Consider the following 72,089-nt stretch of genomic DNA (forward strand, 5'->3'; position numbering starts at 1 on the left):
CTAAAAATACAGTTTAAGGAATAAAATAGCACCCGCTTCAGTGCTTATACTTGACAGTATCAATCATTGTCCTTTCTCGCAAACAAAATATCGCGTAGAACTACGCTACTTAGAATATGACTGTGTAATAGATTCGTTCATTAAAAAAGTGGTTCAACTTAAACTCGGCATAAACAAGAGGTGGGCTTTCTAGGGCACCTGACATGAAGCACACCAAAATTTCGCTATATTATGTAACTGTCTCACTTCCCAGCAGTGTCACCTTACGCCATTAATCACGCTTTTTTACAGCCCGCCATTTCTGAACTTCCATTTTACATTGTTATGGAAGGCCTTTCACTGTATGACTTGTTTTCAGCTATTTTGTTTTATAGCAATACAAATTTAATGCCTAAAACATTCTCGCATGCGAAGGGACGAAGGGTCTTTATAAGCCGTTTTAACTTTTCAAAATACCAGAGGCGCTTCCCCGACGCAATTTTTCCAGTCTCTCGAATTTTAAGGAAAGCTTAACCATTCATGGCACGACGTAGTGTTACAGTTTTATCGGACTAGGAGACGGCAGAATGAGATTTACAGCACAAAGTGACCAAACAAAAGAAAGATCAAATAAAAAGATAAAACGATGGTTGTTTTGAAGGTGGCTTGACTGTGCATTGTCTACAGTTCTGTGAAAATTTAAGATTCCTTACATGACATCTTGGGAACATGGCAATATCTTCTAGAAGAACGTTCGTTATTGACTTATCTTATGCGTTTATGAAACATTTTGTGCTGCGTAGGATTCATACTTAGCCGTAGAGCATTCAAAAAAATCTCTCATCTTAAACCTAATATTTTCTGTTACAAAAAATATGCCTCTCAAGTTCTCAGTCTCCTAAAGAACTCAGTGCTTATCAATACATCATTACGCGGAAGCCAATCATAAACTGCATCACTGAACATTGGTCAAAGTACTCAGGATAAATGCGTTTTATATATCTATCGTAATTATTTTCTTCATACAGACTATAAAACGAACGTTTTATTTGACATGTTTCTTCAAATAAGACAGCCAGCGCAATCGCAGTGTAAGCCACTTTGCGTTTTCACCAAAACAAAACAAGTATGTTTCGCATCATCATGGGTCTAAAGCGAGAACAACATTAGTCATTATTTCTAAAGCATTAATTACTAGTGAAAGTTGAACCATCCGCTTTTCGCACAAAACCGTAATATGTTTTCTCCAATCCCGAAAAAAGATAGTCGTTGATGGTTTCACCTAAGTGTTGGAATGAAAGAAATCATTGGGATTAGGTGAAGCTTTATAGCCTTATGATTTTCAAAACACGTTATATACAAAAGCATAAAGTACAATATTTACACAAAAACATTTCTGTACACAAACAACTCACCGTTGTATTTCGTGGCGTGCTTCAAGCATGGAAAGTTGAATAATATCCTAAAACTTAAACCCCATTAAACTTAGAGTGAGATATCCTTGTCGTGTTCGAAATATGAAAAGCAAGCGTAGCAATCTCATTTAATTTTAATATTAAATTACACAATGTTTAATTATACTTCCCGCATAACAGCTGCATTCCTTTAACATCGTTGTTATTAACCCTTTCTACACAAGCAAGATCTGCGAGCGTAGCACAGTCTATGACATTCAAATCACCATTGGCAGCGAACGTATACCACTAAGTTTAACAGCACGTAACTAACACTGTTTCGCACTTTCAACTTGAAGGTCCAGCAAAGAAACCTGACCCTTCTTCAGTGTTTCTGACAAGGTACAAGCATAGACTTCTGTTTTAAAAATGCTGTAATTTTATTGCTGATAAACTTTCATAAAAAAGACAGCAAATTTCCGAGCAGGGTAGCCAAAGCTAACTCAACAGCAATCAATATATTGAACGACATAAGGTACAAACCTGAAACGTCAACTAAACAATCCATCGAACATGATCTGTTCACGTGGTTCGTCAAAGATTTACAAGTAACCGGCGACATTAACATGGGCAAATATATTTTATTAAACGCAAGTTACACATGGGCTCATGGTGATATTGTTCCTGCCTCTTTTGCTGGAAATTCAGAAAATTTTTATTAGCGTTCCATGCCGGGATGCGTCATATATAAGCCCGCATATGTGAGAAATCGTTTTTTTTATTGTATTTTGAGTTGCCATCTTCAAAGTAGTTTGCATGTCACGCCGACTTGTTCCAGAGATTTGTCTTCGATGGATGGTGCCACGTCGAAGTTGCGACACTTTTTCTTCATTTTTCTTTTTCTTTTTTTATTCCTCTGCCTCTTTCTTAGCTCCAAGGGCCCATTCGGGTTTGTCCACCTGCAATATGTCAAAATAAGATGAAAGTTTAGAAAAACGTAATTTTGTATATTATAACAAATGAGTCAGTCCATGACTTGGAGCCGCTGTCTAGAGTAATACATTCAACTATGTAGTTATTTTACGGCAAATATGTTCTACATTTGTTTTGTTTCTTAAAATAATGCATACCTGAGACTCTTAGACTTAACAAAATCACTTGTACTATATTCTATCAGCTTTAATTCGCAAATAAAAAAATATTTATATTGTAATTTAAAAGTATAATATGACCAGAATGACGATCGGGGCGTGAAAATTCTTGCAAAGGTGTTAGCGAAACCTTCAAATAAAGCGCATGCATTCACACCATTTCAATCTGCCACACGATGAAAACAAGACATGATTAATATTGTATTGAATTATGCAGATGTGTTGCGTCACAGTCAGCGTATTACTGTTCCTGCAACAAAAGTTTTATATTTGATATTTTTAATAGTTTCTACTGAAGCTCGACCAAGTTCTGTATGTTTTCCTTTGCGGGTTTTATTACCTATTCGATTTTATTCCACTTGAAAGCACACCGTCCAGGTTTTGCTTAAAAGTGCAGAGTATGGTTTACACTATGAAAGCTTAACACCATATTGCACCATATTGCATAGTGCCTCGCTGTCTACATAAAATGCATACGTTCATGTTATTATCCTACTCTTATCGCACATGAAACAAACATTCACATCTTCACAAAAAGGCACTACCTTTGCATAGTCGTTAGTTCACCGGTGCACTTATTCAGTTCATATTTTATTTAGATTTGAAGAAGCTCCGGTGGCAATTTGCTTTTGGTCTAAATGAGAGAAACTGTAATGACATTTGAGTTTCACGTTGACCTTTAGCAGTAAAATTTTTACCAAAGGCCCTTCTTTTGTGTGCCACAACCAACGTAAAAATTTGTGGCATGAGAGCTCGAATTTTCTAAGAATTGGCGCATGTACAGTACAGCGTTCATGAAACAAAGAAAGTTCTAATGCCACTTTAATGTCACAAATATTGGAGAATGCAACCGTCTCACCTATTTGGTTGCACGTGATGCCAGGAGCACACTAAGCATTCGAAGCCGATGAAGGATCAAACCTAATTTCAGTATGAGATTTTGGTGTCGTGCGGGGATTACAATTACTCCTGAGATCTATCTGTGATATCAGATTTTGTTCTGTTTATGATACAACTAAAACTTTCGCTTCTCAATTAAAGAAAACTTTCGTGGGAAACTTTAGGCTTTAAGGAACATCGGGAAAAAGGAATGATAAGGTGTATTCATTCTAAGCTAGGGAAAGGCGTGCGGGGGTGTTAAAAAGGATCCACAGTTCTGCCAGAGAAGAAAGCACAAAACAATAGCTTTGTTGGCGGTCAATGTTTGCGACGTTCGTTTTATGACTGATTTCCTTGCGGCCTGAATAAACTGATTAAATAATTTTATTAGCAAGGTACATACCATTATGATTCACGGCTTGTGTAACTGAATGAATGTAAGATGAATGTATTTGTGTTTTTAATAAATAATTAGTATATGTATGTTGTTTTGTGTTTATTAAGATGTTTATAAAAAACACACATTTGGTGTGTTGTCATTTTTAACTACTCTTTCCAACTACCGCCAACGTTGCCAGTTTTTAAAAAAAAAGCAAAACATCAAACCCGTACGCAAAAGAAAGCAATATGTTTATGCTGCAAAAAACGAGCGAGCGTGGTGTTACACGGCGAGAAGGCAATTTAATAAAAACCGGAGCACCACTCCAAGAACACACAACAAAACTCATGCCAATAGCTGGTTGTTATGGCAAACGTATAAAAAACGCCTTGCGCAAACTGGGATCACAAAAAGCGTTTTTCAGAAAGTAGCCGTAAGCACAAAAATCGGCGACTTCGCCCAAAACATCAAAAACGAAACCTCTCTAAAGTTGAAAAGGACGTTTCGGATTCTCGAACAAATATTTCATAAAGACATTGATGGACCGCACTGTCGGGTTTATCGCAAAATTGTCTAACTTTAGGGCAGATGATAAGAAAACTTTCGAATGCTACGTTTGGTACTTGAGGCAATTTTAGAACAGGCTGCCTATTTGTACATTTGAACAAGGGGGGCCTGTTAGCGTTTCTAGTTTTCTTTTGGGATCGATATTAGAATTGTGTCTATAGTTAGGGGACGATGTTTGGCTTTCTCAACCTCTTATTTGGCGGCCCATTCTGGGACTTCCTTCCTGACCTGGAGAGTAAGAAGAGAAAACGCATTCCTGAAGTTCTCAACGCAAGCACATCTATGCTTGAAAAAGAGCATCAAATACCATTTAAAGGCACTGAGAGCTTACGAAACGTCGGGCGTAACTCATTCTGTTTGGGATTCTTGATTTATTATTTGTTTTTCGGTATTAATACCGACTAAGACAGCAGGTTCATTGAGCGCCGAGCGACAATAAGATGCTCGGACACTCCCCACGCCTTGTGTTCCTAAAGCTCTCGGTGAGTGCAGAAGACAGGACATGCGCCATTGCTTTTCCAACGTCATCGCTAGTAGATGCCCCAAAGCAACCCATTACACACCTGCGTTGCCTCATGGGCGTCTAATGCCAGCAAGCGCTGACTCCAAGACGCACGTGTTCGCCACGTTAGGCGGAGCAGAAATGGAGTAACAATACAGTACTGCGCACATCTTGTCTTCTAAATGTTATTGCCACAGAACAACTTGTACGTGCACTTTCCAATCATGAGAAGTAATTCTGTAGTCTGGGCGAGTAGGAACAGCTCCTTATTGAGCAAGAAAACACTTTAGGAGTTGGTCTTCTTAAATAATTAAAATAATTTATATCCGGAGGGAAAGTTGTCTGCACCTTGCGCAGGGGTTACGGTGGCGTCGGAACGGCGCCGTAATAGTGGGTAGACCACAATGCTAGATGCCTTGAGGTTTAGCTACTATTTTGTTTTATCAATCAGTCAATAAGAACTCGGTGTTCTGACCGTATCGCCCCCACTATGCAAGAAGAAGACGAACTTTCGGTCGGCATTGTTTTGCTTATGTTCTGTTATACATATTTGGTTCTGCCATGATGTGCACTACTTCAGAGGGCACTTAAGTGAACTAGAAATTGCATGTTTTTCTTCTATTTAATTCATGCTTGTCTTTAGTGCAAATATATCAACACGGGTTGAATTCGCATATCTCTCCACTGCTTTCTTTTGACTTTGGAGAAGTAAGTCAATTTAGTCAAATAGTGATCAAGTATCAGCGCTTTGTGAATGCGAAATCTCTAAACAAAGATTGTTTATCATTTTAAGTTACCTTTATTGGATACTCCGAACACTACATGCCGGTTTTGGAAAGGCAAATTGGGCATTGGGGGGCAGCGGAAAGACCACATTTTACACGTTCATTGCGAAGCCCATGGAGCATTCTCATTACTAGTCCTATCGAATAAAAAAACAAACTAACATCGCACGCTTAGTGTTCGAGTTTATTCGACAGAGCACAGGATCGGCAACCACCTGGCAACAACAATGCGATTTCTGATAAGCAATTTTTAATAAGGCACAACATGTAATTGTCCCCGAATGTGGCTTTTCATAATTGTCTTTTCCAATTCTTGCATATTCCTAATGGACTTTGGTTTGGGCTAGCCGTTCTATGGTAGGTATAAGGTTTAAAGCTCAAACAGACAGGAATGATAGGAAATAACACAAACGAAAGAAACAGGCGCTGTCGTCTGTGTTATTTCCTATCGTCCCTGCCTGTTTGCTCTTTAAAACCATATCCCTTCGCATATGCGTTGCTGCCGGCAACGCACGGTCGCCTTTACATCGTTTAGGTTTTCACCAAACTTTTCAAGTTAGTTTAATGTTTATGCTAAGGCAAGTGGCAAGCTCCTTCAAGCCGAGGTGCTGCACGCCTTGAGAGAGAAGCTTCTTTCGACGGTGAACTGAACTTATGGCACCGCCCATTCATTTACGGTCAAAATGAAGTGATTTCATATTTCCGGTGGCTTTTTAGATTTGCTATCTTCCGCCCAGAGTTGTACACTGTACGTTATATATAATTGACACATTCATGACATAATCTATTTAGAATGAAGGTTATAATATACGTTGTAATCTAAATACATAAAATATGGTATATGGACGCCGCTCCAGTATTTTGAAACACGATTGCGTTACCTAACTACTTTCAGAGAGCTTACGAAATTCGAGGGTCACTAAATCAGATACGTCACTATTGCAATTTAGTATAGAAATATATTGGTTAATTATTATTTATTCAATTACATATTCTTTTGAGGTTACCCAAAGCAAGGTTTGGAAATAATTATCAATTACCAATATAAACACCAAAAATACGGCTACACTTTAATATTATAGAAAGGATCAGTGATCTAAACATCATAGCTTATGATAGATCAAACAGACCGTCTTAAGCTGTTCGACTTTTGCAATCAGGCATCAAATATTTTTTTTTATTTGAAAGTAAATCATATTAAAAATAAGAGCGGTAATATGGTAAGAGCTTTTTATCAGAATAATGTCGGGATTTATTTTGAATACGGATCTTCGGACACAGGGTCTTTACGTGTAAGAGTTACTTTGTAGCGCAATAAGATATTATATTAAATTAGATTTTGCAAACCAGAAATGAATGCCTTCAATTTTATAAATAAGCTCTAAAACTGATTATTTGTTCTTACTAATTGTTTTTGCTATACAGTTTAAAATGCTCCATGAGAAATGCATTAGGTATATATAGTCATGCAGGAACCTACACAAGAAATGACGCAGCGCTTTGTGCGGTAAATATAAAAAAAACACTTGAGAAACTTAAGAACATTTGCACAATGTACCAACTCGCGCGACTACAAACGTCGTCATATTTTTATGTTAGGTAATGCTCTGCTTCGAGTGCATTCATCCTACATGCCACTTACAGGTCCTTTCTCCTCGTCCAGCTTGAAGGTCTCCTTTTTAACAGACTTAAGGTTGGACCTGAAGTCAACCTCCGAGGTGCTCTTGGCCACCATCTTGAGCTTGTCGAATCTGCAGGTTGCCGTGCACAAATACCCAGCGTTGTATCACTGAGAGTCAGATCGTTTTCTGATGAAATGTGTCTGTTGATGCTTCATGAAGCGATGCGTGTTTGTAGTTTATCATGAGGGAACCACATCGTGTCATACATTAAATAGGATTTTGTTTTACTAAAATATTAAGGTGGGCTAGTTGGATATGCATATTACGTATAAATAGCCGGAAGGTTAAATACACACTGACGGTGCAAGCGCTAACTTATAACTGCCGTTTTGATGTTCATAAGGAATACGAGAAAGAGGCAGCGTTTTCTTCTCGTCTTTCTTTTCGGTAAATAAAAAGCCTTCCCAAAATAAGCTTGACTTAATGGGATGAGGTCGTTACGTTCGAAGAGCTGAGAAATAACTAAAAAAGGAAGCGGATAATGTTACGTTCAAAAATCTGAGAAATAGTTGAAACGAAGAGGAAGTTGCTCACAATAAACTACGGAAACAACCTCAAGTAACAAGTTAAGGTAGTGAATTTTTTGTCACTTAATGACACTGATGGTGCACTGACACAAGAGTTCTCCTTTTCTTTGATGGTCATCGCGTCATATAGTTCCCTTGATCTCTTCTCAAAGGACCTTCGAAGGACCTTTTTCTTTGTCATTATCGGTTTGCAGTGACAGTCTCTTATGTGCACTGCGAGATGCCCCGCTGGTGTTACTTTGAGTGAATAAGCATGTTCACGTAACCTGGTGTTCACGCAGCGGCTTGACTGACCCACGTGTACTTTGCCACAGGTGAAAGGTATTTCATATATAATCTTGCTTTGGCAATATATATATATTTGCTTGTGTCTCAGGTCCCGTCTGGACACTTCAGTCTTGATCCCAACACAAAAAAAGTTACACGTGCTCTAAGAATGATCAAAAAACTCGTACGAAATGTTTCCCTCAAAGTGAAAGATTTGTTCTATTCAATACCTCACGTCTATTTGTTCGTAGCTGTAAGAGAAGGTATAAAGAAAAATGGTGCAATGATCTTAAAAAAAAATTCAACTTATATCTTGAGTCAGTATTGGAGCTATTGATATTCTACCTAGCATCTACACTCGTCTCCATTCAACGGATATACTTATTTGTAAAACAAAAGAATTCGCATATCATCATGTGCTGTACCCATGTTATGCGACATAGTCTTGTCCAAATGCGATCAGGCTATCGCCCAGTGGGTGTCCAACAATTAGGTGTCTATAATATAAAGATATGTAGACGACTATCTTATGCTACTAACAAGTAAACATGATTTAAATGACGAGCAAAAAGGCAGCAGCAGCAGCATACGTGCAATCTTCACTGAAAATACTCAAAGGCTCAACTTCTCACACGAGCTACCCAACGACAACAGCCTTGAATTTCTCGATCTGCGACTAAATTACGACTAAACCACACGTGCAGGATGTACGTATAACTATAGAGAAAACATTTACTCTAATACCAGTCTTCTCATTAAAACTAATTAAAATAGCAATTATTAACAGATGTTTTAGCGCTACCCGCAAGATTACATGTGACCACAAGGTGGGGCAGAGCTTTGAGGCACAAATACAACTCAAAGCATCCTCTTTTATGATGCTGTAGAAAGAATGGTCAACACTCACAGACAGAAAGAAGAACCCAAGTACAAAGGACAACGCCCGGCCGTGATTCCGTACATTCACCGGCTATCACACAATATAAAAAGGTGTCTTCCAGGTTCGACATCGATGTCGTATTTTCAGCACCAGACAATCTCAAGAAACTTTGTCCTGAGATAAATACCCCACAGGAACGTCAGAATGAATGCGACCTGAGACACAAGCAAGCAAAGGTGGGTTCCAGGTATGACATCCCTGTTGTGTTTTTAGCACCAGACAATCTCAAGAAAATTTCTCCTAAGATAAATACCCCACAAGACGGTCACAATGAATGTGACCTGAGACACAAGCAAACACATATACCCTTGCAAATCCAGGTTATATATGAAATACATTTCATGTGTAGCAAAGTAAACGTGGGTCAGTCAAGCCGCTGCGTTAACACCAGGTTACGTGGATATGGTTCTTCACTCGAATCAACACCAGCGGAGTACCTCGCAGTGCACGTGAGAGACTGTCACTGCAATCCAATTCTGAAAAAGAGAAAGGTCCTTCGAAGGTTCCGTGAGAAGAGATCAAGGGAACCATACGAGGCGATGACCATCAAAGAAAAGAACTCTTGCGTCAGTGCACCATCAGGGGCATTAAAGGGCCCATGAAACGAATTTTGGGTTAGGACAAATCATTTTAGATTAGGATTTTACTAATAGCACATCGTTCAGTGGAACAAAAGAAAAAAGGTCGAAAGTCAAAAGTCTGACTTTCAGCGCGAAAATTTGAAAACACAGCGGACTATTTCGTACCTCCTCCCCTTCGTAAGCTCTCTGCCTTTTCACTGTGATACATCCGTGGTCCCAAAAGCGCGTCATCTGGTCCAAACGTACGTCACACGAAACCGGACCTAAGTTATTTCCTTCACCTCTAAGCTGACATTGTGGTGGAAACTACGCGCTTGCCGGACCAATCAGCCGCCTCCCTTTCATCATCTGACCTCATTCTCTGCGTGTGGGTACGCGCGAAGGAGCGTGGTCGCGTGGCAAGTCTGGCCGGCCCAACGAGCACGTAGCTTCCACAGCACTGTCAGCTTCGGGGTGAACGGGGTGGGGAAAGCAAATTTTGTTTGAATTTTGAGCGACAGGCTAATCTTGTAGGGAGACAATGGCTCTGTCCGGGTACACAAAGCAGATTCCGAGCAAAAGGGGCTCCCCTCTTTTCGTCTTCTTGAACTGTTTGGTGGAATGCGGGATTTATGAGTTGAGGAGGACAGCTAAAGAGGAAAAACTTGGAAAAGCGTTTCATGACCCCTTTAAATGACGAAAGAACTTCATCACATTAACTTTCCTACTCGAGGTTGTTTCAGTAGTTTAGTGTCAGCAACTTCATGTTTCTCTCTGCTATTTATCAGTTTTTGAACGTGACATCATCCTCCTCCTTTTTATGTTATTTCTCAGTTATTCCAATGTTACTTCAACTTTCCATTAAGACAATTCAATTTTGAAAAGTTTTCTTTATATATGTATATGCCGAAGAGAAATTTATGAAAAAAACGCTACCTCTATCTCGACTTCTGTATGAATATTAAAACGACACATGAGAGTTAGCGCTTGTTTTTTCAGTGTGTCCTTGATCTTCAAGCAATTTATTTCTAAAATAATTCTTCTTGTCACAGATTATTTTATGGTAGCATAATATTATTTTAATTAAGAAAAGCCAATGGTTTCTGATAAAACTATAGTTTAAATCTCTCTAAATAGGCCGATATATTCTATAAAGTGTCCAGTACTCGTCAACCTGGCATGGTGACAAAGGAAAGACTAAGTTGTGGGTACATATTATCAAACAAAGCAATGATAAAACATTCTCATCATTTCAGTTAAAATAAGCTTAATCATATCAACCCGAAGCTTGATTTATTATATTCGTGTGTACCGGCCCTCATTAGAATACCTATTGTGAAGTACTGTAAATAATTTTATCGTTCTAGAGTACACAACATTACACCACGAGGTTAAACAGCTATATGTTCATACATATCATGGCATGTACATTAATGTGTGACCATTTGTCTAGAAATAATTTCTTTTATAAAAATACGTACTTTGAAACTTTCTTGAGAGCGGGCTTCACGCTGTAAAAAGGGAAAATATTGATTAGATCTTAAAAATAATATTACTAAAGTAACTCTATATAGCGCAATAAGGAATATATTCAATTACGCATAAAATACTTACAACTTCCCGCGAAGATCGTTGACCTGGATGGTCAGCTCGTTGATCTGTTGAATTATACGAGTTTTAATACACCACATATTGCCAACTGAAACTTCATCATTTTTACCGAGTATATGTTTATAATTTCTGTTTATGTAGCTTTAAATATATTACTTAGAAAGGCATGCTTGTAAAACAAACATTTGTATACTAAGTTAACTACTCTGAACTAACACCTGTTCATAAATACAGTCTTCTAAAACTAAATAAAAGCCTAGTCTTGTGACTAATCGCGGAAAGGTTGCTTGATAGCCTACATATCTTAAATTAATCAAAAGCTGTTAATTACATGACATTAAAACATGGGGTATGTTTATACCTAATTGGTTATTTTTAAGTATTCTATATTCTAGGTAAGCAAGCACCGCAGCTAAGAATCACATGATTATTCTACTTTTCCTAAAGAAAAAAAACACCCCTACAAATATACTTCTGCATTATCAAAAAGTTACTTGAACGTAACGATCTCGAAATAGAGAACATCCATTCATTTCGTTCTTCTACAAAAAGCGTGCAACAAACATGCAAAGAAAAAAGCAAAGAAATATGTACTGTCTGTAATGAACTGTCTGTGCAACTACTGCAGTCTGCGTGCTGCGGAGCCTTCAAGACCTAGTTTTCGGTGTGGGCCCACTGACCTCGTAGTCTTTTTGTCTGACCAAGTACTCAATGTCGTATTTTGAGCTTTCCAGCTGGATCAGTCTGTCGTGGTATTCTTTGCAGATCGCCATCAGCGCGGCTGTGGAAGCAGGCATAGCGGTTGCGGTAGCACCAAGCAACCCAGCAGTTAGTATTTGAGCAAGCGAGCCCCGTCCTTACGATGCCTTGCGCATGGTGTGCCCATGTACATGTTGTGTACGGTCATCTTTCTGTACTACACACTTAAAGAACTGCATTTATTAGTAAGAGTATCCCGTTGTTTTTGCAAAGTCCAGAGAGCCATTTGTAATGTGAAGAAGTATCCCCTGATGTTGTATCCAATACCCTTATTGCAAAACGTTTTAGAATTTTTTTGTCGGCTCTTAATGCTGTGTGAACAGTGCTCGGGTCTAACCGTTTTTATGTTTTAATGTTTAAATGTTGAGCATTTCATTGATGACAGCGCGAGGCATCGTAAAACGTCGGCTAAGCGAACAGAGCGCCAATTAATTACAACATTTAATCAAACAGAATTCAGGCATAGCCTGGTACAAAAAGATCGCGATGCTATAAACAAAGTACTCTAAAAAACTCGCAATTTGTCAAAATAAACTCAATATAGGGGAATGTGCCATAAACTTTATTTCAGTGTCATAACTTCCCGTGGAGAAAAGTGTTAAAGGATAGAACACTCGCAGAATGTTAACTAAATAATTTGTTAAGACGGAATTAAAAAACAAATTCGAAATAAAAAAAAAATTTTCTGAACAGACACTATTTCAAAAGAAAAGTAAATGTACAATAATTTGCTCGCCTCTCAACTTGGCAGTTTAAACGTTTTTAATATATTTATGCACCTGTGCAGTTAAATTATAGTTCGCAAGTCATTAACACACAATTTGTTAAAGGAACAAACCATCAAACCCATCACAACGCAAACTAAAACACTGCAAGAGATATCTCGGTTATTTTGGTGGTTTGATCATTTTCAATTAGAGCGAAAACGAAGTATGAGTGACACGCGGTTAGTGGCTTCATAAAGCGTTTCTTGGCGTAGTCTTGGCAGACGAGCTGTAATTGGTTGGCAAAGCAGAAGCCACACGTAAGTGTTTTCCTTGCTGAAGTTGTGCTTTTTCACGTCTTCTTGTTTGATGTGTAAATAGACAATTGGTCTTAAATCATGCTCCAACGAAATATTCCGTGAAATAGTCTTTATAAAATAAATATACACAAATAAATTTCTGCATTAGATTAAAGCGATTAGCTTCTTAAATATTTGTTTTCAAGAGATATTGTAATAATAATTTTTATTAATTTTTAAAGGAATACATATTTTTGCGCTAAATAATACCAGTCATCTGTATCTTAATAAGGGGTATTGTGTACATCCATAGCTAACGCAAAACGTTTCCTTATTTCACAAATTATATTTGAGAATTTCTGTACTTTAAGGATTTCTAACGAGAAAAGGTCAACATTACTTGATTTATGTGACACCATGGTATGGATCACTTTTGAGCACCCTGCTTAATGTTTGGTGATGTTACGTGTGTCCATGTCTTGGACCTATACCTTTTTCTCGAAACTCATTCCTGATTTTTCACCATCAATTTTTCGAGGGTTTCGACGAGATGTCCATTGCTTCGAAGTCCGCCCTTGAACCGACCAAAGTTGGTGAGGATTCTTAATTCTATACAAGAAGAAACGTTAAGGGAGGCGCAGATGAGCGCGCGCAGTGATGTTAAGGTGCCGATCTCTGATTGGAGGAATAGTAAGTAGATACAAAAGCCAGCTGCCTTCGTCTCTACCTGATGTCTCCCTTCAATCAGGGCGAACAACAGCGTCGCCTGCTCTTCGCGCTGGGTGTGACAGACTAGGCCCTCGGCCACTCTGATTGGATGGAGACAGTATGTAGAGACTAAGGCAGCTAAAATTTGTGTGTACCCACCATCCTTCCAATCAGGAATTGGCGATCTGACGTCGCCGTACGTTCTCATCTTCTCCGTTCGTTCAGTTTCGCTCAGTAAAAAAGGCCGTTAAGCGGAATTTGCGATGTCTCGGAGTTGTTGTGGTGTTGTTTCGGCGTTGTTTGTTTGCAGCCAGGCCACACAAGCGGATGCCGATGGTTCGGAGTCCTACCAAGAAGTCCTTCTGCCTGACTTCGTACTCCAGATCGTACTTGGCGTCCTCGAGGGCCGCTATCCGGCTGTGGTACTGTTTGAGAATTCCCTGCAGTGTGGCTGCTCGCACAGAGACGCACAGTGAACGTTAGCATGCACAATACAAAGAAAAGCTTAAGGAGACGTAGGAAATCAAGTTAAAACACAAATCTGCATTGTAATGTGCACCAGGAGGATACCCTGAAAAACATTGTTGTATTGATACATTGCGCTATGAAAATAATACCTATTTATCTTAAGCGTTTCAAATTTCGTAATACTTAACGTCAATATATTTTTAGAATAGACAGTTTAATTGTTACGATAATTGTCCATGTATATATATACATATACAATATAACTCCCGACGTGTACCTCTAGTTATATACTTTTTACATGTGTGTTCAGCCTCCAACATTATAAATGGCCCATTCGCCGAGGCTGCTTATGGGGCGGTGCTGAGCAGATTTTGGCCAGGGGCACTTTACTTCAATTCGAAAGCATTAACTGCCCCATGGAGCGGAGCCGGCGTTGTCCGTAACCGCGCAAAACGACAGAGAAATTCCCTCCACGCCGTAACAGCGAAAAGATGACGGAGAAATTCCCTCCGCTGAACGGCTGTTAAAATGGCTGCGACTCGGTCCGCGCGCGGGATGGTTCCAAGGAACGCCACCCTACACTCCTGGCGCTGTTCCCGCGCGCCGCCGCAGCAGAGCACACCCGCTGCTCCCCCGAGCCCGGCCGGCCGGCGTCCGCAGAGGATAGCGGGGCGCGCAGCTTGTAGGAATACGCTACGTATACGAATGCTTTCGCATTCCTACACGTATTCAGTGAGAAGATTAAACAACTGCTGTTTTATTTTCACACCCAAGGCGATCTGGGACTGGATGTAGCGAATCCATCGCAGGCGACTGAAGCTACCTCGTAGAATGGGCTTTTCATATAATGGGAGAAATGTCACGATTTCTTCCACTTCTTCGTATTCACACTGATGTAAAACATCGATAAATGCCTTTGAGGTAAAGTCAATAAAATTAAAATAAACATATTTTCCCCTGACAACGCCACGGTCAAACCACTCCTAGAATTATAGAAAAGCTGCGCAGTAAGTTTTTTTTTTTTTTTTGTGCACTATCAATGTAAAGTTATTACAAAGTCGTCACCCTGAAAACGTTTGATGTCCTTTAATATTTTAAATGGCTAGTTCAAAGCAATTCCTACATTGCCGCCGTCCATCTTTCTTTCCAGTTATATTAGTTTTCACCTTACAATCTTTCGGAAAGCCAATAAAAAATATCACAAAAATAATTTATGGTACAATTTATTTTTAGACTACTACAAGCAAAGGTGATTGAACCTAACGAGAAAGATCGCTAACTGCGTAGTATGATTCTTTCACTTGTTTATATATTGGGGTACCATCTCAGTTTTATTAGTATTTTATATTTAAATTTCCTTTCACTTTTGAACATATTTATACTATCAACTCAGATTAATTGTTGCTTTATTGTATGCCTTTCTTTATTTTTTATTTTACAAAGTTTTTTGTAGTACATCTTTTATTTTTAATCTTGCTATTTCGCTTGTTAAAGGTTAGCCTACTAACACTTACCGTAGCAAAAAGTCCCTGCCATATGAATATCTTTTTTATAACTTCTGGGACACCTGCTTGACTTATTGACAAAAAAGAAAAACTGGGGCTGGCGCATGATCACGAGCAGTGTTAGTAAGGTAAAATGGGTGACTTATGGTCACACGCCGAGTTGCCTGCCAACCCTAGAAAATAACATAGAAGCCCTAATAAAAGAAGAGACTATTTTAGGTGTCTCGTGCCAACAAAACATACCCTAGGGAAGACCTTCGCATACGCGTCGGATTCCGCCAATTGTTGCTAGGCCTAACTCAATTGCGCAGAAGGAACTTGAAGATCGCTACCTTCGCGTTACACTTACTATTTCTGAGGGTACTACCTTGTTATGGACTAGACGCTTTAGACGCGGCTTTAGACCGGCATTAATTGGGTCTCTTATTGTTTCTTTTACGTCGATTATAATACAGGGTTCTTGTGCAATACAACTGCCTGTAAAAAATTAAGTTTCCGGGTGTCCAAACATACGATATTTAGAATTTCCATTCAGTTATAGTGCATTTAAGAACACGCATTCTCAGCGTTCAGCTGTCCCCTCCTAAAGAACAAGCATCTTGCTGCAAGATTTCGGCATCATTAACATTCGTGGTAATAATAATAATAATTACTTGACAAATCATTCAAAGAGAAATATTTAGAGATTCGGGACATGACGTTTTGTTGTGTCTTTAAGTTTCAAAGTCGCCGTATATAAATAAAGAGAAAATCAAATATATAATTCACAAACATATCTTGAACTTAGTTCTTATCATCTGTTTAGCCTCAACATTACACTACATAAAAGCGAAACAAAAATCATAAATTTTCCAATTACGTTTTGTAAAGCACAAAAGCATTCAACTGTGGTGATTGTCACAATCGCGAAGCTAATTCAATAAATGAGCGTCAAGCCCAACGACTCATGCATTCTAATACGTCAGACCGACCTTCGTTGCAGTTGTCCACAGGTTTGGGAGCTCCGATGCGCTCAGCAATGATCTTCTTTCTCTGTTCAGCTTTTCTTTCTTGCTCCTTCTTGAGCTCCTCAGCGGCCATTTTCCTCAGCAGAGTCTACAATATTTTAACACTTTTATGTTTACCGAAAAAAGAAAAAAAAAGCAGGCGAGCTGCTACATGTTGATAAGACCTAAGACCAGGGGTGGAAATATGTTTTAATCGGACTGTCATTCATGGATGTAACAATCGGGAAACCTATGAACGTGTAACTAGATTGTGTATGTTCCATTTTCCTACAACGAAATCATTTGAAATAAACAAAACTAGAATACCAGTTTATCTGTTACGTGGATAAATAAATGCGTTGTTCAAGCTTATGTACTCACCCTGAGTTTCTTCTTGCGCTCTGGTGTCATGAAGCCCCTCTTTCCTCCAGACTTCTTCGCCTTGGCCGCCTCTTCGAGGCGCTTGCGCACCTCGGCCTTTTTGCGCTCCTTTTCCTCCATCTTCCTCTTCTCCTCCTGGCGGAATCCCCAAGAGGACCCTACTATAGTAACGCATCCCGGAAACACGTAGCAACACTCTGCTACTGGGTGCTATGTCCTGCTGGGTGTTGTCTGCAATCAGAAGCCTCAAAAGAAAAATTGTCTGGCATAGGCCCACTAAAGAAGCTGCGCTTCAAAGTAACGACACTTCAGCCATTGTCTTGCCTAAATTCTTTGCTGCCAGCTGTCAGAATTCGTATTTAAAATCGCGAGAAACTCTTTCCTGACATTCCAGCATCATAGACAAAGTCCCTGACAAAGCAAAACGGTTTCGCTTGAACCTCCTGATACAGGAACCTAAAGCTTTGGATGTCGCATTTTCGAATCGCAGCTATCGTCCATTGCATCCCTCTCTACTAGGCAACAAAAATGGCGGAGCCCACAAGGCAGTAGGGTAATGAAGTGTCGAAACCCTAAGTGTAGCATCTTTAACGACTCTGTTCTGTCGAACTTCTCATAGAGCTAGACTCGTTCTCTAAATCAGCGGATGCACTGCCATCTACTGGCGAAGGCGTGGGACAATGAAACGGGAGTCTCTCGCCTATTGGTACGGGGAGCAGTATACAGATTCATGGCGTCTAAAACATAAGACAGAGGAAGCAGAACCAGAACGCAAGTTGGGATTTTGTGCATCAAAGAGAGCGTCATTTTCCCCCCTGAAACATACATCAACAATTGGTTTGAGCGGTAGTGGGAGCTCTATGATTATTCCAATATTCATCAACCTGTTGCATTTAACAGGCAGAATGTTGAATTATTTTAATTTTTGTTTTTTGCAATTTTCTACCATGTTAGGGCATATTGCTGCAGTCATTGCTTGATCGAAGAATAGAATGCTTTCGAATTGCCAATAAGTTCTGGATTATCGATACACTCAAAACTGCAAGCATCTGGAAAGGAGAACGTTGCGCATTCTTCTTCAGCAAAGCAGTGCAATAACATAAGACTAGCATAATTGTGCGAAGCAAATAGTTCAAGCACTTTGACAGATCACCATATTTGGTTCAGCAAAAGCATCTGGGAGAAAGAGGAGTCGTTTTGGTGTGAAAATAAAAATAATGTGGTTCATAAGCAAAGCGATTTGGCCCGGGCGCTTCCACAGGCAAGCTATTCACTCTTCAGGAGAGCTGGTGCAGCAGCCGCAAAAAACAAAACGCAGCAGGATGACCGAACAAAACAAGAAAAGTCAAACAAAAAATAAAATAGAATCATAAAAAGCAGAAGCAGCAATAAAACAATAAAGAAACCGAATGAGAACCTTGCTAGAACTAAGAACCAAGGAATAAAAGCGAATCAGAAATTATAATTGCATTTTCGTTTGTAATTGCAAGTAAGGCATGCAAACCAAGGAATGCAAAAGTTGTCGATAAATAAATGGCGAAACTCGCGACCAAAGAGATGCAAAAGGAAGCAAGCAATCAGGCATGCAGCTGGGGGTCACCTTGACCGCAGAGGGCTTAGCATTGAACAGCGGGCACAGTGCGTAGCTCAGAAGCAGTGTTGCAGAAGCCAGTAGAACCTTGAGCCGCTTTGCTTGAAGTGCACAGTATTACATTCTAGACAAGTAAAACGAACTCCTTTTTTTCAGTGAGAACCACTTTGAGATCAGCTTCGGAGGTGAATGATCCGTCTATGATTAAGTAATGCGCCACTGTTGGACCCCAAAAGTATTGAAGGAGAAGTGTTAGCGTCAGGTGATGTGAACTACCATAGCCCGATGCGTCTCCACAAAAAACTATTCCTCAAATGCGACTGGCACTCCATCCCTTGTAGTTAAGGCGCAGTAATATCCCTAACTAGCTGCATCCTTTGGGATATGGCCCACATAGAGCACTTTTTGCCGGTATAATAGCTTAAGGCCATATTGCAGCATTAAGTATTTTGTTGATTAAGGCCACATGTTCAAATTGTCTGTAAATTGATATATTTAAGTGCCTAACATTTTATCGAAAGCTCGTTCGCTGGAATGACGCCATGATCTCATGCCTAGTGTATACTAACCACAAAACAGGAGAAAGACAACACACAACAATTGAGTTACTACATTGTTGAATAAATTTATGAAAGAACCCTTTTTAATTTTTGTTATTTTCCTCACGCAGAATGCGTCATATTCTTATTGTTCTTGTTCACGAAGGCCAACACACTCTGTTCCCATTTACTAGTCGCGCAAATTCCGAGTAAAGTATAATTTTACGCTCAATGCCACTTAATTTTCTATTTCAAAAAGTAGATAACACCGATGCCTAGCTTTTACCTAAGCAATAAAGACATTCGACTAATCACATATGAGGCGAAAATACCTGTAGGGGATTGTTAAAACTTGTTTCGAACATTGTCAAATCGAATTCGTGTTGAGCTTGAGGAAAAAAATTGTAATATCATATTTAGCGACACAAAAAAGATACAAATGAAAAATATAAAAATATTACTCTTCTTATCAAACATCAGAACAACTATAGGATTCCCTAATGTTTTATCGAATTGAAAAGCAATCTTCCCGCAGCAACGAGATACGTCCAAAAGTTCTTCCAGGACCACCACTTACAAGGCCATGTCACTAACGATCAGCTGCAATATACAGAGTTATACAATTCTGGTTTTCTAAAGTGATTCTCGTACAGTAAAACTGGATTAAATCAGCCTATTAAAAAGAAGTTCATATGACCAATATTTCATAACAAAAAAACATATGTTATATTACATTCATTTTTATTTACGAAGAACGCACATGTCCATTTTATATTTGACCATTATTGTCTACCGTACACTGCCTTTCAGATGACACGTGAATGGCTTTTTTTTTACTTGTCTTTTACCTTTATTCTATCAACAGTAATTTATTTAACTGTTTGTGCCGCGCACCACACGACATTGCAGCTAACCGGGCACCCTACATCATAATACATCGTAGGCGAAACAATGCGCCTCAATATATTTTCTCTCTTTTTTCACTGAGGTGGACGTTCACTCCGCATTTTTGTAACAAATTTAAGTATAAAAAAATTACTCGAGGGTGTTCACTAGTAGCGTAAATTATTGTGTTTGTATAAGTCCTGACAGAAAGTGATGTATTTGGGAAACACTGTGGATGACATACTTCCTTCAGCCGCCTGTGGGCTTCTTCGGCTTCCCTCCTTCTGCGTTCGGTTTCCGACTGAGACGGAGACAAATTATCAAATTAGTCGTGCACTCGATCAGTTCAGAATAATGTGTGTTTTTTTTCTTTGATCTGAGAAAGACTTGTGGTTAAAACTGTTCAAGCCCGCATGTCAAAAACTACAGCGGCTAAAAAATAAAACTAGAAAATAATAAACACCAACAACACCGCAACACAGCCTCTTTTAAGCGGTTCGGAGAACACTAAAAACTTAAGTGGCATCACCAAGCTTAACTGCAAAAGAATAATCGATGTACAGAGTAAAAAGAAAAACAAAAATTCTAAGATATTTTAGCGTGCTTCTGATGCTTGTTAATTTACAGTGATTTTTGGAATGATAAGCAGCTGCATATTGAAGTATGTGTTTAAATCGGCAGTTTGGTTACTAAAAATACTGTTTCATATGTTACAAATAAACGTGGATTTGTAGGTTGTGAGAAAACGTGTTGCCGTGTCGCTTTTTATTTTATGTTTATGATTTTAAGTGTATAGAATATACTTACCATAGCAACGTCGGAAGACATGTAGTTCAGACCACTAAGGTTCACTACATTTCATGCGTCTACACTACTTCTAGGATTCTAATCTTACCAGGAAACCATGGCAGCGACCAGCAGGAACCTGTTGGGGCTACTTAGTCCGCAATCTTACGCCACATATTTAACTTTATTTATTGGCAGATATTGTTATATTGTGAAAAGCTGCAATGTCATCTTGACACTATCTTTCAATGATTACACAATATATTTTCTGACAAAGTGAGTATAAGACGAGCACTAAATATCCAATACAAAAAGTTAACATTGCTCTTGCTTTAAATAGAGGACTAGAACTTAATGCTAAATACATGGTGTTTCGAAGTTTCCGTTGTTGTGTGTTTTTTTTCGTTTCGCTGATGAATTTGTTAATTAGGGCCGATGATATCCTTTCAATTCAGATGTGTGCAAATTTTTTTTGTGTGTCAGTGCTTCTGATTTTTACAGTAAGATTTTACTTTGATTAAAATGATACTCTGGCCAAAGTTACAAGTAAAATTTCTTTCTAGAGCAACTATACTCATTAGCATTCTTCGTAACTGAAATCGTTCTGACGTTATACGTTTAGTATCTATTGACGTTTACAAATTGCACACACACACACATTAGACATTTTTGCATTTTTGTGGATTTAGGCATTTATAGACTGGAACAACTCTAAAACAGGAGATGACATCTACAGTTTTGCACACTATACTCTTGGTTTCTTGTCAAGGTTCTCTTTCGGCTTCAGAGATTTCAAAAAGTATCTATATTTAAGTCAACCTCACCTCGCTGATCAAAACGTAATGTGGCATAAGAAAGCAACCAAGCAAATTGGGAAAAAAGAGAACAGTAATTTTAGTTGATTTACACTACAGGTACTGAGGTATTTGTAGTGTAAATTTGCGATTTTTTGTATCAAATAACAACACACTTCAATTGACGGGAAGAGCAGAAAACATTTTATCCGTAATGTAAGCTAAATAAGCACAGCACCGACCAGCGCCGTCTAGCGTACAATGGGAATTTTAATAACATACTGCTTAAGAATAAGAGAAGAAAATCGACCTTTGAAATTCTTGATACCACCGTACAAACGGGAAGTATACATGGGCTTGTGTGCTTAATCTAGCAATGAAAGTATTTTAGATATTGCACAAGGGAAGTAAGGGACCTAGTTTTAGTATTTAATAACTTTAAATATCTTACGCCAAAGTCATAGGCAGGTTATGTGAAAGCTTCAACTCAATGTCTGAGTTCTAGAAACTGAAGTCATGCCCTCGTCTTTTGATTCTCTATATATACAACAACAAATCGTGCTCAGTGGCACAAAACTCTACCTTAGTTTCAATGAAAACAGCATATTATTTCACATTATTTCGTCGCAAATTAATATATCGATTATAGGATGTGTATGAAAAAAAAGGTTGATTTATATATTTAATTTTACGTATACAATATGTTTAATTTACTCCGTATTCATTCGTATTCAACAACGTATTACTTTAGAATTTATAACCAAAAGGAATGATTCTTTGAAATCAATTTCCCGAGAAGCGTTTTTGTTTTTACATAAAAAATAGGGTTCCGACCAACGATGAGCTGAAAACAATATTGAAGAATCACTCACTCTCCCATGTTGCCGCTTGCTTTCTGGAAGGTTTATTAGAGTTGCTTAAATCTGAAATAAGAAATGAAACAAATCTTTGAGTCATCTCTTTCAACAACGGATGACAACACTGAAAAGGATTAAAAGAAAGAAATGCACAAATAACATGAAACGAGAAACCGTCATGTGTTGCCAATTCACAAATTTTCAGCTAAATTTAGCGGTTTTATAATTTAGCTAGCGGGAGGATTGCCGTTTGGCGGTTGAAGAGATTCTTAGCGTGTTTTTTTTTTGTTTCTTTTTTGTAGCGCTGCAAATTGTTTTGAAGTTCGAATTAATTATTCGTATAGCTTGATTCTTGCTGTAAGTTGGTCTCAGGGGGTCGTTATTTTTGCTTACCCTCAACAAGATTGTTGTCAGTTATAATAACGTTTGCGGCACCATTGAAATATTGCCGTGGCAATCAATGAAACGTGGTTTGAACTGATTTGGACGTAAATGTATGAATTCGTTTTCCAACAGCCTGCCAGATGACATAGCCCAAATGAGCTACGCAAAGCAATTCAGAAGTTTAGATCATAGGATTTTAAACATCGAGACTAGTTGCTGGAAGTTGCATGCAACGTCAGACAAGTCAGATCTTTAGGGGAACATAACCTTTTGAAAAGCATGTGGCTTTGGTTAGTGAAGCTTTTAACTGCCACTGGATATTGCACGTAACATCGGAACTGTGCAGATGTCCCTCGGTAGGTGTGGCTAGAAGGTATACCTCGTAACAGTAAGATCATGCAGTGCACATTGTTCTGTGCATGGAACCGCTCTTATTTAAACATGTAGGCTCTATTCTAAGGTTATTTTATTTTTAGATTGAAAATAGCAGTGAATAGTGATAAGATATTCTTACCCTGCGTCTTAAATGTAGCACTTAATACCAGTTTATTTGGGATTTGCCACAATGACGCCTTCGGTCAGATCTTAACGTTGTTCCAATGGCAATAATAGAGTTTTAGTTTTGTGTGTAATGCATCTACAGCAACCATCTTAACGCTTGCATTATTTGAGTAAAAATTAGTTACGTTACATTGGTTTTGCACACCATCACCTGTGGAGTTTATTACTCATCATCTTTGGTTGACCGGTGGATACTTGTTCGAGGAAACACCCCTCATTTACCCTCCTATTTTTTGGTTAATTTCAATGTGTGACTGAACTCTTTTAATATACCACTCCTGTCGCTCGGGCTTGAGAGTGGCCACGAGCGTGAAGCGCCGCCAGGTGCAAGCTAGCCTTGTATTTTTTCGTGTTGGAATTTTAAGTACGTGCTATTTCAGTTGTGAGTCCGCTACAGACTTGTCTACTTAAAACGTAGCATATTAAAATGTCTCCGTTAAGCACAACAATTGAAACCTGATCTTTTAGAACAGAATCAAATTTTATGTTGGGCCTCTTCTTCGATCTGGTTTTTCAAGTTTTTAGTACGAAATAAATTTATAATTAAATGTTTATTTCTAAAAAAGAAAAATTAAAATTAAAATAGCCCAAAAGAGACGGCGCATTATTTTTCCTTTATACGTTATTATATATAGAAGCATCTAAAAGAATAAAAAACGCGACTAACAAAATGCAAAGTGCCGCTTACGTTTTGACCATTCATGGTCATAAACACGTAAAATAAATTACTTTAACCGTTGATTGAAGGCTGTTGTCATCTTTGTTATAAAACGAGCCAAGAACGTTTGTGATAGAGCTGATTTATATAGAAGTTATTTTTTGAGAGGAACGGGTCTTCAAAAATAGTTTGTTACAGCTTACACACGCAGCAAATCCTCTTCGCCGTGCGACACTATAGTTCTAATAAACACCTCAGACTAAGTCGTGAGATCATCATTCAAACGTCCCTTCTTCGACTATGATAGTTAGTGTTAGATAGATGGTTGTGGCCACTTTCGCAGGAGCAAGTGTCGCCACTAAACATGTAGACATATAAGAACGACATACAACGCATTTTTTTTTTAATTTTGTGTTCAAGCTTGTGACAGAGTTCCACTAACCCATATACTTCGGAAAATAATCGAAAGTTTAAAATTCAATTGTCTAAACGTTCCGCAATAAAAACGTATAATTGTGTTGTTAATCTTTCTTTTTTTTTTGAAACAGACATGGTAACAACGCCACAAAAATGCGGCGTCTGTTTTTGTTTTTTAATACGGGGTTGACGGTGCTTTTGCGTTTTACAGCTTTCTGTGTGTAGACCGAAGCGTATGCGTAAGAGTGCTAGCTGCCCGTGCCTCCGTGGCTAAAAATACAGCGGTTCTCCGAGTCGGAGAACGCCGCTCTCCGCTCTAAATATGGTGCGGCCAGCTTGGGCACTAACATTCGTAGACACGTTTTGCTGGACTGGCTTGAGGCGAAAAAAAAAGACCTGCTATCTTTTTTTCATGCAAGCGATAAAATGTATGTCTCATTCTCCTTTCAGCTGTAAGAGTCATGCACGTTTTGTCTCGCAAGCAATATTTTTCGAAAGCGAAAAATAATTAGTACGTTGACGCAATAATAAAAATGATTTAATTAAACAAAGTGTAGACCAGATGAATATCTAGATTACACCGCAACATACTCTAAATACGTCTGCAATTTTCTGCACACTGCCATCAGTTGGGCGAGCTTGCGACATTACAGCATTGTCCTCTCTAGATCAGTTTTTTTTTTTTATTATGTGTATTTAACTATTTTCTTGACTGGTTTTGTTTCCACGAGCATCAACACAAAATAAAATTTCATGGTTGTTTTGGGCAGAAAAATAAATATCAATACTTTTAGTATATCGTTCCTAGTGTTTTTTAATTATTGCTTTTGTGTACTTTCACTGAGCGCGCATATAAACCCTGCTTGTGCCGCAAAGGCAATCAGGTTTTTTTAAATTGTGCGAATTCTTGGTATATTGATCGCTTTCGAAAAATTATAAAATAAAATATTCCAAACAAGCACGAGCTGGAGGGCACGCGGATTGAAAACTAACAATGGCATTCATCAGATTGCTAGCAGAACAAAATCCTTCTATAAATAGAAATTTCAGATTGATATTATCTCGGTGAGAGATTGTTTCACCGAGTAAAGAACACCCCAGTATGATTGATAAGCTATTATAAGCATCATAAGTACGTTTTTTCCTTTATAAAAATATGGAGCCGGTATACTCTTAGTGATCGAAGTTTATGAGCGCTGTACTTAAATACAGTGGAATCTCGTTCATTTAAACCCGGGGGGACCAGGACATGGTTTGAATAATGCAAAGTTTGAATTACCGTGAGTTTTCTTCCAGGAAGCACATAGGACGGGACCTGCGAGTTAGTTTGAATTATCTGCGATTTTGAATTAAGAAAGTTTGAATTAACGAGATTCTACTGTACATAATTTATCGGAATTTCACGAAGTGACATTTTAAAGTATGAGATTCATAGCTGACAAAGCTCACATCCGCATGAGAATTCCTGTAACCTTAAAATAGGCAAAAGACGAGACGTTCATGCCAATTTTATTACCGAGGGGCTTTGCCACGCAATAAAGTACTTGACCTTCATCGCACAAAACTGGGGAAGATAAAAATCTATGAAGCTTATATTGGCGTGAAGACAGAGTGAGCACAGCACAAAGGATGGTTTGCATTCCGAGAGTGCACTGATGATATTTCGCACCTGCACTGTACATATGACTATTAAGGTATAGCGTACAATGATAAAGCACGAGTGACAATGAAGCAATTAAAAGATTCATTTATGGACGTTACCACGCTCTCATCGAATTTTTGTCGGAGTATATTGTGTAAATGGCCTGCGCGTCTACTTTTGCGCAACGCACTTTAAAACCCAGTCACCCTACCCTAACTTAAATAAAAGAATTGGATAAATTGAAATATAAAACAAAATACCTCCCACAGAAACAAAAAATTAAATCTGCACTCCGATAATCTGCATGTCTTTTCTCATGTTCACTCCATGCGAAGAGTCAAGCGAAAAACGAATTTTTAAATCCGAGAATTTTTACTTAGCTTTAACTATCGGCGGGAGTTATTCGAGGAGTTGCCTGCCTTCTTTAATTCTAATTCAATTCTCTTTTTTCTCAGACAGCCTTTGCATGAAGTGGGCAACACGCCCTAGAAAAAACAGCCCGCAGTGGTAGATTTTTTACCACTGCGACCATAAAGCAGATATTGGATAAAATTGATGCTTCGTCTTTCGGCTGAGATTCTAGCTCAAGCAGCGTGAACATCAGCCTCATCCGAACGCTTACCCAATCCGTCGCTGATCTCTGATGGATGACGTAGAAAATCCATCGCTATGGCCTTGCTATTTACACGAGGCGTTGGCTTCTTCCTAGAAGCTTCTATGAAAAAGTGTAGGCTGCGAATTCGTGTTCGAGCGAGCGCCACGAATCTGCTTTGGAAGCATTGTAGGATCGCCATTTCAAATCCAGGTTCGTATCGTGCAAATTTAATTCAGCCAATAAAAGTTTAAGTTGTTTCTTGTGCCGCAACACGATAGAGTCTGCGTCAACTGTTTCTAGAAACTTCAGAGAGGTTGTCGAGTAAGCGCCGAGTAAGCGCCGGGAATGGGGAAAAAACGCGGAGTCAGATTTCTCATTCCTGCTGTTGTCTGTTCGGTGCGTCCGGAGTGTTCAATGATTGATTACTGATTATCAGTGCTGAGGGGCAGTGGGTGAACATCCAGTGAGGTGATGCAGTTTTGATGGCAATGTATGGAAATAGTTGAGTTACGATCATTGCGTGAACAAGGCTTGTAATCACGTCGCTTTAAGATTGCTGGCTAGGTCAGTCAATGAATACCAAATGAAAGCTCTAATGAAATAATAACCCTCTGCTTCGCTTTCCAACCTATTCTTTTTTTTTATTTTACCAGAACCGCTACTAAGTTAATCAATTCTATATCATGCAGAAATAATTCTAACTTAGTTGTGTTTTTGTACGCTTTGCAATCCGCGAGCAATTAATAGTCGTCGCGACGCTCAGACACCAATCCTGTTATTCATTTTTAACGCTACTAAGGTTGAAAATCTAAATGAACTGTTAACATGAAGTCGAGCCACTTTTGGACATGATTGATAAAAAACCTAGAACCCAGACACAATGGGCTCAAAAAGAGGACAGAAGAACAAAGCTTGATATTTTTGCAGTCCTATCATTTTTGTGTGTAGCATTGAGAAGAAATCAAAGGTGATAAAACTAAAATACAATTAAAAACAAACACATTAGTCTTGAACCGAAAGCAGTACGCATAAAATATAGTATAATCTAAGTTCCAGTTGAAGTAATCGGACATGTAACGGTGGTCTTCATTGTTACCAATCAATTCAATGTAGTGTTATGAGAGACAGAATATTTGTTCAAATACGATTTGACCTTGTGTGAGTTTTGTCAACCTTCTTTGACTACTTTTGCAATGTTGGTTCCCAAAATATTACTTTTTTTTATGCAGCACCTCTGTCGTTAGACACTAGTGGTGACCCTGCTTTCCGTGGCTCTGTATTTTTCAAGGTTTTCTAATTGATGAGTAATTACTAGTTGTCGCCAAGTTCAGAAGCACTTCGTGTTGCATTGTTTTAACAATGACCGATTCAATAAACCCACAGGAGTTAAATTTAAAAAAATGACAAGGTAGAGGTAACCATGCAGATTATCTTATTGTTGGCATGAATTGAGAAAAAAAAATAATTGTGAGTGAACTACTTTCTAGAAGAAAAGTATGAACGAGGGCACGAAGGAGAAATATGAAGTTGTGTACAGGGAAGGATCGAACCAGTGTTGCATCGGAATTGACTTCAATTATCTTTAAAGCTCATTAAAAGTATTTTCGTACACTTTTTCCGTCCATCATAAAGGCGGAAATGTGCACTCCGTAGCCAAGAGGTGATTCCGTCGTCCGGATCACATTTTTAGATGTATCACAACTAACAGTCCCAACTTTAAAGGTTCTTATCTGCAGTAAAGGTTAACTGTTCAAATTAAAACAGTTGCGAAGTGGCGCAAGCCAGAGTCTTATCATTTGCGCTTCATCAATTGCGAACCTCTTGTGTTATGTGGATTATTTTTATTCACAGGAATTATTCATAAATTTATTCTAGAATGACTCATGTACCAGAAAGGTGAAACTCGCCAACAATTATCGAGTGTGAAAGAAGTACAAACATTAGTTTCTTAGTTTCTTTCGGAAATGTTTGGATCGCCTGGAACAACGTTCTTCGAGCACTCCCCAAAAAAGTAACACTCGTTCAAAATACATCCCACCTGTGTACTCCACCTATTTGCACATTTCGTCTTCAAGGATTAAAATTAAACAATCCGGTGGTATCAGAAATGCAATTAAGAATATTATGAATAACAAAAGTATTGCATTGTCTGGTATAATGTGTCAAGGTATCCGCCTTAGATGTGATGAAGACATTGCAGGCTTCGTGTGCGGTAAGCTAAATTGCCTATATTCTGATACTCTGATTTGGACGTCGTCGAGGGCATATTTTTAAATAGGCAAATTGTTTTTCATTCGAGGGAGTGATTTATAAAATAAGCAATATATACTGAACAGAGATACACTCGAGTGCCTTCCTAAGCTATATAAACGCAATGGGCTTTCAAAAAAGCTAATGAAATCTCGATTTATAAAATGCACGGATAAGAAAATCTCTGTGAAGTAGAATTAAAATCGCAGATCCGGATGTGCTTATTTACAATTAAATTGTATCTTAAATCACACAAATATACTTTTATGTCTGTGTGCAACATTCAAACTATTTATTTCTGTGAATTTTGTTCAACCAACAAAAATTTCTGCTTCAATAAAACTATATATTTCAAAGCAGGCGAGCTCGTATGCATTACTTAAGACCCAATGACTTTTGATATGTATTATTGAATATTGGGAAGGTATATATTTATCCACCCTTAAACTAATACGACAGTTAAAAGGGTTGTTAATTTTAATTCGAACATATGAATATTTTTATGGGGATGGGAATTACACGAGTTCTGTTTTCACCTTATATCTATAAGGCACGGCGAACATTAGATAAGGAGATAATCGTCATGTTAAACTGACTAATTAACTAAAATCACTTCTAACGTTTAAATAATTGGGTTTAGGAGTAATGTTGGAATTGCCGTATTGACGGCAATCAATATTAGATTTCAACTTATTTTAAAGAATTGCAAAAAGGGAATAGCTTTTTCTAGTATTGATCAATACATCTTCGCGTTTCATCGCCCGATATATACATTGCACTCAAAGATAGTGTCGCAAGCCGTGCGCACAATTGCGTCGTTTTAATGATATCGTCGTTTCAATCATGTCGTCACTATCTCGCTAGCGTGTCTTTGGTGGATGCGCCGAGGACAAAAGAGGCATTTTCATTACTGACGAGTCATAACATTTAGATTTGGATTGCTGCCTTTATAAAGAGCTATATTTCGTTAACGAAAAAAAAGGTTCGATATCGTAACTTTCGCAAAATATTTATCGCCGCCATCATTAAAATTTACGACTGACATTTTTTTCTATCGAATTTTAACAGTCTATATGTCCTGCACTCCAGATGTCTGTTCATTAATGCAGATTTATAAGGTTATCAGTCACAAGCACTATATCACCGGCAGTCATTAGACCTCGTAAAAAGCAATCAATATTTGACCTCAGCTCTAGTATAGAAGATAAAAACTAAGACCTTTTTAATATTCAGGATGTCAAGAGTTATTTACACATACTAGCTTCATACACTTTACCCCGGAATAAATTTCAACCCTCCTGAGCTTATAATTCACCACTCACAAGAACAATTCACACTGAAACACGCAAACGAGTAAAATGAGTCACTTATTTAGCGCTGATTATCAACTCAGTGTTGTATTTGGTCTTCCTCTACTACGCCGTTTGCACACCTCCCACACGGCGTCGTTATCCCTTTGTTGCGAGGTAAATAATTTCTTTCACAAATAGGCTGATAAAAGGGTTGCTAACAATTTTCAACCAGCTTCGCAATGTTGTCAGCCTTAATTTTTCTCGTGAGCAGATCAAGTTCGTTATGATAACAGTGCAGTTACTGAGGCTGAAAGCATTGTGAAGCAGGACGATAATAGACCTTTTCCGAAAAGCGTTCTGCTCACACGCGAGCGCGCGATGCCAAGCGGCGGAAGTCGGCACGAAAAATAGAGGGAATTCGGAAGGAGGCTGTGGATCAGCGAGTGAACACGTAATTGCAGCATATATATAATTTTATTACACAAAAAAAAGAAAGTGGTCGGAAAGAAAAACACGACGTTTGGGTGGACGCCACGGATGCCCCTCTTTAAAGTCGCTTTGGGCACGCGCCGCAGCTCAGAGAGCGAAGAAACTGGTAGCGTAGCTCCCATTATCGAGTGGTAGCGCAGGTAGGTCACTTCCTCGATTTTTAGTTTGTGCAGCCGCCGCCTGATGCTGTCGGTATGTGGAAAAGGTCCATTGTGTTAGCAACCTTTCGAGTATTTTATCTAAGAAACAGTTGATTCACCTAGCAACAAAAAAGAAAATAGCGAAGCGTAGTAGATCTGCAAACTATGTAGAAGAAAACCAAATACAACTCTGAGTTGGTAGTCAGCGCAGAATGAGTGTTCATTTTTGACTGCTGTGCGTGTTGAATGTGAACTGTCCTTGTGCGGCTGTAAATTATAATTATGAATAGCCAACTCGCCAAATCCTTCATCCTAAGAAATCTCCAGAGCTGTCAAGGCTTACAAACTCCTAAGTATGCAACGTATGAACTAAATCTAAACTCACGATGTATTTGATATTGCACAAATGCTAGATATCAAATCCTAATAAATCGCTGCAGGGTCCGCTTTCAATGTCAGAGTTTCAGCAAATAAAGCGCAGAACGCAGTGTCGTTGCATTACATGATGTCCTGTTTGATTTGAAAACTAACACCTAAAGTACGGCAAAAGGACAATATAGCCATGAACCTATAAAAGTATTCATGCACGATTACAAAATTTTGTAAAACATGCTTACGGGAGAGGAAATGCTGGTTCACGCACTGCCCCGAGTCCGACCGCGTGCGAACTTCCACGGCTTGTGGCGTTAATCCTTTTACGGGTTGCTTTGGCAACAGCTTCGTCGGCTCCAACAAAACCAATTTAACCCCGTCTTTTTTTTTTTTTTTTGGCCGACGCAGTTGTTGCCGTAGCAACCCCACTTGGTCGGGCTCACGCAAGTGTGTGGACCAACTTTAACACTAGATCCTCTCAATGAAAGGTCTATTTTCGATTTACCGACTTGTCGTATACCACACTGATGAAGAGAAAAGTAACTGTCTCGTATTATTTTCAATGAATCAGCTGTGCTGTTTTCTTTTTTTTACCTAGATGGAAATGTTAGTACACTTTCTGTTTTCCTATAACTAAAATTAACGTAAACATAGAGTATAAAACTTCGTGAAATCATAGTGATGTTGCAACGCATAATTTGTTACTACATATCGTGCTAGGAGATGCCATCTAACACGACGAGAGTCATTGACGATTAAGAAACGCAGGACGCGGAATCTTGTTTTCACGCTACTAGCTTCGTTATTAGTTGTTTGTGTCGTCCAAGGCCACAATCTAATTGGTTACTTAAAACTTGTTGTTAGCCTAGTCGGTTCATGTGCAGTCCAGAAGTTTTTTTGCGCGACACAAGGTACAATCACAAGGGACACGGACAAGCGCACATGAAGGAGTCTAGAAGTTTTTGCGCTTGTCCGTGTCCACTCTCTAGTGATTGTCCCTTGTGTTGCGGAAAAACTTCTAGACTCCTAATTGGTTACGAAGAGATAATATAATGCCCATTACTCTCCCCACGTTTCTTACGCTGCTAATAACTACGGGTATTGACGCAACGCTCGAGGGTTGGAAATGCTCTACCAAAACGCTTAATGAGGAGCAAAAAGCGGATCAAGTTGATCTTGTGCCTATTAGAGTGCTCGCCAGTCTGCGCGACAAACGTTTGGTAGTATCTTTATCCGAGACTGACCAAAGGAATGTCGCCGAGAACTCTGATAGAAATTTGTCTTGAATTGGAAAGTGAAGCGTTCGTGGGAATGTAGCCCATGTATTGCAACGCTCACATTAAGGTAGCCAAGGTATAAATAGATTTAAAAAAATACATATCAGGTGAGAAACTATGTCTAAGAAGTTTTTCCCAGCGCTGTTCACTCGAACATCATCAACAAACTGCGTTGTGCCTTTTGCTAGTTGTGAAGTTTCGCGTCCTTCATAACTGCGTGAACAAAGTTACGAGAAGTGTCTCAAGGTTTGTGACACCGATTAATAAACAAACGAGTTGAGACGTTGATGCCGGGCTACTGTAAATAGAAACCTTAAAACGTATTCGATGTTTCCTCATAAATTTCGCTTAAGGATAGTTTATTTGTACCATTCTACTCATATGGTCTTCTAAAGTGACGGTAGGAGTGCCGTACACTCTAAAAAAGGGTGTAGTCTTACACCCTTTGCCACATATACTCCACCCCAACACTTCAGTTCGAAGTACACCACCCTGACGTCGAAGTGACGGGCCCAGATTTCGGAAGAGGATCTATAACGGTGCGAAATAACTTATTAAACATGTGAAGTGCGTAGAAAAGACGAGAGGACAAAGCAGTGAGGTTTTGCAGCAGGGACAAGAAAACCCCGATCATTTTGTTGTAATCACTAACAGGGACATTAGCTTTTTTAGTAAGTTGTACCACTCGCTTATCAAGCAGCTCGTGAAAGTTGGTACCGTCAGATCAACGTCAGCACGCTGAACGTCGAACTGAAGTTTTGGGTGTAGTATATGTGGCCAAAAGTGTATTACTACTCCATTTTTTTATAGTGTATAACATACTTTTTTTTCTGGGACAATTTTATAAGATCATCGATGCTATATAAAGACAATAATGCACTCCGTGAAATAGTTTAAGGTTTAAGAAAATTTCCTTAAAAACTGTTTCTCGTGAAGTTTCATGCTGTATATATTCACAAATGTACACATTAACTATTTTACATGTTTTTATCGTTCTTCGCTCATCCTATTTGCTTATGGCAAATACCCGTTCAAATGTAAATATCTAGTAGTCGACTCCAATCAGTGCAGGATACCGTTGTCCTTTTTTTTGGTTTGTTTGTTCCTTTCTTTGATGAGATTAATTTAAACTTAACCCAATCCCGAACTTCAAGTTTTTTTTGTTTTTTTTTTCGCTTTTATTTAAAGCAATGATGCCTGTCTACTTGGCCAAGCAGGGATAACCGAGTGCGTCGGTTAAGCTATTAGTTTTGCTCGAAGAATAAAATGTTGGCATATGGGTGATTCTGAGGCGTTATTCAGCATAAAATTTATCTCATGCTTTTTGGCAACAAAAGAACAAATAAGAGCCACTTCAAACTTTATATTGGCCGAGGCACGTCGCAATGGAAGTACAGACAAGAGAGGATTATTTTTTGTACATTAGATTCTGAACAAAACAAAAAAAAAACTTTTCCACTTATGTATTTTGCGTTAGGGCCTCAATGCAAGTTAAGCCAAACGTGTAGAGATTGCTGCTTCTTTACCTGATTGCGATGGAGCCTGGAGATGTGGCACGCTGGGTCTCGTCGGATGCGGCGCAACCCTCGGACTACGGCTGCCAGACCCGAACTCCAAGCGCCGAGCTCGTCCCGGGCCACGACCGGAAAACGCGAAACGCAACACCCGAGAGGAGGACGCCGAAAAAAGGAGAGGAGGGTAGGGACGACCTTCCCATCCTTGTTCAGGGGGCTTCGTGACGTCATCGCGGCCGGATGTGACATCACATGAAGGGAGGGTGACTTTTTTCCTGCAAGTGCTGTTGCTTTTGAGGAGCCTACGTATGTGCGTGTGCATGCGTGTGTGTGTCTCTGCCAGTATGTTTCTTACTCTCGAATCCTGGGGTCTCTGGGTGTTTGAAGAGCTGTCGCTATGAGTTTTTCGTGGTGATAGGTAACGTTGAATTAAAAAGTGGGGCAAACAGGCACAAATGAGAAGGGCTCTGTCTTTTATAAGTTTCAATATTTATTTTATATCTTATGTTTTGAGTTTGAGTTAAGCTGGTTTTATCCCACCGAACGGCGGGCTTATTGTCAAAATTCTTAGGAACACTACGCGAACCCGACTTTAGCGCATTTTTGCACATCACTTCGAGAGGGTATGGGCGAGCACCAAATTTTTTCTCTTAAATATTTCCCGGAACACAAGAAGCCTTGATGATAGCCTTTTGATTCTAATCAAAGATAGAAAAACGGTGCTTGCTTGTAAGCGCTAGTAGTGCTAGGCAATGTCCTTTAGAAAGTGGTAACTATTGTTCTAATTTAGTTTTCGTAGTCTTACGGTAGCCTCTAAATATTTGCCTTTTTACTCAAATACTAGGGCTGGGCGTCGATTAGAAATTTAACCCGATTTATCGCAACTATTCAATCACTTACCTAGTCGATTAATATCTTTCCTTCATTCCCATGTACGTCTAAATGTTTTTTCAATGCACTGTTAAAAACAGTTTTTTGTAGTAGGGGGGGGGGGGTTGTTGGATATGTGATAAACGGCGCAATGTACAACTGATGATTTTAAAATCAATCTTGATGTATGGCTGAGAGCAGTCAAAAGACATCCAGACTCACCAGTTATTACTTCAGCTGCATATGCCAAACGTTCGTTGATATTTCCGGAAACAGAGAATTTCCCTGGTTGTTGAAAGTAGTCACAGATGAGCTAACCGGACACTTCCTCCAAAACAGAAGTTTATGCGGGTGCCACTTGTGGGACATGTATAAAATTTCTCCTTTTGTTTGAAGTCTCAAATTTCACCCCTACAGTTTATTTCAGGTCAAAATTTTAGCTAATGTTTGCCTTCATACAGGTCTACTGATCCACGTCTGAGTAGTGAAAGCGTTAAAATTTTACTTGTTTTTTTGTTTGTACAATTTTGACCGATTAACCGTTGAAACACTTAATCGGCGATTAAAGCATTAACTCAGTAATCGGCAGGTTTATCCATCAGGTCACCAGCCTTGGTGACCTGATGGTCACCAAGGCTTGAAATTGTTGAAAATCTTGAAATTGTTTTTAGTGATATTTTATTGGATGTCAAGAAGGCACCAAAGCAAGCTAGAGATGGGTTACGTTCCCGACACCCAAGTATAATTATTGACCCAACTTACATCATTTCTATTTTTAATCTATTACAAAGCAATTCAGACAACTTCAACGAACACCGCCAATATTCTTTTTAATTCAACAGACCTACTGAAAAATATTACAGTACTATAAAAAAAAAAAAGTTCGGCCTCCTACCTTCGAGAAGGCTCGCTTCAAACATAATTTTATTAAAGCAAAGGACAATATGAAACGCGGTGTCCTCAATGCTCGTTATCTGATATGTGACGAACGTAGGAAACATTCAAACATTTTTCCTGTTGATTGGGCGCACCAACATCTGGACGCTATATGCACTTCAGATTAGGGTGCTCCGCTCTCACACCCGACGCGAACATCGGGAATTCCTATGGTCAATGAAAACTTAGAAAATGAAGGAAGGGGCTATTTCCTAGAATATCATTGGCTGCACTGTGCAGCCAATAATAATGTGGTATTTTGCAATTATAGCATAAGAGGAATCATGAAACAAAAGCGTAAACACATTAAGCTGACTCTGTGTTTCTTAATCCGTCGTGACCGTAGATACTGTTTCGCGCTAGATAAATATAGTTTCCGAGCTCAGGCTGCCGCAGCCTGTTTGTAATTTTGTACAAACGACCGTTGTCACAGAGCGCTCGAAACCGTCAGTACGCACCCAGCCCCAATCACGTCGTTCAGCCTGAGCATCCCATCAGCTTACGTAATTACCTGATTGAACCAATCATTCGTGTGACAACTATCGCTGCCCTAATCAGTCATACCCTACCCTTCGGGGTGCTTGAGTTACCCTTTGAGTGCTAGAAACTGTGTACTGGTTATGTTCTAAGCATATACGTCCTGGTTTTGCTGGTTTTCTTTTTTTTTCTGATTTGCACGTTAGTTTCTTACATTGTAACCTTGAAGCAAGGAAAAAACAAGCACGTCATACATAGAACTAAAGTTTTAAAGCTTTTTTTGTGTCTCTTATTGCCCATGTTTTAGGGTAACCATGGCAGTCTTAAAACAACTCGCCTGCACTCTCGAGTGAGTTTAATTGGTTCATCTGGTTCTGTTTCGTTACGTTTACTCGTAGCCCTAATCTTCCGCTGTAACAATCGAATCTCAAACAACATTTTGGGCGCACACCGCCCCAAATATGAAAAAAAATCATTGAGCAGTTATTTAGCATGCGAAAACAGCCTTCTGGACGTCCCTTAGATCTGAAAGCGAACCGCAAACGCAGAATAAAATGTCTGTGTCCGCAAGTTTAAGGGGAGGGGGGGGGGGGGTACTATTCCAGTTTGTCGGGGAGAGGAAGAGGGAAAATCCCAGTAGTGAGAAGCCCACGTCTGGATTCCAGCAAGTGGGCGAACCCTATACTTCGTTCACCCCAAAGCTGACAGCGCGGCGGAAGCTGCATGCTCGTTTGGACCTATCACACGTCCATCTCTCGCCACGTGATCACGCCCCCTCCCCGCCCATACCCCCGCGCAAAGTTTTGGCGAAGAAAGGGGGGCGTCTGATTGGCCCATGCGAGCGCGTAGCTCCCGGCGCACTGTAAGCTTAAGGTTGAGCGGAGTTTAGGGGCGGCTTCTTCGCCCACCCTTCCAGCGCCCTATCGTGTTTCTGGGCAAAAGTCACCGTCAGAGAGCGGCCCACTGCGGTTGCTCTCCCAAACCCTCGACCGGGTTTCGACCCGCTTGGGGCTAAGCGCCGAAAATAGGACCGGCGCGGCTAACTTTGGCTCCGGGGACTGTCTCTACGGGGGAACGCAGCATTCGGCTTGCTTTTCTCTCCCTCCTCTGGACGGAGGATACTGAAGGAGCGACGCTGACGGGAGTAGAGCTAAAATGGAGGAGGAGAGGAGGTACCGCGCACCGCGTCTTTAGAACTCGGTTCCGAAGTGTTCTCTACAGTGTTGGGAAGCGAAGCGAAGTGGGCGTTAAGATGGCGAAATCTAGACGCGATTTGTCGCAACGTACGATACGTTAGCGATTCGCCATATACACGCGCTGAAGCCCGATCTACGGGGTAGTATTCTAGTGCGATTTAGCAGTTGCTACGTTGATCTTAAGGACGGACGGGGGGAGGGGGAGGGGACATGGTAGATGCCGCGGTGTCCGACGTTGAAACTGCGAAATCGCGAACAAAAATCGTCTTATGTGAATCACGCATGAGCTTGATTTCTGATATATCATTTACTTGGCAATGAGACGGCAGATGCCGGTGCGAAGTTGGCATGTTTGATATAGTCTCGAACACGTTAAGAAACGCAGGGCATGCCGAATCTCAATCGTCGTTTTTTGTCGCAGCCAATGAGGTTGAGGCATGAAAGAATGGCGAAGAACAAATCACGTACCCAGGGATCAGAATAGGCAACGCGTCTCTCGAGCTGTCGATGATTGTAGACCAGACTTGCGCCCATCTCAGATACTCTACTCGAGACAGGGTGTCGAATCAAACCAAAACCGGAGCAAAACCGTTATTTTTGACCTAACCAAATCTCAATTCGAATTAAGCATATGATATGCAATCCGAGCCAGAACGAATCCGTAACCTCGTATAGTATGCCAGGGTACTATTCTAGTGCCCCGGCGTACTACATTTTAATACGCCGAATTGTTTTCTTCGAAAACGATTCGGCGTATGAAAATGTGAGCCGCGCCTTGCTCCTGGGTGGCGGCGCGAAGTCAATTGAATATTCGTGACGATAACGTCAGCGGCGTACTTTTGGACTGAGCAAATGACAGTCACTTTGAAACCGCTATAGTATGATGAAACAAAGTAAAACATTTCACGTCTATGTGCAGCATAACTCGGCGACGGCGAGTCGGTGCGGTGACGTATGCGGCCCGATAGTTCGTCTGCTTCTTTTCAAGGGGTTGTGGTGACGTCAGAACGCCGAGTTCTGATTGGTTCGCAATGCAAGATAGTAGGTAAACATCAAGGCAGCCTGCGTCTGAAGTCTAGCCTTCAATCAGAGCCAGTCAGAGTTGGGCGTCTTTCTGACGTCGTCGCAACTATTGCGCAAGGAACAGACGACTTGCTCTCCGCATAGGCTAGCGCGCCGTTTACCAACAAGCCCTCACGCCAACGCGCAGTTTCCGCACAAGGTGTGCTCACTGCGTGTGTTCAGGACCCAGATTCGCCTGAAGTGGAGCATCTGCGCATGCGCCCTGCAAATAACAGCGCCACCACAGCGGAGTGACGTCAGCGCCGCGTGTTGGTCTATACACTTCTATACGTTGATTCATCTTCCGATGGACCCTGCAAATGACACGACCACCCATCGGAGCAAGGAGGTTATAATGGGCAGGAGGCGGCGTCCCTATCCCCAATGCATGGAGCGAAGTGTAACGGAAGTAGGCGTGGCTACGTGCCGCAACGAGCATTTCTTGACCAATGAGAAGCCTAGTGAGTGGGCGCCGCCATTAATTTTGGTGCAAACAACCGCGTTGCGATGACGATTCCGTGGCAACGCGACTGTGTGCACCGAAAGTAATGGCGGCACCCACTGTTATTTGAAACAGCGCTTAACGGGAGACTTTTAAACCGGTATGGTCGGAATTGGATGAGATTATTATAAACGAACGCCTGGTTGCCCAGCAGAAAGTAAGTGACTAGAATTGAGACGCTCTAGACGACGCACCGTGAAGGACTTGGCGGTGCGCAACGCATTTTTTAATAAACAGCAGCAGCAGATCGCACGAGCGCGCATGCGAGCCAGGAGCGTACAGAACAACGGGCTCGCGCTTCCAGTTCTGACTCCGCTCGCACATAATGTGGAACTAAGTATAAACACTCACGCTGCAACGCATTTGCATCGTGGACGCCCACAGCGGATGCCGACCGTATCGAAAGCTAGCCTCGTGAAGCACACGCCGGAGCAGATTAGAAAGCAGACGAACCGCCGGTGCGCTACCCCACGGCCTCGGAACGGGTGTGCAAGGCAGTCTGGGATTGAACGCATGTTTCGGCTTCCCTCAGGCTGACGTCATGCCGGGTCCTGTCCGTTTAAACGTCCTTGCATCGGAGCCAACTCATAGCTCGGAGTGTGTCACGTGCCCTTCCGGTTGGGTGGGTGTGCGATGTTACGTGACAAGCCACGGGCTATGGATTGGATCGGGTACCTGCAACGTTACTAAAACACTCAGTTGGGAAACTCGATGTCGAAACCTGGGCCGCTGGCGTCCACTAAGACCGAGCTAAATGCGACAACAGCGCCACTCTTTATCGTTTGTCTGTACTGTGGTCACCTTGAGCTTTTTGAAAGCCTGTTTTTGCGTAAAAACAAACGGAAAAGACTCTTTTTGTATGAAATTTATTGGAGTTTAGTGCAAAAAGAGGGTCGCGTTTTGTTTTTAAAATCTTTAGTTTGCAGGGTTTTGCGGCACAATTAATATTGTTTTTATACAACCATGCCTCAGGTAGCGCGTCCCGACCTAGGTGCATTTTAACTTCGGTAGTTCGACGCGGCGCGTCCGCCGGGGAGATGGGGGTGGCACCCCTGTAACCTCTTCCGCTGTATCTGTTCTTAAAGCCAAAATAGAAGTCACGTGCGGTTCCTCGGGTGGCCGCTGCGGGAGAAATGGTGGCGTTGTGTTCGTCATTAGCTTGGTGCTCGGAGACAGATTGGGGTCACTTTTTCAAAGCTGTCTCTATGGGAGTTTCCCAACTGAGTGTTTTAGTAACGTTGGGTAGTTGGTAGCGTCCATCGCGGTACATGGTTAGTTGAAACGTGGTCGTCTGACTATGCCTAAAAAAATAAGCTATTCTTCGCATTTGTGTGTGTTTTCTTTTCTTGCAGCTAATCATTATTCTTCAAGGAAAAAGAAACGAACATAAACCTCAAAATTAAAATTGAAACTTCCTCAACCCTTCCAACTCTGCGCGGTGACTGTCGCGTTCGGTGACGGGCGTCAAAATAAATGTATGCTGCCAGTTGGAGAAACGTGTCGTCCTGTTTTCGTCCTCTATGTTATTCTCCACAAACACCGTAACTTAACCAGCACGCTCCATTTCCACGAGTAAATGAACAAGTCGACGGTTGTTTGCGCGTTTGTTCCGCGGTGGCTAAATCTGTAGGCGCCGAGAGGAAAAGCCGCGACGCACGGGACACAGCGGCGCTGGTCCCCGGGACGCTAAGTACGCAGTAATCCCCAGAGACTTAGGCGCTGCTAGCATATATAGTTTCGTCTTGAGCGTTTTTCAAGAACGACGTTCATTTTCTTTTTTTTTTTTTAGTTGTTCTCATTTTTTTTTTTTTTAGTTATCCTTCGTCCGCTCTTCGCGATCTTTCTCCACTCGAACTCAATTGTTCGAGCAGCGCGTTTGGGTGTAAGGAGTGCGTGGTCTGCGAGTACGGTACGTGCTACCGTTACGGTGTCACTGTGCGTGCAGGCTGATTAACCTCACATGTCATCACCAAATTTTTCTAGTTTCCGAACGCCTGTGTTTCCGCGTAATTTGCATAGAATGGTGGGTGCGAGATAAAGCGGAAATCAGAAAACAAAATTAAATTTGTTTTGCTCTCCTTGATTCCGAAATACGGCTTCTGCTGAACAGTTATTTTATGCAGATGTCGCCGTTTGAACACGACATGTTGTAAACAAATGTCATCTGCATTATGGACTTTCTATTAGAGAACCGGTTTGAACCCGTTCGTGCCTGCTGGAACCGGTAACCGAACTGTTATTTCGATTCCATCACGGAACTCGAAAAGGACCGGGAAAAAAAACAAAGAAAGCTGTAAACTCCAAGCCGAACCGAACCTGAGTAACGACAGGTGCGACCCCCCGACTCAAGGAAATATATTTTAAATACTTTTGTAGTATGTTAGTACCTTCAAAGTGCAGTTCGTCGAAAGTATTGTCTACTCTATTTTAATTAAATTCCTAGCTATCACATATTCAGTACTTAAACTGAATTCTTGAAACTTTAAAAAAATATCGCGCCAGAAAAATTTACGGGAGTACAAATGTTCAATCTCTAGGGACACAGCTCAACCTATTGCAATCTTGGAGTTGAAGTGACCGAACACAAAGCAGAAAACAAGCCACGAGTAAACGCAGTCTCCAAACGCCGACAAAATACCAGGGCTATTTTTTTCAAAATTACGTTACATTGCGAAAAACAAATAATAATAACCTCAGATATTATCTTTCCACTTATCAACTCCTTTCTTTGATCTTACGGCTTTAGGCTCCATTGCGAAAAACAAATAATAATAAACTTAACTATTATCTTTCCATTTATCAAATCCTTTCTTTTTTAATTTGGGGCTTAGCTTTGAAATAGAGCGCCGAGTGTGGTTATTGATAGCGTTTTGTCATCAGGTTGGAGCTTACGTACCAAATATAACACTGTACTCATTGATAGCGTTTTGTCGTCTGTTTGTAATGTGCCGTCAGTAGCCCCCCAAGAGCCAGTTTTAGGAACAATGTTATTTTTATGCTACAAAAACAATTTTCCGAAAGAAGTGAGTCCCGGTGTTAGCGTTAGATTGTTTGAAGATGATTCTTTACTCTACAGTAAAGAACGCAGTTGCGTAGATCAGGGAACCTTCAGCCTGTCACTTGTCTCAATAAATACCTGGCGTAGAAATTGAGGAATGCAACTGAACCCTGAGAAACTGTATTCGCCAAAATAACAAATCTAGAAATGTCCTCAACTATTATTATAAACTTGTAAAGATTCATTTACAAACAACAGATTACATTAAGTACTTAGGAGTAACGATAGCTTCACATTTAAAGTGTAATCTTTATCTTGACAATTTATTTCGTAAGGCGGTACAAAAAAACATGTTTCTGAAAGCGCTATCTAAGCCATACTTTATATAATGTAATACTATCTGCGTATGAAACATTACTAAGGCCAACCCTAGGATACGCCTGTGCCGTGTGGGACCCGTATGGGCCGTACCGAATCGATAATTTAGAAAAAAAAATAAAAAGAATGCTGCACGTTTTATTATTTCACGGTATGGTCAAAGTGAGTCTCTTATATTTTTGTTACACGGGCGCACTTAACTGCAGTTACGCTAAATCACGGTTAGCGCACAATACTTGCGGACAACATTCTGCGGCTATGCAGTCAAAGCTATGGGCGAACGTGCGCTTGAGCATCTTGAGCGTCTATCGAAGCAGTGCGCGCGCGCTCTTCACTTTTTCTGAAATAACTGTCAGAGAGTATAGTGCGCTATCTGTGGTGCCGCGCAACAGCAGTTAAGCTGAGTTAACCGCGGTTAAGTGTGCCCGTGTAACAGGGGTATTACTTATATGTTGCAGGAACTAAATTGCAGTTTATTGTCATATCGAAGAGAAATTACCAGATTAATGCTCCTCTTTAAACTGTCTAGAAACCTGCTAAATGACGACAGTTCACAATACCTACTACAGTGCTTGACTCGTTTCATTCGAAATTCAACGTGTAAATAATGAAACATAATATTTTTTTTAGAACTCTAAAAAAACAGAACAATCTTCCAAGTGATAATGTGAACGTAGATGGCATTGTTACATTTAGGGAAGAGTTTGAGAAGCGAGGCCGATTGTGCCTTGGTTTTGAGTGTGTTTTATTGTTGTGTTTTAAAACGTGTACAAGTCCTCAGTTACGTCTTGTACAAGCGTGGGTATGCTTCTTTTGCTTTATATGGTTATCCCAAATGTGCGATTTTTTTCACTTCAGTAACTGCCTTGTAAAAAAAGTAAACAGTATTGAAAAATAAAAAAAAGTAAAAATTTTGAATGGCACGTCACGCCTGGAGCCAGCAATGTGCTGGCGAGGTTTTCCGGATTTTTCACCCAAAACCCACATGCCCAAAGCTAAAGTGTTTTTTTTTTTCGGTGTGTTGTGAATCCAGCGTCACAATTAACTCATAAATCAGTTCTGTGATAGACCTCTGGAATCTTGACATCGCTGCATCAAGATTTTCTTTAGGTGACGGGGAATAGGGGAGGGCAGGTAATGGAGGAAGGGGGTTTGGGTGGTTTCGTGGACACTATGCTGTGCTTCATGTGTTTCCCTCTTGAGGTTTCACCTTTTTTGCCCGTTTTAAGGTTGTTCTCCTAACATGTAGTTCTCCAAGCCCATAACAAAAGGGACCAAAGTACTCGCCCTTGCGTATTGATCAGCGACAAAGGCTGCTGTCGATATTTCACAGTCAAGTCTAACTGCCTGATCAAGTTTCACTTCGGTTGTCAGAGATATGCAATTTCGGACAACGAGTCAGGTCCCCCGAATTACGGCACGGCCTATTAAGAACTTATTTTGAAGTGCTTCAAGAACCGAGCCTGTCGCCAGACTAAAGCACGACATGTGTTATGTCCACAATATGTGAGTTTCCTTTATTTCTTTAATATTTCAGCAGGCATTATGTATAGCATCCTAAATTATTAAGTGAACTCCGATCGCTGCAGCTAAAGCACTTCTTGAAATTCATAAAGATCACCACAGAATAGGATTTTCGGCGAAGTCATCAGTAGTATGGCATCCCCTTTCGACTTTCTTATTTTTTAGTATAGTCGAAAGTATTTATATTACTTTTTTCAGTGACTGTAATCTACTCAGAGTAGTTCGTAGTAAAAATGACTTTACAACTACCCTAAATATTTCAAAAGGGTCTTTATTTTATCATAAACAATTTTGTGAAGTTTTTGGTACAGCATTGGTTGAACTCAGAGTAAAATAAAATATTTTATATCTACTCATCTAGCAAAAATAAAAACAATTGTTCCGCGTATCTCAGAAATGCACGAGGCAGAATCCAAAAGAAACCGCGATATATTTTTATCCAAAAATAATAAAAGTAATATTCAAAGCAATGTTTCGCTTTATAACAGATAGTCCCCACCACGTTCCACGAATGTGCACCAACGCTTCAGCACCGATAGGATTCTGCACAAGAAAACACCCTGCTGATGACCCCAAAACCGGGAATGCACCGGCGGTTTCAACTCATCCTTTTTACATAACTTTATTCTGCTGAGAACTGCTCTGAGGTATCCAAACGAATTATAATTTCTTGATGCTAGGTCTTTGGAGTATGGCGGATGCGAAATGGACTAAAAGCGCAGACCCTTAATTAAATTTTTTTTTCCCAGTCACGCGTGCAGCACACCAAAGGTCAGCAAACCATGGCATTTTGACTTAATCACAGACAACTAGAATTTGTTCTCGGGGAGGTCACAATACCGCGCGCTGCTGTCACTCAGTTCTCTGGGCATGTATTTTTTTTTTTTGTTTTCTATTGGTTGGTCCTTTACAGTCCCAGACGTCCGTGAGTCGAAAAATTGCCCTGTGCCGAAACTACCCAGTACTTCTTTGGTCTTGGTGAGAAAGTCTGCTTCCACTCTCGCTTGCCGGCTTGATGTCTGGCTGGGCACAGCGAATTCAATATTGGTCCCCAGTGACATGCGCTTAAGCAAATCGTCTAGGTCAACTTCCTATCCTTCGAGCAGCGTTTCGCACATATCCACACGGCGCTGCTCATCGACTGGTTTATGCGGTCTTGGTACCTACCTTCTGGGTACTTCATATTATTGCAGAATGCCGTGAATCATGTCGTGAATTAACCCTTGACTAATGTTAAATTTTCAGTAATCGTATTGATAGGTGTATGGCGGTTTTCGTCTACAAGAGGTTCAACTACTGATATTGAGTGCAGTGTCGTCGAATTGTGAATCTCTCGGGAGCAAAGTGAATCAATCAGATTTGATTTTACTCTTAAAAAAAGTTTTTACCAGTCGTAGACCTGTCGACGTTGCACACAGGCGGCTTCATACCGCTTCAAGTTCCCGCAATAAATATCCGCGGTAATTTCGCCCTCTGCACGCAAACACCGGATTACTGAGCTCTGCTCTTTTCTGGTGCACGTCTTCCAAAGGGAGGTCATCTTGAGTGTTGTGGTCACGTGACATTTCCCATCAGGCCGCTTGGCCGGCGTGCACAGCTTACGTCAGTAGAGTGCCGAACAATATTTTAAGAACAGCAGTCGGTCACGGGATTTCGATCCTCTTGTAACTAAAATGCTATCCCTTTTCTCCTCCTTCCATGTAGTTCAGTGTTTTTCTCACCGTATAAATACACCGCACATTCCCAAAACGCTCAGTCTCCGCGCAGGTGCGGCGCTATCGGTCGGCACAAGATGCTAAAGTTAGAGGGCTAGCCGTTGTCGCATTAAATGGTTGTTAAGGACTTTTTTTTATATTTCAATGAGATAATGCTGGTTCTGAAATGCATGCAGATGAATGGCGTCCCTTTACCAGGAGGAGGCCTTATTTTCTCACGAAAGGTTTAATAAAAAGATTGTTTTTATTCGAATAGGGGCTAGACCCTTAACTTTGGTGCCAAAACCCGACCCTAGTACTGCCTTTGGGTGCAGGTTGAGCGTGTGACGACGCGTAGTTTAATTTTTCGGTGTGGAAAACACGCAAAACCCATCCACCAGACGTAAGGTATATTTGAGATATTTATTTTTTGTTATCAGGATTTTTAGATAACTGTTAGCATTGAACTTTTTAGCTAAGCTATGCCGAAAGCAATGCAATCGGCATCAAGTAACACCTCCAGATAAAAGAGCAGTATCGCTTCATAGGTCCAGGTTGATCACAAGTAGTGTTGTGCCAAAAACGCATCTAAAATATTTAAGATAAGATACTAAATAAAAATTTGAGAATGTATTTAGGGTAGTATTTTAGTTACTTTTAATATTAACTACCTTGAGTAGAGTAGAAATACTTTAAAAAGTAATTAAATTACATTTCAAGATACTCGGAAACTTGGTAGCCATCTGGTGATACACCGAAAGGGCAAATTGGGTGATGAAGATAATGCAATTAAATGCAAAGGTGCAAGAGAGCTGTACAAGAATAACGAAAATAATTTCTGGAGACAAGGAACAAGGGTGACAAACGATAAACCGAAACACCAATTACCTAGCTGTGTTTGGAGATTTGTGTTTGTCCACTGTCCCCTTGTTCTCCTTCTCCGGGATTTTTTTTTTTTTTTTTGTCAAAAGGGGGTGCTTTATTTGTGATGACTTCACTGCAACCCACATTCTGCTGTTATCTTTATAACTTTCAAGAAACTACTTAACTGCTACAATCGAAATTTACTTTGAAATAATTCGGGACAGGCGACTATTGGGTACTGAAAGATTTTAGGAGCAGGGGGAACTCACGTGTTGAAGGTATGGCAACTGGCGTGCTTTAGTTTGGCGGCAGGCTCGTCTCATGACGCAGTCCGAAATAAGTTCCTTATATGCCTTGACGCAATTCTGCGGGCTAGACACATAGTTCGGCATTGCATATCCCTAACAGTCGAACAAGAAGTTGATCAAGCGGCCAGACTTGATGATGAGTACACGTGTGAATTACAAACGTGCACGCATCGTCTCGAGGAAAGCAGTCTCGTTCACTGATCAACAACCAAGAGGGAGCATTTTATCTCCCCGCCTGAGATCGAGGAGGAGCGCCTGTACCTTCAAACTGTCAAACAAACTACGAGGAAGGTGAAGAGGAAAACAGAAGAAACACAGGAGAGTGTCTACGAAACCGCTTTCGATCCCTGGCTCCACCTTGCAGAAAAGTGGGTTGGACGATTCTGAGAATGAAACAATGGGCGCATTCTAAAGGATATAAAAGAAACGCTTTTGAACCTTGGAAGTCAAAGTTAAGCACAATAGGCACACCAGGGGCTTTTATAGAAACCCAATTTAGGACACTGCACCGCAATAAAGTCAGCAGCATCTAGCTTCCTTGGACGAGGAGGTGTTCGCGCTCATTGCAAAACATGCTCGCGCATTCTCATACCAGAACCCCCTAGCCGGCGATTTCCGAAAATAGTCTATTGTGAACATACCGAGCTTTGGTGTCACAATCTCCCACTGACGAAACCACTCTAACTACAGACTAAACGTATGAAGCTAGACTTGGGGTTCTGGTATGATCAACAGATCAAAGCAATGGGAGAAGAAACTAAAGTGCATAAAGATCCAGTCGCAAGTCTTCAAGAAAACGTTATGTCAATACAAGAAGACCTTTTTGAATGTCATAAAGGCTCTTGAGTCTAGAATGTTATAACCGCCGCAATAACCTTACTGCTTTAGGGATTCCGGAAAACGCCAGTGAAACCGCAGTAACATTAAAATCAAAGGTACTAGGTTTTGTTTTCGAAGAAATGCTTGGAAGTCGCGCTAGCACTGTCGAACGGCAGCATCGCGTTGGGCGAAAAACTAACATGAATCGACCAGTCATTGATAAATTATTTGACCCCGCAGAAAAAGATAATTTTCTAAAGGAACGCAGACTTGTGAAGGGCAGTAAGATAACAATTTAACACGCCTATTCCTGCATGACACTTCAAAGGCGCAGGAAGTTGCGAGGATGGAGCGACCAGTATCTAGATAATGTGGAATACGTTTTCTCGATTCATAAGAAAATAATGTTTGGCAACAATTTTCTTTTTGGGGAGGACGACATTGATCGGCAGATGTGTATAGCCAACAAACAGTAACCTCACCCTAACAATAAGGGACATCAGAAAATGGCTAGTAAGCACCCGCTTAAATCACTTGAGCTTCAATATCAGTAAATTAAATAAATATACGTACTGGAAACCAATTTGTTGTTTCATGACCCCCCCCCCCCCCCCCCGTTGTTATTACGGGGACATGGCTACACGATGGTATTGGGGCCAACGAAATTGTTTCTCCTTCATACAAGATGATTCGAAAAGTCAAAGAGGATCCAAGGGCGGTGGTGTGGCCATCATTTTTAAAGGAAGACTAGATCTGGTGCAAAAAAAAATTGCTTTATCAACGGAGAAGTATTATGGTGTAAACTAACAATTCACCGAAATACATTTATTACTGGTGCCGTTAAAAGATGAATACGATTGCACGGCTCGACAATTTAGGGGAAAAGCTAAGTTCATTTTGAAGGGGGACATTACCCGACCCAGTATTGATTGGACAACTTGTGAAGTTAGTAAAAATGAGGTACCGTCGTCAGAACTCCGTCTGGATATTGCACTAGACTAGTTTTGCTTTAGTAATATGGTTCAAGTGGACGAAGCTGATAATATAGATAGCGTGTCAAACTATAAGATGGTGGTATTTTCTTCAAAAATCTCGACAAAACATCGCCAAATACCTGTATCGAAAGCATAGTTCACGATTTCTGAGACGCGTACGATGTGTCTGCTCTTGACTATATACACGAACGCAACTCCGCTACATCACGCCGCGGTGGTGTCGCGTCAGGCGCACTTCCGGTCTGGGGCGGTGGGCAGAAGTTGCCGTGCGAGACATGCATTCTTGTGTTCTTTTGAAAGAAACCAGACAAAAACCTACCTTCTCGTCAAAATTCTGCGACGGGGGCTGTACCAAGAGAGTCTGGAAAGGTTTGAGGACCAGTTTTTATGTGTTTCTGCCCATGAATAGTACAGAACATAGTACAGAACATGAATAGTAGCCGTGAAAAGGGCGAACCAGACGCTGTCGAACTACGAATGCTTGTGCGGGCAACACTCTGTGGGCGCCAGATGTATTTGTTTTGTTCCAACATAAACGAGAGAAAACCGCCAAGTTGTCCGGACCACCCGCGGGTTCAGTGCATCTTCAAATGCACACGGCCGCCTGATCGTTCGAACTTTCGTCTGCTCTTTCAAACTTGTCTGCTTTTGGTCGTCTGCTTGTTCAAACAAAAGCGGCCCGTAGATCAAACTTTAACCCGGTGATTGCAATAAAACGTCATTGCAGGCCTCAAAAGACTTAAGTAGGCTCGGTGTAAACAGTACATACAAGATGTTGATCATTGGTATCAGTGGCCATCACCGACTTGTTACGCCTGGTCTGTTCTCGCTTCCGATTTTCAGTATTGACGTCGATCATCGACGCTACCTTCTACACTTTTGCAACACGAGCGACGTCGCGACCGAAAATAGCTAGAAGAATCTCATCGTGGTTTTGGCGTCCATTCTGCGGCGTTCATGCAAATAAATCAACGCACGTATAATTACCTACGCAAAGTTTAGCGGCATAACGAGCCTTGATAATTTCGCTTAGGCGATTAAAGTAGTCAGACATTGCTATGAGGACGTAGAATCGACAATTCCAACGCGAAAAAAAAGTATGCAGACTCGCACAGACGCCGACAACATGACATTCCAATGCTTTGTTGAAGTGGGACGCGGTGCTTTTTGACCGCACTCCATTGCGCATGCGTTGGAACTGTCGCCTACTCTTTCAGACTTGTCTACTTTTTGTCGTCAGCTCGTTCAAAGGACAGTGGCCCGTAAACTAAACGTGGACCCGGTAAAAGAGATAAGAAGTGCAGGCCTCAAAACACTTTTGAAGATTGGTTGGTGTAAGTAGGCTAAGTGTAAACAGTAGACACAAGAAGATGTTGATCATTGTTACCAGTGGCCATCACCGACTTGTAATGCCCGATTCTACTTGCGGTTTCAGTACTGACGTCCATCATCTCAGCTACGCTTTTGCAGCCCGAGCGACGTCGCGACTGAAAATAGCGAGCAGAATTTCATCGTGCGAGTCAGGCTTTAGCACCCATTCTGCGGCGTCCACGTGAAATGAATCGCCGCACGTCACACCGTTCACGCGAGGTTGTGCGGTGTAACGAGCCTCGTTAATTATTCTGAAGCCACTCAAGTAGTCAGACATTGTTAGGAGAAAGTAGAATCAACAATTCCAACGCGAAAAAGAGCATGGGGGCTCACACCGACGCCGACAATCACGCAATTCAATGGTTTGTTTATGAGCGACGGTGAGCGTCTTGCCCACCGTCCACCGCGCATACGCGGCGCCGGTGGCGTCCGCTAGAGGCGCTCCGGTTTGTTTGTAAACTTGAGTTGGGGTATAGAAGAGCATTTTGATTATTTCAGTCATCTATCTGGTGTCGACGAGCTGTGGAGAAAGTTTTAAAATATTGTGTTCCCCTGTATATGCCATTTTGCTTCTTCAAGGAAAGTAAGAGCACAAAGGAGACATCTTTGGTTAGAGAGGAAAATTGTGCAACTGAAATAAAAAGATTAAACGCCGAAGGGAAGTCAAAGTTAGAAACACTACTATGATAGCAAATTGGTGACTACATTTCGAAGGCCCCGTAATTCAAACAAAGGAAATCTCCTGTGGTAATGTGCTCTCACGGTTCTTGAGAAAATCTCCACATAACGTTTGGTGTTTCTTTTTAACTCCGAAGGAAGAAAATTCTCAAATTTTATTAGTAATGAAGTTATATCATGTCCTTTTAGAATTGCTGGAGAATTTTACAAATACTTGCAGTCTGTCTTTACGGTGTCACGTGACCGGCCGGCAGACCTTGTCAACGAACACAGCGACTCAGAAATGCCAGAGTTGGTTTTGTCAGAAAGTGGCAATTTTTAAATTACTTTTCAATATAAATAATAAAAAAGCATCCGGAGCAGACAATATCCCCAACCCGTTTCTGCGGAGATATGCCGTATGGGTGTCGCGGTACTTAATTCTAATTTTGCAAGCGTCCCTCCTTCAAAGCAAATTACCAGAAGACTGGCTATGTGACAAAATTGTGTCCATTTACAAGTCGGGAAATAAGATCGACCTTCAATATGATCACCCAATATTTTTAACAACGACATGCTGCAAACATTTAGAACACATAATCTGTAAACTTATAAATAACTACGGTATAAACACAAGCACGGATTTCGGCGGGATCTACAAACAGTCACACAACTAATAGGGTGTACACATGAGTTTGCATTGATTATAAACGAACAAAGTCAGTTTGACGTAATAGATATGGATTGCCCTAAAGCGCTTGACCAGGTACCTCATGACAAATTAGTTAAAACATTAGCGTTTTTATAATTAAACCCAGTTTTGATATATTGGATACGTTTTTATTTAGAGGGACGAATGCAGTACGTTGGCTGTAAAAAAGTTTGTTCTGCCTCGTTAGCAGCTCACTTAGGAGTGCCCAGAATATCAATGTTAGAGTCTTTTTTTATTCTTAATTTTTATAAATTATACAGCAGCAAATTTCCCTTCCTTTGTTTAAGTTAAATTGTACTCAGACGAGTGTGTGGGATTTCCTAAATTGGCTACATTTTAGGACCAGGAAATTCTCAACCAGTCCCTAAAGAAAATCTTCTCGTCGAGTTAGAAATAACGTAAGGTAATTAATTTTGATAAAACTGCTCTTGCACTATTTCAAATAAGAAAAATGTATCAGACTTCCGCTATTCTAAAGGCGGCATTAAACTTAATAAAGAAAAATAATTTAAGTATTTAGGTTTTATTTTAGCTAGCTCCCTACTCTGGAATAATCATGTGGATTACATATTCACCAAGGCTTGTCAGAAACTAGGCATTTTTAGAAGACATCTTAGACGTGCAAATAAAGATGTTTAATCAGCTGCCTATAAATGTTGTGTCGTGCACATGGAAAGGATACAAAATCTGGCACTTCGGTTTCTTTTTTCTTTTCTTTTTCTGAGTACAGGCGCACTGAATCGGCTACTACAATAAGAAATGATGTGCGTCTTGGCTGTATAGAGAGAAGACGGAAAGTTTGGGGAAGGCTAATCCTGAACTGTACATTTTGACGTTATCATCACGCTCCAAAAGGATGAGCAATACTAAGGCGATTTCATCCTACCAGTCCGCAAGTGATGTCTTTAAAAACACTTACTTTTGTTCAACTATTATTGCGTGGAACGCTCTTCCAAAGCAAGTTGTCAGTTGTTGTAACCCTGAATTATTTGAAGCACAGCTGATTGAATTCTTAAGTTTTGCATGTGTAAATGTATATCTTGAGCGTGCGTGGGTATACCTGCAACCTGCCTGTACTCGTTTAACGCAGTGAGTGCATGATTCAATGTCTTGTTTTGTTTGTGTTGTATTTTTTACTCCTCTGTAGACCAAAAGGTCCTCAGTATTTGGAATGAATAAATAAAAATAAAATAAAGGTGTAAAATTCGAATGACGTCTACAGCACTTAGCTAGCTCCAAGCGTCGCGTGCCATTCAAAGGCATCTTTAAACAAAACGCTGACAAGAGGACACATAAGGGAGGCGCACTTGGGGCTATCAATTTGGTCTTGTGTTGGCATTCGGAGACGGCGTTTTGCTTGTTCCTTGTTTCATACCCTGTGTTCAGTCGCTTGCCTCAAAGTCTCGAATCGGTTCAGCTTCCCTTTGGAGTCTGGTGATCCCTAGTTCGATTGATTGTTCCGGCGACAAATATTTTCCAAGGTTGAAAAATCTGTGTTTCAGAAACTGAGCACAATATAGTGAGAAATGTAATTAAGATAGAGTATCAAATATTCGAGACAAATTGTATTTGCAAGATACCGAAGTACTACCAAAGGTATTTTTAATGCAGTATCTTGAGTAAAGTGTTTAAGATAGGCGCAAGTCCGGGCACAAGTGCTGCGTCAGCGTTGGGCTGAGGCTCGTGGTCAATCCGTGAGAACACGAGTTGGCCTTATTCGGGTGGCGTTGGTCTCATTCTGGCGGAGCTAAATATCCAGCGCCATGATTTGTTATCTAGGTGTTGCATGAAGTCTTGCACGATGATAGTGATGTCAACTGGTTTTCACAAGGCTGGAGGATCGCTCGTGACTTCGCTAATTATGCGAGCCGGCCTGGCGGCTTTGCAATACTGCTGGTGCGATTGAAGTTAATAGGCGAGAAGCCTATTAAATCAGTCAGAAAGGAGGACTTGACGTTTCAGTCGTTTACAACCCTCTCTGCATCAGTGGCGTCACTAGGGTCAGCGGCATCCGGGCGGTGGTCCGTGGCGACACCCCCCCCCCCCTCCCCCCAGCTCGTCGCCAGCCGACACAGCTTCCTCCCCCTCCGCTTGTAGCCCCCTTCCCCCCTCCCTCGTGGCCCGTCGCGACACTCCCCGGAGCGCTGCACCCGGGGCGCCCCCCCCCCCCCCACCCCCCGGACCCCCTTGTGACGCCACTGCTCCGAATGCTTCTGAGCACCCGCCAAGCGAAATAGTCAAGTAGCTTACTTCAGGAGAAGTTTCTTTGGCAGACAGAAACTCAACATATGCAGTGTTAGTAGCCTGATCGATTCACGCTAGGAAGTGTCTAAACTGTCACATCCGCCCGAGAAATCTGCCTTTGAACGTTTGGCTTAGCCGCTTAGGACGTTTAACGGCAGATTTCGCGGCGAGTGTGCTACCAATAAGCGTGCCGCCATCTGTTGAGGGGACAAGTTTATTTCTTCATTTAGGCGGCCCCGCGCTTTTCCTCAGCCTTGCTAGGTGGCGCTATGTGCACAGTAGGCTCTCCATACCGTTTCAAGACTTTTCCTTTGTTCTGAATACTGTTGAAACGGGATGTCGTAAACCTGCCACGGTTTAAGTTCTACCAGATTCAAATTTTTGCTTTTTAAGGCAAAGTTTCACGAATGCTTGACTGAACTTCCACTATTATCCGCTTGCGTGTAAATTAGAAACGAACTGTCGTCGCTCCGCGAAGGGGAGTTGCAGTATCTAACGAACATATCGATTCACATTATTACCAGATTAACTAAATTATTGAGAGTCCGAATATGTGTAATAAAGAACTGGGCGCACAGAGAATAGGAACAAAAGAAAGACAAAAACAACAGTCGAACGCTTCTTCTCAACTGAAGTTTAATTTTCACAAACCGTGAGCAGGAAGCATTGCACACAGTCCGCTCATACGCGGAGCAAATACCCCTTTCTTTTACCAATAAGCAGAACGTCTTCATTATCAAATTAATTTTATTATAAATCAAAATACTAATTGACTGGCCCTGCGCTCGTATACTTGTTTTTTTATATATATTCTGTAAGAAGCACTAGAACCATTTATTTCATATAAGTGCGGGCATTGTAAAAATAATAATAATAATAATATTAATATCTTTATTGCACGAAGAAATATATATCATTCCAAAACAGGTCCGCAAACGGATATGAGTACCTGTAGGTGTGACCTGGAAACCAGCAGAGAAACTACTAACATGAAATAACACAAAGCACAAAATAAACAGAAAAACGAAGTACTCTTAACCCGTACAACAATTTCAAAATCGTAGGTACAAGACCAATTTCCAAGCTCTTTTTTATCACTTTCAACGACTGTAGATGTAAAAGTTCATTAGGCAATAAATTAAAGTACTGAGGAACGCAAAAATACCGGAACCGTTTTCCGTAATTTGTGTATATCCTAGGGAGGGAGAACCGCTCTATTTTTCTCAAAACCTTTTGTTTTTTTACAAATTTCTTAACCGTACTATTATAATGATTCTTAACTAGTATTTCATAGATATATAATCTTTCACTTGACAAAAGCTTTAGCGAACGAATTTTTGACTCTGTTCTTAACTCATGCAATTCGGTTCCATAGGCTAAAGTTCTACAAATGTTATGCAAACTATTATCTAATTTACTTTTTCTAGAGTTCGAACAAGAACCATAAAGCCTGACACCATACCGAAGCACCGACTCTCCCAGAGCTTGAAAAATCCTCATTCTCAAACTCAAGTCCGTTACACCTCGCAAACGACATAAAAACGCAGATACTGTGCGAAGTCGTTTCGCAAGATACTCAATATGACTATTCCAAGAAAGATGTTCATAAAAAAACGCCCAGGTATTTTATTGAAGATACATATTCAAGCGGCATACACTCACATCTCTCGCAGTTAGATTGATGTAGAAGAAGCGGTATATTAAACTTTTTTTTATGAGGATTACGGAAGCACATTAGTTTCCTTTTATCTATGTTAACACAGAAACGATTGTTTTTGAACCATGCCATTAGCTCGTAGATATCGGCTTGAAGGGACGACAGAGCTTCCGGCTTGTTGTAGATTATGCCATCTGGTAGCAGGTAACGAGAGGAAAAGGAGATAGAGGAGCGCAGAACCACGAGATCATGAACGGCACGAGAAGGAACGATAAACCGACACCATCGAAACGGACGTGCCCGGGATCTCTTCCTTAACACTGGTGCCGAAACCCGGGAAACGAGATGGACCGCAGCCGAAAAACCCGCGGCACCGTCCGCTCAGCTGTCAGCCGAACGCTAACCCAAATCGACAATCTTCTGCAAGACGAGAACACGACAGAGCTAGACCTCCGACTACAACTGGACTACCTGCTTCAGAAGGAAAGCGACCTAATCCGCCTTGACCGTGACATCCAGACGTCCACCTCAGATGACGATCTTGAGGCCGAGCTTGAGGGAGCAGAGGAGTACCGTCTTCGCATCAGTCATAGCCTCACGCGCGTCCGACACGCCCTCGACTCTCAAGTCTCTGTGCCACCATCCACGAATATCACGCCCAACGTCCCTCTCGACAGAGCCCAGTCCGGCGGTCTTCCTCCAACTCTGACCCCAAGGAGCCACAGGACGGTCGCCCTACCAAAACTGCAAGTACCGACCTTTGCCGGGAGCCGTCGCGACTGGCAGGGGTTCTGGGATCATTTCAATTGTACGATATGCACCAATTCCGAACTCCCGCCAATCGAGAAGTTGAAATACCTTCTCAAATATCTCACAGATGACGCGAAGTGAGCCGTGGAAGGAATCCGACTCTGAGAACAAAATTATGACCTCGCGGTACAGATGCTACAAGACCGATTTGGACGATGGGACATTCTAATTGATGATCACATTGATCGGCTTCTGAGCTTGCCTGCCGTCAACAGTTCAACCAACGCAGTACAGCTTCGTAAACTCTACGATGCGATACGCTTCAGAACAACATCTCTTCAAGGGCTCGATGTACCGCCTAGCAACTACGCTGTCGTCCTACATCGTGTTCTCATGCGGTGCCTTCCTGCTGACCTGGCTATACTATACCGACAGAAGTTAAGGGAAGCAGCACTGACACCATCAGCCGACACACCTGACATGCGCCCGGAAGAGCAGGTTCGCGTCATCATGTTATTTCTACAGACCCAAGTTGAGATTCGAGAAGATGTCCAAATGGAACACCCAAGTCACTCTCCCCAGTATGGGTCATCGCCGATACCACGTCAAGAATCCGTACAGGCGAGCCACCCTTCCGCACTCGCGCTCTCGACTGAGATTATTGGCTACCGAGCGGCCACGTGCCCTTTGTGTGATACCACCCAGCACACGTTGCAAAACTGCCAGGCTAGACTTTCAACACAAGAAAAACGAACCAAGCTTGCGCGAGCACGCTGCTGCTTCAAATGCGGCAAGCGAAATCACATCGCTCGTGTTTGCCGTTCGTGCAGGAACTTGACATGAGTCACTTGTGGAGGTCACCACGTGACTATACTCTGCGATCTATCACGTTCCACATCAGCCGCATCGGACAACCCACACCCAGGAGGACTTCGTGAAGGAAGCGCAACAGTCGTGAGCGCCCCAACCACCAATTTCCACTCTTCTGCTGTCTTGCTGCAGACTGCTAGAACGTGGGCCCTAGGGACACCGAGACACCTCCTACTGAGGCTGTTACTGGACAGTGGGAGTCAGCGCACGTTTATCCGGCAGGACATTTCTGAAAAACTGGGCTGTGAAGTCGTGGGCCAGGAGGAGCTTACTATATACACATTTGGAAACACAGCCACCAAAAGGTCCTGTCGACGAGTGGTTGTGACCCTCCATAGCCATCAAAGCAACCAGAAGACATCACTTGAAGCACTGGAAGTCCCAGACCTGTGCACAGTATCTCACCAGCAGCTAGATGACAATCTACTGAGGCAACTTCATTCCCGCGGACTTCAAGCCGCAGATATCATCCCTGCTGGGGCTCAAGGCAGAGTGGACAACGACGTCGGCGTTCTCATAGGTTCAGACTTTACTGGCAAGTCGTCACGGGACGAATCCAGCGCATGACTGACGACCTCACCGCAGTAGAAACCATATTTGGATGGATGGTCCAAGGAACATACTCTCAAGCCGTCTTTCACCCTTCAACAAGCGTTTCTAGGTTTTTCCTCACATGCGAGCCGGTCCACCCATGTAATGAGCCATTCGATCCGTCAGAAATGTGGCGTTTGGATGCTATTGGAATTTCAGAAGGTACCAGGTCAAGCTTACTTGAACATCCAACAATGCTAGAATTCAACAACAAAATCACCAAGTTGAACAACCGCTACGAAGTCCCCTTAATGATCAAGCCTCCCGGCATCGGAACTGACAATGACAACAGATCCACGGCACAAACCCGTCTCTTCGCACAGTTAAGACGGTTTCGTGCGCATTCCGAAATGCTCGAGCAGTACGACCGCTCTATTCGGGAGTGTTTTGATGAAGGTCACGCAGAAAGAGTTCCACAATCGAAGGAACAACCGGAAAATGTTTATTATCTACCCCATCACGCAGTTGTCCGCAAAGAAGCTGTGACGACGAAGCTCCGAGTTGTATTTGACGCATCTTCACATCTTCCTGACAAGCCTTCTCTCAACAGCGTGCTTGACAAAGGCCCTAATATTGAGAATAACCTGCTTCAGATACTTCTGAAGTTTCGTTGTAGTCCTGTGGTCATTACCGCAGACATCCGCAAAGCGTTTCTACAGATCGGTATTCGTCCGCAGGACCGCGATGCACTTCGCTTCCTGTGGGTAAACCAACTTCCATGTAACACGGAAGGCATATACAGTGTGGTGGAATGGCGCATGACACGCGCCCCCTTCGGAGCGTCTTCGAGTCCGTTCCTGCTCTCGGCAACTCTGCAGCATCACCTTATATCCATGAGAGAAAGTTACCCGGACATAGTAGACCGCTTGTTGCAGTCTTTTTATGTGGACGACCTTGTACTGGGATGCGCATCCGAAGACGATGCTCTACAGGCCTACGAGCACGCAACATCAATTATCACAGAAGCAGGGATGGACCTGCGAAAATGGTGTTCCAATTCCCCGTGTCTGCAAAAACAATTTCTGCGTGAAGGAATTGCCTATGAGAATGTTGCCGAAGACACAGTTCTAATGAAAGTGCTAGGGGTCGTATGAGACAGAGCCAAGGATGAGATTGTTCTCAGCACACAGAATGTAACTGCCTTCCTGACAACGCGACGAGCCACAAAACCAACGGTCCTCCAAGCATTCGCCCGGCTGTTTGATCCTTTTGGCTACTTAGCAGCATTTACTCTTCAAGCTAAATTGTTGTTTCAGGCACTCTGGTTACGCACGCGCCCTTGGGATGAAGAGCTCTCAGCTGAAGAACTTACAGTATGGAACTCTTGGTGTTGAGACCTAGCCTACCTTTCCTCCTTCCGCATTCAGTGGAAGTTTAACGCCCCACGAGCACCCTGGTGGGGTGGTTGGTGGGAAAGGATAATACGTACAGTGAAAAACGCACTGAAACGAACCCTCGGACGCAGTAGCCTCACCTTTGAAGAGCTTACGACCGTCTTGTGTGAAGTAGAAGCAACCGTAAACTGTCGTCCACTTACCCACATCAGTGACGACCCTCAAGAAGTAGAGCCATTAACGCCATCACATCTTCTTATAGCGAAGCGTGTTGTAAGTCTGCCTCCTAACCTAGAATCCCTCCCGCTGACTTCGACTGCTACAGACTTAAGGCGCCGTGTGAGGTATCTTCAGCGATTATTTATAAAAATATGGAAACGCTGGAGAAACGAATACTTATTACTTCTCCACTCCGCACATAAGAGTCAGCCAACGACTTCTCCGCGTATTCAACCGGGAGACATTGTTATCATAAAGGACGACACACCACCACTCCTATGGAAACTTGGAAGAGTCACAGAAACATTTCCTGGAAGAGACGGCATACCAAGAGTCTGCGCTGTTCGCCTTGCAAGTGGACAAGAAATTAGGCGCCCTATGCAAGGTCTTCTCCATCTTGAAGGCAACATATCACACTAAAAATTGGCACAGAACAAGGGACACCCCTTGTTTGCTACAAGCATTGCGTTACCATGACTTCACTCAAACTGTGTGGGGATTCGGCAGAGTGTTTATTCAACTTGTTTTGTGTATTTTGTATCCACCATTGACCTTTCATGAGTTCGTGTTTTCTGCGCTGCTCTGTACCGTCTTAAACTTCCTCATCTCGCGGTATGGGAATGCATGGTCTCATCTCCAGGCCGGCGCGGGAAGCTGTTGTAGATTATGCCATCTGGTAGCAGGTAACGAGAGGAAAAGGAGGTAGAGGAGCGCAGAACCACGAGATCATGAACGGCACGAGAAGGAACGATAAACCGACACCATTGAAACGGACGTGCCCGGGATCTCTTCCTTAACACGGCTCATTGTTTCCCGCGAGTACAAGAGCGGTGTCATCGGCGTATTGGAAAACGCGTGAAAAAAGGTTCAATTTACCTATTTCATTCACGTAGATTTTAAAAACAAAAAAGGACCCAAAATAGATCCTTAAGGACACCAGACGGAATTATCAGTAAATCACTTTTAAAATCACCAATCTTTGCTGATTGAACTCGTTCTGAAATGTAGCTGGTTGAAAATTTTATATGTGGGTTTTTCAAGCCCAGGTGCTCTAGTTTGTATATGAGTAACCTGTGATCAATTGAATCAAATGCTTTTTTCGAATCAATAAATAAAGAAAGGACGAAATTATTTTTATCAATATTATCATGAATTTGGTCGGACAAATCATCCAGCAATCTAATTGTTCCTCTATTTAGTCGAAACCCGTACTGTGAATGACATAGTGAAGAATGCTTATCACAAAAGGAGGTCGTGGACCAAAATACAAACTTTTCCATAATTAGCGATAGAAGGGCAAAATAGAAATTAGTCTATAATTTAGCATCTGTTTTCTACTTCCTTTCTTAAAAACAGGCCTCACCACAGCAATGTTAAAGCCATTCGGAAATTTTCCCTCGGAAAAAGATGAATCAACCATTTTTACTAAGAGATGTATTAGTTTTTTTCGATATTGACTACAACGTGTCTTAAACGAGTTCTATCATGCCAAGTGGTTCGGCCACCGAAATACTTTTGATAACTACTATTAAGTTTTATAACATCCGTGGCAGCGGAATTTTATGTTTTACAACATTTAAAATATTAGTGTAGAAGTCGCCCCTGCACTAAAATATTAGTGTAGGGGCGTGGAGCAAACGAGCTGTAAACTCGAAGTTACACGCCTTCTTCCGCTGTTGGATCATAGGTTATTGATTGATGGTCCTTCTCTGGTGATAGGGGCTTAAGTCCTGAGGGTGTCACAATTAGTGCATCTTCAATGAGCTGCAATCAGATCTGTGAACACTAGTACACTAGTTTACCTCAGAGCACTGAGCCGTTGCTGGTGTTAAAAGAAATCTGCATACTTGCCTGGGTTGAATCAAGTTTCGTGGAGCAACGTCTGTGATCTCGAAGTTCCACTGCTTTGTCTGCTGCTGGACCACAGGATGTTGATGAATGGCCATTATTTGGTGATGTAGGCTCAAATCCTGAAGGTTTCGCCCTTAAAATTACCACAACGAGCTGCAATTAACATGTGCACACTGTTATGGTTGCACTGTCATCTCAGCTGCACTAAGAAGGCCCCTGAAAATGATCACTATGTTTAAAGATAGGTTGGACGTACCGGAACACAAGGTCTAAAGGCCCGTCAGATGTGCCTGGTCGATTTTTGTAGTACAAGAGTGAAGATTTGTACTCCGGGTATCAAGCTTTATTTTAAAATAAATGTTTGTCATTGCCTTGTAAGCACCAATGTCCAGTAGTGCCTTTCCCACTATAATCGGTGCTCGCTCTGCAAGCATGTCAGATTTGCTTGTCTGTTCTAGATACACAATTATGAAATTCTGTTACAACTTCTCAGCCCCTTAAGTTTCAACTGTACAGACCAGCAGCAGGGAATGTGGGTAGAGGTAGTGGGAGACCCCGCGTGATGATCTGACTTGATGGTCTGACAGTTGCACACATAAGAATGTACCCGTTCATCTTGGGTGTTTTGTTTTATAGCAGCTTGCAGTTTATTAAATGGTGCCAATTTGTTCCAAACCTTTATTTTATTGGCATGCACCAGATGCGCTGCAACACAAAAGACGGGCACATGCCATATATGTAGCCTAGAGTAGTGGTGCAGCGTCTCACACAAGCAGAATGTGGCCAGGCCACGCGGCCAGCAATGCCCACCGCTCAAACTATTTCGTGTTGTTTCAGTGCAGCAGCCACTGAACAGTAAATGCAATCACGACAAGGCCGGAGCGTGGAGCGCTGTTGAACTGCTCCAATTACGCCAGCGACTTCGATTGACTATCCGGCGTGTATTCACTGCATACGACACTCTGCACTGGGACATCTAACGTACTTTTAGACACAGCTAAAAATAATAATGCGAAATTTGCTGCATAAATAGAGGAGTCCCTTTTCTAGATAACTTGTGTGCGAGCAAAACTTCTTACTTCCTCTGCTAGAGTCAGCTGGGGGCTGCAGAATAATCGGCCGCAGGGCAGTTGTAATCAATTACTATTATCTCAAAACATTGAGCTTAGTCATGCCTTGCTTTCTATTCCAGGTAATGGAAGAACTTTGTACACTAACCTGGATTGAATCTAGGGGAGCGAACGTGCATGTGTAATCTCGATGTTCCACTCCTTCATCAGCTCTATTCGTCCAAAGAGCATCCTCAAAGAGCTTCAAATAAAATTGAACCACTATTCTGATAGCCTTTTTATTTTTATTTCCTCGGAAACTCTTCGACTACAGGCCGTTCGACAGGCGCACTGGTGTACTGATAGCAATTGCGGGGAGCTCCTAAGTTACATCTCCCACTGTTAGTGTAATTGCCAATGAAAAGGTTTCTTTTTTTTATGGTGGCAGCATCGAGGCGCACGTGTGATGCGAGTCCAGGTGCGCTTCTTCAATGAACGCATAGGCGTATTTTAGTAGATTTTGTTTCCAAGCAACGCTACTTGTCTCGGCAGTTCGCACAACAACCTGAAAACATGCTCTGAAACGTGCCTCCAAGGCTATCGCGGTACTCCTAAACGCACGATTTTATTCCTTTGGATCACGCCTCGCGGCTGCACGAGCTCGTGCACCGAGAGAGCCAGTCGAGGAATTCGAGGACTCTACCCAGCGCTTCATCGTGTTTTAGGGAACGATCTTTATAGCAGGAGCTCGCTCTGCAACTTTGAAGCATAATCAGGAAAGTGTGCATGGCCAGGGGCACTATTACCTGAAAACGGCCTGTTAGAGCAAAGCGCTCACGCTCGCTCACTTCGGGGGTAGGCGTAGTTCAAGCTAAGAACTCCCAAAAAGTGAGTTCGGAACACTGTCGATTGTTAGCTCAGAGCGACAAAAAGCACCCTTACCTGCATTCTTCTCCTCTTTATAAGCACTCCTCGTTCGATCGGCGGCCGTCCGGGCTGTGTATGCGCGAACATGGTAGGCACGGCGCATTTGATAGTTTTTTGTTTGTTTTTTGTGCTCGTCACTGCCCTTCACGGCGGGGGGCATGGCTTAACACGCGCACCAGTGATACACGCGAGAGGTAGGAAAGCCTTTTTTTGAAAATCGTCCCCTTTTCGATAAACGGCGTTCCTCTAAACTGAGGCTCTGCTTTCTCTAAACCGTGCTTTGGTAAAACGTGCCCATTCTCTAAAACGTGCTTCGATGAAATGGCATTCGATCAACCGTAGTAAACCCGTGCAAATTCACCTGTTTCTACGGAGCTGCTCTACTCACAAACAACGTCTTGGTACTTGAAATTCTGAACTTAAATTAAATTTTCACACACCCTAATACCCGACATAAAGAAGCATGCTTTGTCTCGACATTCCGCACAACATATGGACATCAACCAATAAAACACAACCTACGTTAGTTACTGAATGAACTGATACAATATTATGTCATACCTGAAGCTGTCAAAAACTCACACAAATCATTTCCCTATTTATGATGTCCACAGTCACTAACGCATTTTAACCCACTTAGCTTTTGCTTGCTAAATGCTTTGTTTTATTTTGTATATAGTTCTTTTCTGCTCGTTTTTTATATGCATCACTGCCCTCCCTATTGTCTCTACCGGAGGAGGAAACTCGTCAAGCTCCTGAACAAAGGCTTTCGCCCCTGTCCCTCCGCATTCGTCATTAAGCCTAAATGTGGCACTTGTGTGGCAATCTAGGCACAAAGTCACCCCGTGCTAACCGAACGACCAGGAATTAAGCTTACCTTTGGCACTTCTTTGTCGACTACGTCCCAAGATGGCAGATGACAGTCTAACTAAAAGCACTGAAACCTAACTTTGGCACTTATTTCATGACTTAGGGCCAAGATACACAGATTGACCAAAGAAGGTAAAGTTTGACACTAGTTTGACTTCTTCGGGTTTTATAAGGCCCTAAATTCCCAAATAGAAAGCACAGTTTTTGCCCCAAAAATTATGATACCTGGATCAGCTTTTTGAGTGCTAGTTGTTAAGCAGGAGATATAACCGTGACAAAGTTCTGCAAAGACGCTATGCGTTTCATTCACCACTCTTAAACTGCACTCCAACATCCGACTATCTTCTTTCTTTCTTGTATGTGTGCATGCATATGCTTGCAGATTTTTATTGGTTATTTGCAAGGCATATCGCTAACCTACGGTCTACAAATGGCCGCCTTCTGTGTTAACCCGACTCTCCACTGCTAAAAAAGAACAACAAACAATTAACGACGCCAAATTAAATCACCTCAGCTGCGTTTGCAATTGAATTTCTTCTTCACTCAAGAAGCGGAAGGCTGATTTTAAAGATATCCGAGAGTGCCCGGCATTACCCTGAGCAGGTGCACCAAGGTCTTACCATATAATATAGTGTTTCTGGTCGCGTGGGGGTTCCGACTGCATATGACAAAGAGAGTGCGCAAGAAGGACTGTCATGGTGCATTTATTGTCGCCCTCCTAACTAATCGTTCGAAACAAAAAACCAGCCTATTCTTGTTTGGCTTCTTAGTTAGCAATCTACTACGTTACGGGAATAAAATAACTTCTCAGTGCTTAAGATGTGTTAGTAAAGTAATTCGGAACGTCTTAGCAAAATTTAAAACCAAATCGTCATGTTTTATAACTTGGATGAACATATTTTGTTTTAAATATGCTGAATTATCTCCAATGTTTATCTTCCGTAACATGAGGAGCATTGGTATATATAATTTCGGTTAAGGTCGGAAATTCTAGAGCTGAGAATTCAAGCGACATTTCCAACTTCAAAGCACAGTTCAAATATTTATAAAAATTTAACTTAGTTTGGACCAGGCCCTAGAGTAGAATGAATGAGCCAGCCTTTCGGAACCCTTCAGTTTTTGCGCCGTGATCGGCAAGCCCTGTGAGCGAGCAATGTCGTGCAAGACAATGCTGTGCCTTCGGTTAACAGATGTTGGCTGCATTTGTCCAAATTATAGGAGCAAATAATTAAATAGTACATAGTTTAATTTTGATGTAATAGTTTCATCTGACTAATATACAAAAATGTAATTGAAACGGTGGACTATCAGACAGTGATCCTACTCTTCGCAGTCAGCTTGGCCTTAGGGAAGTTTTTTAAGCACTCATCAGGTGATAACCACTTTGCATAACGTCTCCTGCCATAAAAGATAAATATTTTATTAGAGGTCTCAGTTCGCTTGAAGGACACTTTGTTTGAGTCTATTCCGAAGAATTGATAGGTGGTTTTTTTTCGCAAGCTCATTACAAGGATACTCAACAGGTGTATCTGTGACATCAATTTGCGAGTATTCAAACACAGAGGTAATAAAATATTTCGGAAAATTATAATATACAGAATTACTGGATTTTTTAAAGATACACTCAGGTCAATCTCTTCCCGACCTGACTCACTCCTGCTTACAGATTATTCGAACAGCTTATAAAATAAAACAGGCATACAGCGAATACCATCTGCGCAATCGCCATATGGAATTGAAGCGGAATTGATTTTCGAAACAAGCTATAAAAAAGTTTGACGATGCAGCTGTTTTTAAATACGCGTTTTAAATAACCATACATTAATGACTCCTTAAAAAACAATAACTACACAATATGCCTTCTTGTGTATTTTAGGGATATAAGTTTGATTTTTCGTCACCTGTAAAAGATTTCGCCTACAGTGTTACTGCATGCTTTTTTTTTCGCTATATAGTAAATTGATGTAAAAATGCCCTTACCCTATCTAGCACTTGATTTATTCTAATACGAGACTTATTTTACCCAAGCAAATTTATTTTTGCACATTTTTTATCCTGCTTCTCACAGTGTTTTATTGCAGAGCAATGCTGCCAAACTGATCATTTCACCACCAGATTGGGGAAACCTGGTGTAATTTTTAAGCGTTTGGTTCCCTGGTTAATGAACCACTACCCCAGGTAAAGTCTGCCAAGATCTGGAGGAAAATGCCTCATGACCCCAAATAACTGGAAGCTCTGCCAGTGCTGGATCAAATCGAACGCTTGGTGACACAAGATGTCGCCCAATGGAAGTGGTGCCGTTGACTAACTTATTGAAGAGAACCAAAACTGTAGTTTACCGAAAGGCAAACAGCCAGGGTATACACCAAAGTTTCACTACATATAACGACGAGTAGAATCGTAACATGTCGTGTGGCTTTCTGACTGACCGAATGGCGACATTATTAGCGTTATTACTTTTATGATACGGTATCTTTTCTAATTAAAATAGATTTGTTTTCAACGCTCGCAAAATAAATGCATTTTTAACGCAAAATATATTATTCGCTACGCAATACATCTCTACTTTTATGCACAAGTTTTTAGCAACTATTTCACGGAGCACATAAATTAAACTTGTTTTCCGTCCTTAAGGTGGCATTGCAACGAAAAAGTTGACATTCGCGACCCGCTGAAGTGTTTTGTTTCACTGTAGCTGCGTGCCGGTGAGCAGGTTGAACACTGTGCTTAAGTACTTAAATCAAATTGTAGTGATTTATATTCCTGCTAAAATTTGTAATTTATTCATTTTTATAATATTTGAATCTAGAAGCAAAAAGCGCGAGAAAAATAGGCGACGCCCTGTGCTTCTTAAGATATCAGTAACAGAGTAAAATTTACGAAGTGACGAAGCAGTTTTGCATCCTGGTCTCGAACAAAAACCCTATATGGTTCTTGAACCTACCAGCTAAGGTTTTGTAGACTGAACTTCCTACCAACTAAAGGTTGGTGGACTGCGCTTCGTGTAAGGTGAAAAACCTCTGTGGGATTGGCTAGGTCAAGTAAAGCAGATGAAATAACTTGTGCGGCAGCTCCTTTCTTCATCTATGTAGGCATTCAAAAAGTCGAAGGACCGGCTACAGTGTTCACAAGTTTGAACAATATCCCCCCAATTGATTTCACGTATAGGTAGAAGCACTAATTTTCTAGTCATTCACCCTGAGGATTAGCATACGACGCGTTGTCTGCTAATCATTTCAACAATGTTACGTTGTCGACAGCGTCTCCCTCGTTGAGCAAAAGTGGGTCAACGGCTCCATACATCGCCAAAGTTTTTCTTCATAGCGCGTACAAACTCAACCGGCCAGACTTGTATCAGGAATACGCATAAAAGTAAAGCAAACAGGCAGAAAATATTCGCAAATACTCTGAAATGTGGTTATACATAAAGGGCTCTATGGCTCTACGGTACTATTGCTGCCGCAATAAGACGCCGAATGCCTCCAACATGGCGCCAAGGCACTGATGACAGACGACAATATTGGTTTCAATTTCGAGGCTAACCGAAAATTAAGTCAGGTACAGGAAGCCTATATATTCCATACATTTGTCAGAGAATTTTCACTCTTCACCACAATGTTCATTATAAACCTTTTTTTCAAGTCAGGGGTAGGTGTTACGGGATTATGTTGAGCTAGTTGATGCTAGGATAGGACCACCTTAAACGTGGGACACGAAAAAATGTACAAATCACAGTAAGAAAAAAGAGTCAGAGATACTGTTGGACTACAAACTATGGATTTAATGTTTCTTTCTCTTCCTGAATCTTGACTATCTGCTTCTTTTCTTCTCAACCTCAGAGTCCCATAAAATCCAAAAATTAAATTAAATTAAATTAAACGAATTGAAGTGAAATGAAATGAGATTTCAACACATTCAACAGAGAATCACAGTTAGAAAAAGAACCTCACTTAAGTAGGACGTCGCACACCGCAAGTACGGTTGTTTATTTGTTTTTGTAATTAACTTTATACAACGCACGCTGACGCATGTTTTTCATTCGTCAAGGTTCAAGAAACAGGCTGACCAAGAAACACGCGGTCAAAACACGCTGACAAGAAACACGCAGTCAAACATTGAAAAGAAACACGCAGTCAAACGCTGCCAAGAAACACACAGTCAAAAAACACAAACAAGCAAATTAGTCGTTACTTTTTATACCGTAGAGTTTAGTCTTCCAGAACATGGTGACATTGTTGCCCACTGAAGATGATCGATTTAGCCAGTGCACTACGACTGCTAGCCTGGGGTCTTTAACGTCCACCACGCAGTATTGATACACGACCGCGCGCCGGTACGATGCTCATCCAGATCGAAACAGGCAAGGGTGCGGATTAAGCCCAGGATCCCTGGGTTTTGCAGCACGAGCTTTCGCTGCAATCGAAGCAACAAGGCCACCCATGTTTCTTCAGGTAGTCGAGGTTCATGAAAAGGAAGGAGCATTAAGACCATAGTTGCTATTCCAGCAATATCTCGTTCTCTTTCTATTATAGATATATATATAAATATATATATATATATATATATATATATATATACACGGTGTTTCAGAGAACGCAGGCTAAATCGCTCCTGCGAAAACTACTCATCGCAACGAAAAAAGGCTTGTGGCGTTGTGGTCCTAGGTCAGGGGCCCATTTAAGAAAATTATTAAAGTCCAGGATAATTAACTTGTTAATTATTTTTGCCTAATTAACTTTTTTAATATTGTGTTTAAGGGCATGGTTTAAATTAGAAAATTGCTCAGCATCATCGAAAACCACTAAACCAACAAATTGCAGAACGATAAAAGGCACGCGAAGCATTTTACTGCCTTCTGAAAAACCGCACAAATTCGACGGGTTTTTAAGTTTCGGTTTGTTATCGGAGGGCATCTCGGCCCCGGCAGCACCGCGCCGCGTGGAGAGATAGTGCAACCAGACTCTGCTGCGTCGCGCAATGACAGCGCAGCAAAGGTTGGTTGCACTATCTCTTAGCGGGGCGCGGTGCCATCGGGGCGGAGATGCGCTCCGATAACAAACCGAAACTTAAACACGCGTGGAATTTGTGCGGTTTTTCAGAAAGCCGTAAAAAGCTTCGTGTGCCTTCTATCGTTCTGCAATTTGTTGATTTAGGGATTTTCGATGATGCTGAGCAATTTTCTAATTTAAACCATGCCCTTAAACACAATATTTAAAAAAAAAAGTTAATTACGCAAAAATAATTAGAAAGTTAATTATCCGGGACTTTAATAATTTTCTTAAATGGGCCCCTGGCCCAGGACTAAAACGCCACAAGCCTTTTTTTTGTTCTGATAAGTAGTTTTTGCAGGAGCGATTTGGCCTGCGTTTTCTGAAACACCCTGTGTATATTTGTTACGTTTTTTTTTTTTTCGTCTTCCAAGTGCAAGCTGGCACTATCCTAAGAGTAGGAGACCTCTGCTGGAGTCAACCGGGAAACTAGTAGTATAAAGATTCACTAGGAGCCAAAACTTCAGAAGAAAGAAAAAACATTTTATATTCGCGTTGAAGTGCACAAAAGCGTCATTTAGAAGAGGTAATTGAATATCATAATCAATAGATTCGTGAGGCAGGGCTGTGGCGGTACACCGGCCCATGGCTTTAAACATATTACATGTGACATTCATGGAAGCAACCGCAACCCTTGCTAAAACTGTGCTTTCGTAACGCCCGTGTTACAAACGATCGTTTTTTTTTTCTTTTCTTTTTTTTATGCAAAGCAAGCCATTTAGAAATGTCATTTGTCATGCGCGTTATGCGCAAATGTCATGCGCGCTAAAGCCATTTAGCTTTAGCGCGCTGTTCACGATGGTGGAAATCCGCGCCAGGACGTTGCCAAAACGCAACAATATATAACTAATTAGAGTTCGCTGCATTCCCAAAATAATATTTGGCACCACAAAAAAAAAAAAAGCTTTCCGAAATTGCATTTGATTACTTGAATCACTATCATTATCTGAGTGCATGGCATCTGTTGTGTGCTACGCCCCGAGATATCTGCTGAGTCAACTTTCTCGAAAAGCACTTCAAAAGCGAATCATTGCAATCTACAGAATGAGCTTGGTCACAGGCAAGGTTCCGAATATTCTGAGACCTACAAGATAAACCTGAAGCTTGGACGAGTTTGTACGATATACTTAAAAGTAGGGCTGGGCAATTGATCGATTAACCTTCCGATTCATCGATTAAGGCTTTAATCGCGATCAAACGTTTTAACCGGTTAATCGGTTTTTTAATCGGTACTCAAAAAAAGTCCGTTCCCAGCCAGGTGCTATGAGCAAGGTTCAATTCTCGCGCTCGCGAAGCGTCACGTGTTCGAGGATGTGCATTACAGTTCTGCCGAGGCCAGACGAACAAGCCGGGCCCGCAATTGATCCCCCCGAGACCGCGAAACTTCACGTGTTGAGGATATATTACACATCCTGCCCAGGCAAGACGAACAAGCAGGAAAACGAACTGGGAAGCTAACAACGCCATGGTCACTTGTTCCAGTATTCGGCACGTAAAAATGAACGAGTTCACGAGTATGAAAGGCAATATCACTGCAAAGTTTGAGTTTAAAGTAAACTCCAGCGGTGAAGTTTTTAACTCGAAGGAAGTCCACTGCATCATCTGCAAAAAGCCGTTTTCGTACAGTGGAAGCGTAAATTCGCTTCAGTATCACCTACGAGCGAAGCACCCATGTACTCGGCTGCAGCAAGGGCCATCGGCCAAAACGCAGACATCAATCAACGCCTTCTCATCGAGGTTCTTTTCTCTGAAAAAAAGAAGAGAGCGTCGCCCAAGCTCTGACTTCTTGTCTTCCTGTCGGAGAATGTGGACAAACGTTTTGTCTTCGGAGTTGGAGCAAAAATATGTCTTTGAATCGTTGAACTTTATGTATCCTCAATGCTAAATGTCCTTTGCGCCGTGTAACAGACAGCAAAATGTCTTTAAAGGCAAGACGAGTTGTTGCCCATTCTTTTTAATATATTATTTATAAAAAATTAACGCAACCGATTAATCGATTAATTAATCGATTAAAGGCAGGCGATTAATCGGGTTAAAATTTTTAATCGACGCCCAGCCCTACTTAATAGATTAAAACAGGGCAAAAAAACGACGGGCTGGATAAAGCCAAGTTTGCCGGATTTTCTTCTTTTTTTTGCGTTGTTTTAAACTTTGCGCTCTAAACCCCGACAAAAATTACTTTTTGACTTTTATGGAACACGTATTATGTTCTTCTTGACTCTGATTACTTTCTTTTGAGTGACTTCCTGTTATCCTGGTCAACAAAATGTCGGTTGATTTTCTGTTGAATTATTAAGACGAAAGACTTATATGTGCCATTATGTGGAAAGGAGCGTCGGCGATGTGCCCAAAAGATGGCCATAAAAATACGCCATCAAGCACGGGCCGCTCAAGGTCAGAGGAGACGCGCCTCCGAAATAAAACAAAAAAAAAAACACAGTACCGCAGATGCTTTGTCATGGAAGCCGTGAAGCAGGCGGGGGCGCTCAAGGTCAAAACGGACACGCCTCTGAAATAAAACATAAAGAAAGCACAGCAACGCAGACGCTTCGTCACGGTAGACGCGAGGCCAGCGGGGGCGCCACACCTGCACAGTGGGGAGCGTGACGTCACGCCAGAGCGCCGTGTACAAAAGGAAGACGTGGCACACTGCTTGTAGAAATGCGCTGCATGTAGTAATGATTTCGCATTCCTACACGTAAGCAATCATAAGTGTCTTCGGCGTGTTTTTTTTCTTTTTTTTTTCCTGATTTCCTGCAGCCTGAGTAAAATAAAAGCTGTTAACTCTCTGTTAGTTCTAGGTTGATTTTATTTTTCTTGACTTCTTCTTTACTGTGTCACGAGAAAGACTGCAGATGTTCTGTTCACTTCGTGTTGAAAATGCTCAGTTGTCTTTCTGTAGCCAGTGTCAACAGATGACTTGCAGACTGTTTGTTGCCACTTCTTATTGGGCATAGTATATAGTTGACTATTTGACAAAAAGTTTGAAATTCCTGTACAGTCACTGACAAGGTGAGAACGGGTTTTCGTGATCAGCTTTAGTTGTCTGTCCTCCAGCGCGACCCTCCAACCCTTACCACCACTTCAGAGTCTGGTCACCTCGAGCGGGCGCGCGCAGTCAAAGCACGGAGGGAGGCGTCGAGCGCGTGGCGGGGTCAGCCGTTCGAAAGACACTCCATGCCGTTTTCACGCCGTCGCAAACTATAGTGATTTTATTGACGCTATTAAACTAATCAATTA

The 72,089-nt window shown here is 41.4% G+C and overlaps 1 protein-coding gene across 2 annotated transcripts; it reads right to left on the reverse strand.

Moving 5' to 3' along the window:
• Positions 1–1,994: 1,994 nt before the first annotated feature.
• Positions 1,995–34,222, reverse strand: LOC8042738 (troponin I). Of its 2 annotated transcripts, none has more exons than XM_029993156.4 (11): positions 34,089–34,222; positions 22,501–22,551; positions 21,659–21,662; positions 20,293–20,349; positions 17,034–17,168; positions 16,638–16,761; positions 11,904–12,004; positions 11,227–11,270; positions 11,094–11,123; positions 7,279–7,387; positions 1,995–2,332 (listed from the first exon to the last, which is right to left on the reverse strand). In XM_029993156.4, exons 2-11 carry the CDS (start codon positions 22,506–22,508, stop codon positions 2,282–2,284), a joined length of 663 nt encoding a protein of 220 aa, XP_029849016.1. In that variant the 5' UTR covers positions 22,509–22,551; positions 34,089–34,222; the 3' UTR covers positions 1,995–2,281. The 2 variants fall into 2 exon arrangements, with proteins under 2 accessions (XP_029849016.1, XP_029849015.1); XM_029993155.4 differs by lacking the exon at positions 11,904–12,004 and adding an exon at positions 14,044–14,144 and having other exon boundaries at positions 34,089–34,218.
• Between the last annotated feature and the right edge of the window lie 37,867 nt (positions 34,223–72,089).

This window comes from Ixodes scapularis, unplaced genomic scaffold (genome assembly GCF_016920785.2).
Source record: "Ixodes scapularis isolate PalLabHiFi unplaced genomic scaffold, ASM1692078v2 PGA_scaffold7__128_contigs__length_106722199, whole genome shotgun sequence".
NCBI lineage: Eukaryota > Metazoa > Arthropoda > Arachnida > Ixodida > Ixodidae > Ixodes > Ixodes scapularis.

Bases quoted from the DNA above. Each gene is read 5' to 3' on its own strand.
- LOC8042738 (XM_029993156.4), bottom strand. The intron at 12,005-16,637 runs GTCGGTCTGACG...CTGCTTCCACAG, and splicing joins TGTGGACAACTGCAACGAAG to CCGCGCTGATGGCGATCTGC. The intron at 11,124-11,226 runs GTAAGTATTTTA...CCCTTTTTACAG, and splicing joins AACGATCTTCGCGGGAAGTT to CGTGAAGCCCGCTCTCAAGA.